Genomic DNA, 71,750 nt, shown 5'->3' with positions numbered 1-71,750 from the left:
TGTGACGCAGGCAGTAGAGCAATTGTCTTTAGAACCAATTGTTCCTGGTTCGATTCCTGGCTCCTCCTAGTTTGTCCAAGTGTCACTGAGCAAGACACTGAACCCCTAACAACTCCCTTGGTGCTGATGGATGGCAGCCTGCTGCTCATGGTTCATCCGTGATGGGTTAATTGCAGAAAACAAATTTTTAATTACTATTATTATAACCCTGAGTCGTATTTGATATCACCGTTTGCTGTCCAATGACTTCCTTTTATGTGACTTGTAGGGAATATTTCCTGAATTCATTTATCAGTATTGGACTTTCACCCTGGATGTAGACCGATGGCAAGAAGACGTCTGAGCCGCTTGCTCACGAGCGCTACGGCGAAATGCAAATGCGGCCGGCAATGGGATCTGACTGGAAAGGAAGCTGCCCGTCAGACGGTGTAAGCAGGAGGTGGAAGAGTAAACAATGAAGGCAGTCACAATAGAACGCTTAGACAAAAGTGTAATTACTGCTTCTTCATTGACCCAAATCTCCAGCGGGGGACCCATTGCTCAAGGTACTCGAGCCGTTAGGAGTAAATGAGTTCACTTTATTGCCTCGTAGTTTGTAATGGGTTTCTCCTCCGTACCTCTGGCTAGTAGTACGTCTCTTAACCAATCACAGACGTCCCGCACACTCCATGTTTATTAGCTTTTGTATCGGGAGCTCAAGCAGCGGCGTTGGCTCGACTGCTTTTTCACAAAATCAACACATTTTAGAGTGAGTGATGAAGATATGACTGACGGAGCCGCCCGACGCCGTCCGGATCTCCACGTGCATTCGAATACTGGGAGCAATTAGGCTGGAAATGCCTCCGCCTGGGTGTTATTCAGGAACTGCTCAGTTAATTCTCAACCAGCAAAACGAGATTTCAGACAATGAATCGCTCACGCACTCCGATTTTGATCTCAAGCCAGTTGTGAAAAACGATATTGAGGATGGTGCCCCATCCACCAAGTTCTTTGGATGTTTCAGAATGAAGAGCAGCTGCCACCTGTCGTTCAGCAGTCAGTGTGTTACAGACGTTCTTGCGTCCGGTAATTGATGCTTCTTCTCTTCAGGCGGCTGTAGCGCCTCCATCCTCCTCTCTCACACCAACCAGCGCCTTCTCTGTGTCCATCGGTATGCTTTGTTTTCTGAGTTGACCATTGAAGTGTATGTTGAGGGAACATTGACAATGTCGGCGGAGTGGTCAGTGATCCCTGGTTGGATTCCCTTCCTGTGTTGAGTCTCCATGTTCCCCTCGTGTCTGTGTGGGGTTCTTCCGGGTTCCTGCCACAGTCCAAACACCTGCAGAAGTTTCCGTGGAGACCCAGATGCATGAGAGGGTGAATGTTGTATGTCTCCATGCGTGTCTGTGCAATGAACTGGCGACCGCTTTTCGGGGTGAAAATGACCTCTCACCCAATGACAGCTGAGATAGGCGACTCTGGATGAGTATAAGAGGTATAAGTAATGAATGATTGAATGAATGAATGGACAAGTATAATGCAAAAACACGTCCTCCTTTTAGGGACTTTAAATGTTTAAATGTCCGCACACACTACACTGCACAAGTAGTTGTTACTTTCCACGCATAAAGGCTCCCTTTGGGAATCCAACCTGGAACCTTCTTGGTGTGAGGTGGAAGCTCCTAACCGCTGCGCCGCAGCGCCGCCATCATTCAGCCAATGTCTTCGATTTTCCCCACAGATGGCGTTCTCTGTAAAGAGCCGCCTGCCAGCAGACTTAACAAAGCTAAGAGATCTTCAGCACTCTCAGAACACTGTGTTCTATGAATATGTAAAGAAGGGATCTATCACAGCCGATTGCAGCGCAGCCGGTTCGGGCCTCAGATCGGCTCGCAGATCTGAACATCCTCAGCGGGTTCGCTGCAGTTCTACCGGATGGCTTGAAGCCAGTTAGCTTGGATGAAACATCTCATTCATCTGTGTTGAGGGAACAGTCTTATGTCTCTGTTTGCAGCCCTGTTATTGACCCAAGGGTTGACCCTTCTCCCACCTAATGACAGCTGGGACAGGATCCAGCCCCCGTATTCTAAATTTATATACATATTAAGATATACACACGCCAAATTTTTTCCAGCGATATTGGAGACCTGAAGTTATTATGAGGTTGGAACAATGTTGTATTCCAGCACAACATAATTAGTTTTCTAACTGTCTGACGTTGCAACCCGTATTCAACCAAGGGCCGACTTTAATACAATGTCTCCGTGTCAGGTGGGAACAGTCAACAATCAATCGAGCCGAGCTGCTTTGCACTAAAAGATTTTGACGGAGTTTTGAGCGCAGTGTACCACATAAAATTGGTTGGAGGTCAGTAAGCACAAGAAGAATTCGAGGCAAAGGCCGATTTTTGAAAAAATGTATGGATTTAAAGTGCACCTTGTAGTGTGAAAAATACGGTGTGTATGTGTGTGTGTGTATACTGTGTATATATACGGATATATATACATAATGCAGCCTAATGCAGGCTCTGGGCGGCTCCTGCCCCCCCGAGCCAGTCTTGGGGGGGCAGGAGCCAGTCTCTCCCTGAGCAGGTCCCAAGCCCGGATAAATGTAGAGGCGTAAAACCTTTGCCAAAACCAAACTTGCCAATCAAACATAATAACCAGATGATATCGGATCGGTCGAGGCCTGGTTTGACAGCAACCGGCATTGGTACCGATGACCTACAGGGAACTAATGGAAACTGGGCTACTGTGGGTCAAAGAAGGAGAGGAGGAAGGTGTGTTCGGAAGCAAAGAGAGAAGAGAAAGACAAGAGTCTGGGACTGAGAGGAGGGATTTGAATATTGGGACTATAATAGGAAAAGATAAGAGAAGTGGTCGACATGATGCAGAGAAGGAAAGTGGATATACTGTGTGTCCAGGAGACCAGGTGGAAAGGTAGTAAGACTAGAAGCTTGGGAGCAGGCTTTAAGTTGTACTATCATGGTACTGACAAGAAGAGAAATGGAGAAGGAGTTGTATTGAAGGAGGAGTTTTTAGAAACGTTCTGGAGGTGAAAAGAATGTCAGATAGATTTATGAGTCTGAAACCGGATATTGAAGGTGTGATGCTCAATGTTGTTAGTGGCTATGCCCTGCAGGTGGGATGTGAGTTTGAGAAGGAGAAGTTCTGGAATGAGTTAGATGAAGTGATGCAGAATATTCCCAGAGATGAGAGACTGGTAATTGGTGCAGACTTCAATGGACATGTTGGTGAAGGCAATAGAAGGGATGAAGAAGTGATGGGCAGATTTGGTATCCAGGATAGGTATGCAGAGGGACAGATGGTGGTAGATTTTGCAAAAAGGATGGAAATGGCTGTAATGAACACTTTTTTTCCAGAAAAGACAGGAACATAGGGTAACTTATAAGAGTGGAGGTAGGACCACGCAGGTAGGCTACATCTTGTATAGAAGAGGTAACTTGAAAGAGATCAGTGATTGTAGTCAGTAGTTGTAGGTGAGAGAGTAGCCAGACAGCACAGGATGGTGGTTTGTAGCATGACTCTGGTGACAAGGACGATGTGATGGAAGCTGAAAAGGGAGGAGTGTTGATTGGTTTTCAGGGAGGAGTTGAGAAAGGCTCTGGGTGGTCAGGGAGCGCTGCCAGATAATTGGGCAACTATAGCTAATGTTATCAGGGAGACAGGTAGGAGAGTGCTTGGTGTGTCATCTGGAAAGAAAGTAGATGAGGAGACCTGGTGGTGGAATGAGGAGCAGTATTTGCTTTAAGAATGCTAATAGAGAAGTACAGAGAAGGCTAGAGAGAGCTGTATTGTTTTTTTGTGGACCTTGAAAAAGCAAATGACAGAGTGCCAAGAGAGGAACACTGGTATTGCATGAGGAAATCTGGAGTGGCAGAGAACTATGTTAGACTGGTGCAGGATATGTATGCTAGCTGTGAGACAGTGGGGCAGTGTGCTGTAGAGGTAACAGAGGCGTTCAAGGTGAAGGTGGGACTCCATCAGGGATCAGCTCTGAGCCCCTTCTTGTTTGCAGAGGTGATGGACAGGCTAACAGATGAGGTTCGAAAGGTATCTCCATGATGTTTGCAGATGACATTGTGATCTGCAGTGAGAGCAGTGAACGGGCTCAGGAAAATCTGGTGGTGGAGGTATGCGCTGGAAAGGAGTATATGTGTATATGTGTATATATATATATATATATATATATATATATATATATATATATATATATATATATATATATATATACATATATATGAAGCAGCCTTTAAGTTGTACAGGGACATATATTTATATATACATATATATATGTACATATATGTATATATACACACACACACATATATATATATATACACACACACACACACACACACATATATATATATATATATACTGTCTCACAGCTACATATATATATACATATATATACTGTCTCACAGCACTGTCTCACAGCTACATATATATATATATATATCTAAACAAATATATATATATAGCAGAAGAAAATAGCATTCTTTAAAGAACCTTCAGAAAAGCTCAGACCCTCTTACAAAGCCTGAAACCCTGTCATTGTCATCCAGTTCTCAGCTGAGTAAGAAGGAGGGAAGCTCGGAGGGAGGGGGCGTTTGACCTCCGGGGTCAGGGGTCATGGGGGGGGGGAGAGTATTGTGGGGAACGCAGACACAAAGCAGGGAAGGAGCTTGCAGAGGCTTCAAACAAAGCCACGTCCCCGGCATGGATAGAGGTAGCGGCGTACATCAGAAATGTGTATCTCTCTCCACAGAACGCTGCTGGTGCTGTTTCAAACTAGTTTATTGGAAGTTAGGAAAATAAGTGACATTTTCTTGCAGACATGGTGTCTGGTTAATTCACTGCTGTACGCACAGGTTTCATAACTTTGTCAAAAGCATTCAAGCTTCCTTCAGCCTGCCCCCACCCCGCATGTCCTGTTCAATGTCATTTCCCGACCCAGTCCCCCTTCAAGGTCGGGAGTTGTGTGGGGAAAATAAGTAAATAGTCCATCAGGGTCGGAGGGAACCTTTGACATCCACACACATATCTGAAGTTTGCAACTCATTCAGGCATTCATTACCGACAGCTCTTTCTCCTGTCACTGGGCCACGGGGCCAACATTCACACAAGGTCCGGGTCGAAGGATGCTGCCAGGCAGGAGGTCCAGAGAGGAGGTTAAGGGATAGAGGGGAAGACGACAGGACGCTGTGAGAGGAGAGGGTTAGATGAAGGCTGATGATTGCTCTGAGGAGACCCGAATGGGGGAGGAGAAGAAGTACAGACTGCAAAGCGGGAGAGCGTTCAAGATAACTTCTACATTATCTCAATTTTTCACCTCCTCACTGACTCATCACATCCAAACACAACATTCACCTCATTCACACACCTGCACAATGGTGGGTCTCCACTGAACCTCCCGTATGTGTTTGGACAGTGGGAGGAACCCAGAGAACCCTGAGGAACCCCACGCAGAAACGGGGAGAACATGGAGTCTCCACACAGGAAGGAACCATGTGTGGAGTCTCCAACAACCAGGAACCTTCTGGCTGTGAGAAGGAGGGGCTAACCGCTGCACCAACATGCTGCCTGCTTGGAGGCATATGGAGGAAAGTGATTAGCTGTGGTGCCGCCTGGCAGGAGCAGCCCACAGAAGATATGGAGATATTCCAGACACATTGGACTGTGGATGGACCGTCACCAAAATAAGACTCTGAACCTCCTGCATGTGTTTGGACTATGGGAGGAACCTGGGAATCCCATGCAGAACATGGAGGCTCCACACTGAAAGGAACCCTGTGGGAATCCAACCAGGGCCCTTCTGGCTGTGAGGGGGCGGGGCTTAGCTCTGCACCACCCTGTTTCATAAGTTCCACATCACGACATTGAACCTGTAGGACGTCTGACGCATCCGGTTCTTGGCGGTTTGAGTTGAAGAAGCACCTCCACCGCCCCACGCACACATGTTCTCAATCACTGTCATTGCTTCCTCCTCTTCTCCTGAAGATGTCCGGCTGCCATGATGCCACCAATGCAAGATCTAAACGCTCGGAAAAAAGGCAGAGTCATGATACGTGCACGTTCCTGCCTCACAACATTACCATTTCATTGCCAATGAGATGAAAGGGGTTTTAAACGCTTGCCGTTTGAAAGTGACAGCTTTCATGTTCATGAATCCCAATCTGGGGCCTCTGTCGACCAATCACAGCGCAGCAGCCGACGCCGCACGCCACTTACAGGAAATATATTTGCCTTCACTAAACCTTGGGAGGACTAAACACCACCGTCCTAGCGAGGTTAGACCCGCCAGGGAAATGTTGCACTGAACTCAACCTGGGACTGTAAACAAGTAAGCTAAAAAAAATGGTGGCGGCTTACATTTGCTGGGGTGGTTTAAGCAAAATATTTTTTTTGGTTATGTGCAGCAGGCCATCAGGCTCCGCCCCTCCTTAGTGAAAGCTCAGCTACGCTGCCTTTCAGCCACGGCTCGGTGAGTTTTAGCACTGGGGCCGGTGGGGGGGCAGCTTATCTTTGATGGACGGCTTCATTATCACCTCCTAATTACAGGTGGGTTTTCAGGTGGATTCATTACTTGCACCGACCCTTGTGTATCTGTGTGTGTGTGTGTGTGTGTGTGTGTGTGTGTGCTGGGGTTACTGTTACAGTAGCCGGACTGCCGGGGGGTCAGCTGCCGTGTATCGGGGGGGTCCACGGCGTCCTGTTTCAGCTGTATTGCAGGTTCGCTGCAATATTCATGGGCGACGGGTGTGCACTGGAGCGTCCCAACCAAAACGCGTGTTTTACTCACTCGCGCGTGTTCATGTGCACACTCACAGCCGTTAGCGCTGCGCTAACATGTCTTGCCATCAAGTATTTACTATCATATCGCCCTATGTGATATCATTCATCCTCTCCAGCTTAGCTGTTACACATCTAAAGAGTTGAACATTGACATTTTAAGGGAAATGCACTGTGGTGGATGGCGGAGAATCTGCTTCACAGAACTAGTTCCACATCCCAAACTATAGATTTTCTTCTCCGGCTGATGCAAAAACATGGATACATTAGATCACGGGCTGATTTGGGACAGAACGACTGTGAGCGTCTGAACCTGCAGGTCGATCCTCTGCAAATTATTGGTTTATTGAAAGTCCGGAGGCATGAAATCGGAGCCTTCCCTGTGAGGGAAGCGTAAATGAAGGTGAAAGCTGCCGTGCGTCTGCCTCCTCCACGGCATTCCTGCACAGACGGCTGCAAACACGGGTTGGATTTGGGCGCCCGGTGTTCCGGGAGCCGAGGTTCGAACCGCCAACCCATTCGCCACATCGGTAATGAGATGCCTTCTCACAGCATGCGATCTAAATTCAGCACTCGATAATCCCGGCTGCATCTGCCCCACCAATTACAGGATCCTGTGAACTCCTTTATTAATAATTGATGAATAAATTCTGGAGCACGTGGAGACAAACAAGATGTTCTCCCTACACAAGTGGAAACGTTGTGTGAGGAAATAATCCTCCAGAGCCGAGGCCGCCAGTTCATTTCAATATTAGTCACCTGAGGAAGCGGCGGCGGCGGCGGCAGCTCCTGGTCCGGGTGACGGATCTCCTCCGTGAGGACAGTCTGGGTCTGCTCTTGATAAGGTGCCCCTTCTCAGCTTTCTCTGCAGATGTAGAAGTTGGTTCCAAGCGGGTCTCCAGCAGACAAGATTGTCACAGAGTCTCCTCACCTTCTGTGGAGAACCTCTGCAGGTCCTCTGGTGCTCCATCAGTTTCAGTTTATCATGCGCACAGGGTGACTGGAGATGGAGAACATGGAGGCTCTACTTTTTCCATGAAAAGAGACGAGCAGATGGCCGTCCAGGGAAGAGCGAGTTGTTCTGGTGGGAGAGCAGGAAATGGAGTGATTGTTGTTGGAGAGACAGACATGACAGCAGTCTGGGTTTGAGATGGATGGAGTCTAAACCTGGGTCAGGCAGGATGCTGAAGGAAAGGATTGAGCGGAGCGGAGTCCAGTGTTTGTCTGCTGGAAAACTAAACCAGGGAGGAGAAGAAGAAGAAGAGGAAGAGCCTGCCTCAGAGACGGACCCTGAATCAGACGGTGAGAGATGTGTTGCTGCGGAGAGTCTCTGCTTCTCCATGACTCCGTCCATCACTGCCATCTGTCAAGGTTCTTCCAGGAGCCGCGGCGGTGATGCAGTGTGATGATGCAGAGAACGAGCAGTGGGCCCATGCTTTACCTAACCTTTGCTCACCTTCATGTCACTGACCATCTACAGCAGCGCTTCCCAAACTGCGGCCCGGGTATCGGACACGACCCGCCTCCGCATTTTGCCCGGCCCCTGAACAATACCAGAGATGCATTATGATTTTTTTTTTTCATTATGGCCACGTAATCGTGATTTGTGCATGCATAGAATTCTATTCACAACCCTTCTGCAGTCTGTGCCTTTTCTGACAGCCCTCCCTCAAAAAAAAAAAAAAAAAACCCTGGACACACCCCAGTCAAATAACATGGAATAATGGCGAAAAGATTAGGTAAGAGAAAAATAGATTCAGAACCACTGTTCTCTCTAAGCCGCGCACTGCTCCAGCGTTCTCAATGCACAACAAAGCTGAACCCTAAACGCGTTTATTTACAGTTCAGCTTGGATTTTATTTTGCGCGCAGCACAGATTAGCTGAGTGCGGAGAACTCTGGAGCAGTGTGCACGATTGCGCAAACTCGCGGTTTAGAGGGAACTGTGTTCAGAATGCAGGGTATTTAACCTGCAGTGGACAAACGATTATTTTTTGTTCAATTTAAAGCAAAGGCTGTTTGTCTCATCTGTCAAGAGACGGTGGCTGTATTCAAAGAATACAATCTGCGCCGCCACTATGAATCCGTCACAATGACAAGTATGATAGCTTGCAAGGCCAAATGCGAGCGGACAAACTCTCAAAGCTTAAAAGTGGACGGTTAGCTCAGCGGAGTGCATTTGTACGCCAAGCTCAGCTGAACCAGTCCTCTGTTCGAGCGAGCTTTCGGGTTGCTCAACTGATAGCGAGCAGCGGTAAACCTTTCACTGATGGAGAATTTGTCAAGAAATGTTTGATCGCTGTCGTGGAGGAGGTGTGTCCCGAGGAGAAAGATGCCATTTTAATGTCTTGAGTCTGTCGGCGACTACAATTACGAGACGCGTTGAAGAAATTGGGGGTAATCTATATGCCCAGCTTTTTTTCATCAGCAGTGGATGAGAGCATGGATGTGCGGGACACAGCGCAGCTGGTAATTTTTTATTTGTGGAGTTACATCTCCTCGCACATCTCCAAACTTTGAGATGTGCGAGGATCTGGCAGCCCTCCAAAGTCTCACAGGGGCTACAAGGGGGGAGAATATTTTTGGCAAAGAATGCCAAACCGTGGAAGAGTTGAACCTGGACTGGTCAAAGCTTGTTAGCATCACGACTGACGGAGCTCCTGGTATGGTGGGTGCGACTCGTGGTCTAATCGGGCTGAATCTGGCCGAATCGGGACAGTCCAATCGGGATGAACATATAGTGGTAAGCTTACTTTTCTGACTTGAACGAGCCATTCTGAGTACAAACAAATATAATCATAATGACATGTACTGGGATAAAATCCATTCTACAACCACACTGGTAGTGAAATGTGTTGTGTTGGTATCAGTTTGGTTTCATAGCCGGCTTGCTTTATGGTTTTCACAGTAATTTGATATGAGAGAGCTGCAAACAGTTGTGTCTACAAGAAAGTAAATGTTTCTTGGTGTTTTTTTGCTGTGAAAAACTTGAAAAGGGTTATTTGGTTATTATTTATTCCATAAATAGTCTTATTTATTGCATTCATAATGTTATTATTTATTTTCTGATTTTTTTTTTTTCTGTCAAAATCCCAGAAAGGGTTCATTTTTGGTTATGTGCGGCTTTATGGAAATTAATAAATGTTTATGTTTCAACACCTCTGCGATCATCACACTTTTTGTTACAAACTGTCCCGGCCCCCCGTCAGAGAAGGGAAAGGTTATTTGGCCCTGGCAGGAAAAAGTTTGGGGATCCTGATCACCAGCGTGGAGGGGGGCTCAGCCAATCAGCTGCCTCCATCCATCAATCCCCTGTCTGGTCTTCCACCAGACCGCCAACCTCAGCATCCGTCTACCCAGATACCTCCTCTGTCCATGTCCAAACTAGTGTGACTTTATCTCCAGAACATCTACCATATGCCGTCCTTCAGATGGACTCCTTCTTCCGCATCCCTGGAGAGATCCTCCATCATCAGAAGACACGCTTTCATATTCATATTGTTTTATATGCTGCTGGTGGAGCAGAAGGTTGAGCATCTGCCACTCAAACACGGCTCTGCACACACCTTCCACGTCTGATTTAGATACACATTGAAAAAAGAAAACTGCTTTTCATTCATTCATTCATTCACTCATTCCTCACCTAAAACTGCTGTAATTACATGTGAAGATGGATCAGATGGAACATGGTTAGCAACCTCACATCTAACATCATTCACCCATTCATGCCTCACCCACTCACCCAACCAATCCTTCTCTCAATCATTCATCCACTCGTTCACTCACTCACTCATCCATTCAATCTTTCACTCATTCGTCCATTGACTTGTTCATCAATTCACCCATTCATTCTCTTCAAGTTACTCTTCCCATTCACCCACATCCATTCACTCTTCCAACAATTCATCAATTCACCCAAACACCCATTCATTCACTCTTCCACACACTCATCAATTCACCCATTAACTCTTTCATCAATTTGTCCATTCACCCTTTCATCCATTCACTCTTCCAGCCATTCACACTTACATCTATTCATCCATCCTTTCATCCATTCACTCTGTCCCCTGACTCCCGAGCCGCTCATCCGTTCATATCAGTATCTGCGCCGGCGTTACTATGGCAACGATCGGCGGCGGTCACGTGTTGCGTCAAAAGGACCCGGATGGCGCTCCTCCGCGGGGTTCGGGCGCGCACGGGACAAAAAAGCGCCTTAACGGTACATTTGGGTGATTCGGTTGATATTTTATTTAATTGTTCTTTATTTTTGGAGTTGACGTTGAGCAGCCGGTTGCAGAGGAGGGGGCGGGAGCAGAGCCCGCCCCGCTTCCCTCGCCCTGCGCTTCCCCGCCCGGCCGCGCTGCGCGCCGCGGCGCCGCGGTGATGTCAGCCCGCCGGGGTCATTTCAAGGTCAGCAGCCTCGCGCGCAGGGGTTCGCGCAAAGTTCACGCGCATACATTAGGCAAATTCACCCGTTCATTCGTGCGCGACCACGAGAAGAAAAGGGAGAAAGAGGGGGAGAGAAAAGTTTGACACTACGGAAGAGGAGGAGGAGAGGGTTTTAAGAAAAAAAAAAAAAAAAAAAAAAAACGCCTTGCGTGATGTTTGGGTGCGGGAGCGCCTCCGCCTCCGCCGCTCCCGCAGCCTCCGCCTCCGCCGCCCGCAGGAGAGCCATGGCGGTGAGATCCAGCCGGCCGCGTCCGTGAAACCCCCCCCCCCCCAAAGAAGCTGCGGGACCACGGAGAGCGGGATCCACCCGAGCCGCGGAGGAGAGGAAGAGGAGGAGGAGGAAGAAGAAGAGGAGGAGGAGAGGAAGAGGAGGAGGAGGAGGAGGCGGCAGAGTTTGATGGAGTTGTCTGCACTTATGCCGTCGCTTTTTTTTTTGTTTTGTTTTGTTGTTTTTTTTTTAAATCCATAACGCGCAGGAGAAGCTGAGATGTTCGACTGCGTGGACGTGCTCGCCGTGAGTCCCGGCCAGATGCTGGACTTCTACCCGGCCGGCGCGTCCGCCTGCCTGCTGCAGGAGAAGGCGCTCAAAGCCTGCATCAGCGGACTGGCGCACCGGGACTGGCAGCACCGGCGGAGCGCGCACTGTAGGTCTCAACTTCTGCACCTCCACCTCCATCCTTTCCTGCATGCGTGTGTGTGTATGTGTGTGTCCTTTACCATTCTGCTTATTTCTTTTCTAAATGATGCGTTCAAATGCGTGCGGGACCCTCCGGAGGTGGGTGACCCCCCGCCCCCGCGGGGTGCACGGATGCGAGATGGACGAGGCTATTCGTGCCGATGTCCTTTCTGGGAAACATCTCGGGAGACCTCGCTGGGATTATTTAATCCTGTTTAATTCAAGATTAAAAACAGATTGGGTTTTATTTTGACTTCTCCGTGAGTCCGGACAAAGTCTCCAAAGCGTAGAAGGCCTTCTTCTGTGCTTTAACTCGCTTTGTACGTTTTACTTTGGAGAAAAAAAAAAAAAAAATTGTGGAAAAAGATGTCCTCATTCCCACGGCTAAAACTTTTATTTTTCCATCTCCCTCATGAGAAAAGGAGCTTTGGACTCCCAGTTCTGGTTCTGCTCCACACTGCCCTTTTCTCCATGAAAAAAAACATCCCATAACTCTTTGTGACTCTTCGGGTGAGATGACTTTCCCTGTGGTCCCGCCGATGGTCGCCGGCCGCAGAAGGTCCAGCTCCTGTTTGTTTTTGAACGCCGCCGCTCAGCTGTCAGCGCCCGCTCCTGACCTTTGACCCGGAGGCTCCCCGGCCCGGTGTCTAGTTTTCTTAAGAAAAATATGAGGCGTCTTCGGATCGCATGAGGCGGCCGTCACTGATTGAGAAGACGCCGGTGCCTCCCGGAGACGCCTCCCGGAGACGCCTCCGGTCGGCCGGAGACGAAACGCTCGTGGACGTTATTCACCGGCGTTCCTTCACGTCTTTGTTCTCCGTGTTTCCGGAGTGTTTAGTTTAGTTTTACCGTCTGAGGGGAGACCCGGGACATCCTCCGCCTCTGCCTTCTGTTTAAACAGAGACCGTCTGTCCCGGCGTCTCCGCACCGCTTTGCGTCCGTTCCCAAAATCACGGTAATATATTAAATCTGAATAAAACCCAGTCCTGAAAAGAGCAGAATCAAAGGTGTTACTGGAGCCGTCAGCTGAAGCTCCAGCCTCAGTTTCGCTTTCGATGTCATTCTCTTTTAATCAGTCATTTTCATTTAAGAGCTTCGCTTTGGGTTTACATGAATTTATTTTAATTGTTTTATTTTTTCAAGTCCATACATATCACCGCAGTAAAAGTCCATTATTTTTCCTGGTATTTGGCGGGAATTTGTTGTCAATGGCGTCCGCTGCGCAAATAATCTCCTCAAATCAAGTGGGTTAATTTTCTTTTGGTGAAACTGGAGCATCCGCGTGTCCAGAAAACAGAGACAAAGAAGCATAATCTCAATTAATGTGAATTACTTTTATTGACATCTGCAAATGTTAAAATGAGACATAAATACATATACATATATATATATATGTGTGTGCGTGTGTGTGTGTGTGTGTGTGCATATATATATATATGTATATATATATATCCTCATTATATTATCATACCATTGCGCTAAATTGTGATCTGTGCTAACGGCGTCAGCCGAGGATGACAAATATAATTATATTTTATAATATGTATATATATGTGTAAATATGTGTTGAGAAAAGCATCTTAAATAAAATGTATTATCATTATTATTATTATTATTGTTGTATTTGCTTTAAAAGCCCTTAATTCCCTTATTTGTATTTTTCTCTGTTTGACAGAGCGACAGTTAGTTTTGGTGGACGCCACGGGTAAATACCAAATAGCGCTCGCCTCTGTTGATCTTCCTTCGGCGTGTCGGCCCGTCGATGGGGGGAGGTCGCCCTCCTCTCCCTCCACCCCCCCGTTTGAATAAGGTGCAGCTTAAATTAGCCTTTGATTGGATCGCCCCGTGCTCGGGGGTCACTCCGACGTTGCTTATTAATTTATTTATCCAGGATAATGGCGGCCTCCTGGGTGTTAATTAGCCGCTCCGACAACGAGCTGCCCATTAATGCACTTCCTCTTCCAGTTTAGATGTTAATTAAGAGTGATCAAGAACCTGCCGCCCGCCGCTCTGGTAAAATGGTCTTTTTGTGGTGCTGCAACTGTTTGGCGCTTCATCTCGTCAAAACAAAAAGGCGATGGTCCAAGGCGGCGGAATCGGTGAACTGGGCGAGATAAAGCGGCGGTGGCGTTCCTCGCACAGCTGATGGCTGTTACGGGATAATTGCCGCCTTTTTGTCCTCCAGGCTTAAGCGCCTGTGATACGGACATGAAAGGCCATTAGCGCAACGCACACTGAGCTAATTTAATGGCTGTGTGTGTGTGTGTGTGTGTGTGTGTGTGTGGGGGGGGGGGTGGGGGGTGGAGAAATGAGCAGAGAGGCGTTTAATCAGCATGATTAGGACGATGTGAGGGTGACGCGGCAGCCGACCTCCTCGCCGCCGCTCAGGTTCCTCCGTCTTCTTGGGTCGAACCCTGTATTTCTACCTCCCTCGTCTCTGAAAACAAAAAAAAAGGAAACAGCGCATGTTCTCATCACGGTCCAATCGCTGTTGCGGGAGCTTTGGCCTCTTAGAAGAAAAGCTCATGGTGGAGAGGCCATTGGGCGTGGAGGCGGTTCTTCTGCACCAACAATGGAGTCTTTCAGTGAGGGGGGGCGCTATCTGAAAAGCGGGTAAAGCCGGGGAGGGCTGGCTCCCGTCACTCAGGCCCAAGGGGCTGGAGAAGATCCTGGGCCTGCGGAGACACAGGATCTGAACCAGGACCGCATCCTGGGTGAAGGAGACCTCCAGTGGGACGGGAATCTCTTTCCTCCTTTCTGCGTCGCTCCTTGGCATCTTCATTGTGGATTTAAAAAAAAAAAAAAAATGGTTGAAATATTCGGGGCAGCCTCCCAGGGAGAAGGTCCCTACTTGGATTCCCACAGGGCTCCTTTCTGTGTGGAGGCTCCATGTTCTCCCCGTGTTTCTGCGTGGGGTTCCTCAGGGTTCTCCAGGTTCCTCCCACAGTCCGCACACACATGCAGGAGGTTCAGTGGAGACCCTCCATTGTCCATTGTTGTTGACAGGAAGTGTCTTTTCACATGTGTTTTAGTTTATCACAGCGCCATCTACTGGCGTGCAATCTGGCCTGCATGGAGATGCTTCTCTGCCCGGTGGAACGCTTCGAATGAAAACGAACGTTGCCGAGAAAACGGCGCCCACGTTTTGAAAGTGCGTTATCCTCCTTTTACTTTACGGAGACCAAGGCATCTTCGTTTGTCGTCCGTTCACTTTTAGCATCCTGACATGAAGCACACGTATGTGTGTGTGTGTGCGTGAGCGTGTGTGTGTCATAGTCAGTGGTGCTGATAGTCCAAGCGGACACAGGTCCTCCAGTGTCACCGCTTCTTCATCATCGTAACCCTCCCTCTCACTGTGGCTGTTCTTTCTAGCGGTGTTGATTTTTCTGATGTTCTCCACTGGGACTCAAATGCACGAACGTTGACCCACCTGAGCTCATGAGCACAGAGGAACTCTCTGTTGGAGAAGTTTAAACGCATACATCTCCAAACTAGAGCTCCATGGGTCTGTTCACCGAGCAACCAGCAGTTTTGATTGAATAATCTCAATTCATTCGTTCATTATCCGTTCATTATTCGTTCATTATCCGATGCTCAACCATTCACACTCTTAAGGCTTTCGCAGCACTTCCTGCCATACCTGAACCATGTGCCCCTTCGTTGCCATGGTTACCCATAACTTCCAGTCTTTCTCCATCCCTGGAGGTCAGTTTTATTAAACTATTTTGCTGTCGGTGAACCGGGTTCCTCCGTATTTCCTCCTCAACTTCCAGATTATCCAGATGTCAAGGTGTTTTTATTCCAGGCACCCCGTATTTGTATATCTGAAAGAAACTTTCCCTTAAAATGTTCAAAGTAAGTGATAATTCTCTTTGCGATGCTTGCTGGAATTCTTGGGCATTGAAGGGTTAACGGGGAGGTTTAGCATAGCTTTGCTTGTGTCGTCGTTCCTCTAGCGAACCGTTTCTTTTCACTCTCGGCCGCCACCTGGCAGACAGGAGTGGAACCTGGAGCCGGCGAACGTCCAAAGCTGCTTCTCATTTGCTGCACTTTGGGTGAACTTTGACCGTTTCCTGCGACGGCGCCAGCATATGCAAGCTATGTGCCGGCGCTCCCGCCGAGCCGACCTGGAGGAAAAACACTTCCAGACGGGCCGTGGTGTCAGCTGAGCGCTGGCCCGGATCCTCCGGACGCCGTAATATCCCGCTAATCCCAGCGGGCTCGGCCCGACGCTCCACACCCAGAGCAACAGTTTTTCCTGAATGCAAACCAAACACCCCGAGGGCTTTCAGGAAATGCCGCTCTTTCTCTCCTCCTCCTCCTCCTCGTTCTACTCCTCTTCCTCTCCCCTGCCCTTTGCCTCTGCTGGCATCTTAGGAAATGATGGCAGTTCACCAAGGTAGAAGAAACATGTTCTCACAGAAAGAGTTTAGGCTCAGCATTTGCTAATATAAGAATCACGCATCGCACACAGACACACTCACACACACAAACAGAGCCCACCCATTGTCCCAATGTTGAAAAAGTGATGGCAGAGGAAGAGCTAAGATAGTCATATGCAGAGAGAAAGTTAGGTAAGAAAGAATGAAGATAGAGAATCAGAATCAGAACAAACTTTGTTTGTCCCCAAGGGGCAATTGTGGCGCACATGGAGTAGCGGCATGAAATTGTGAACATCAAAAAAAAAAAAATGTCTATGTTCAAATAACAAATAAAGATAAAAAAGTAGAAAATTAAATTAAAAATAAAATATAAAATTAATACTAGTTGCTTAGTTGGCTCAGTCGGTGTGAAGGCATCTTTCTACATCTGCCGCCATCGCTGTGAGTGTGTGAATGTAATCCAGTGTAAGGTTCTCTGAAACCATAAGGTGATGAAAGCTCTGCCACTTGAGGAAAGTCCCTCCTGGATCTTCTGGTCCCAGATGGGCGGTCTGTCAATGAATGAACAAATGCATGGATGAATGAGTGAGTCCTGTCCTACTTGAAACCGTCTCTCTCAAAAGGCAAGCGGGGACAACAACTCCTTGCGTGCTCCTTCCTCTCACTGTTATTTTATCTTGTGCCGTGGCAAAGCTGCATGGAAGGTGATCAGGGTTGGTGCAGCAGCCCGTGCTTTGGCCGTCCGAAGCCCCGTCGGGACCTCATGCCTGATCTGGTGAAGGGCAGCCGGTTTTCCCCGTTGGAAGTTGTGACTTGACTAATGTTGGAAAAACCACGTCTTCCCGGCGGGTTTCTAAGCAGCGAACGCAGCTGCGGTCGGCTAAAGAGCTCCTCCCAGATCTGACTGGAGAGCGCCGGGATACGAAAATACCCGACTTTCGATGCAAAGCGGAAGTCTGGAGGCCGGTTTTCCGGCCCGTGTTCTCCAGCCGTTCCAGCTTCAGCCACGTCTCTGTGTAATTCTGCCGGTGTACCTCCCTTTTCGTGGAGTCAGAGGATTCTTCTCCTTAATCTGCCACAGGAAGACGGCATCGTCCTCATTCTGCCGCGGCATGCTCGGGTTAAACTACCTGAGTGCGCCGACAGGGTTCTTTACCATCTGCTGGTCCCTGTGAACCATGTGGGCAGGAAATCCCGAGCTAGGGATTTTTTTCTTTTTTTTTTTTTCTTTTTAGAGGGCAAACAGTCGATAGTCTGCAAGGAGCCGTTGCTTCTTGCCCGGCACCTCACCGATCTCCTGTGCGGGAGCCTCCCAGACCCGGCAGAGCTGATGCTCTGCACGCATTGGACATGTATGTCTTATTTGGATAGGTGACCTTCCAGTAGTCCCGTTGTGTCCCTCACAACAGGAGAGGAGGAAGGAATTTAAGGTCTCTGATGAACCTCCTGCACGCTTCTTGCCCGTGGGAGGGAACTGGAGAAGCGAGAGGAGAACATGGAGACTCCACGCAGGCAGGAATCAAACCGGGGACCTCCTGGCCGTCCCCTGGAAGCTCTAACCTCTGCACCTCCGCATACATGTCTCGTTGTTGTTTGAGGTGGACCGTATGGATTGTGAGGCCGATCAGGTGTCTCCACCCTCTGCGGTCTGGCAGATGTCTCCACAGCGTAAGCCGTGGATACATTACTTCAACTAAAATAAGAAATAGAAAGGCCGTATGGCTGGAGATGTAACTAATAGGTCAAAGCCGGTTCCCTCTTTTTCTGACAATATATATTCCGTAGTACAGATTACACCGCCGGTGCTGGAGGTTTTAGAGCAGAAAAGAGGATTAAGAGTGGGAAAAGAAATCAAGCATATACCGTGTACCCGTGTCAGCATTTTTTTTTTTTTTTTTAATAAAAGTACAAGTTTAAGTTGCAGCATGTACTTCACTCACTTTTGCATTTTCTCTCTGGATTTTACGATCAGCACCGTTGGCGACCCTTAACTCTCTGTTGGTCTCAACAAACCTGAAGTAACGTTGTGCGTTCACTGACTGCTGGTCCAGATCAGGACGTGCTGGCTGTGGATGCTGCCGGGGCCGCTGGGTCAGGGCCCTCTTGTGGAAACCGTGAAGTTCTACCGCATTGAAGGGGAACCTTGCCCGAGATGGCTGTGAGGTTTTCTCACTTTTCCAAGTAAATTTTGGGTTTTGATAAAAGAAGGCGGGTTTATCCTCCTGAAGAGGAGTCCATTCATCCATCCATCCTGCGGCCAGGTCCATAGGAGGCTGCCGGGTTCAGCCTGGATCAGTGGATGGCAGAGCCACATGGAGAGACATGCAACCGTTCACTCTCTCATTCACACCTCTGGACAATTTTGGATCTCCAGTGAACCTCCTGCATGTGTTTGGACTGCGGGAGGAACCCCGGAGAACCCCGAGGAACCCCGTGCAGACACGGGGAGAACTTGGAGACGCCACGCAGGAAGGAACCCCGTGGAATCCAAGCAGGGACCTTCCGTGTGGGAGATGGAAGCTCTAGCCCCTGCACCACCGCCGCGCATTTTTACGATTATTCTACTTTAATGTGAAAAACGTACAGAATAAATAATCATGGCGTTAATACATTATCATCACATTTGCCGACGACATTAGTCACCTTGTTGCACGTTAGTCAGTTGTTTGAAGTGTAGAAAAGTCTTTTCTGTTGTGTGTAAGCTCTCACAGAGTGCGTGGAGGCCCAGGTGAGGCCTGACAGGGATCCGTCCTGATCCGGTTTCTGCCCACGCCGTGATGACGGAGCTTCTTTCCTCGGTCTCTCGCGGCCTCCGGTGGCGCACGTGTGCTTTCCCGTTTGACCCCGCCGTCAGGTTCAGCCAGGGTTCAGCAGCCACACATGTTCCTGGTGAAGCCCTCCTCCTTCGCCGGCAGCGGCTCCATCTTTCCCCTGATGGCGCTCGCTGTGTGTGTTAACACGCAGAGAGGTTGACTCAAAGTTTAATCACGCAGAAAATGGGAAAAAGGCTCCCTTGCGCCCGATGGGCCCGAGCGAGTACCCGAGGAATCCCCTGCGCGCGCGCACTCCCGTGCTTGGAATGCCGGTGGGGTTATGCGTCCCATCTGTCTGCAGGTGGTCGTAGCCGCTCCCGGGGGCAGCCATGAGTTTCAGAGTGGAATAGTGGGCCGCGGCGGCGTGGGCCCACCCAGCCGTCGCATAAAGGCTCCGCAGGCGGAGGCTATCAGTGCGCTTCCCCCGGGGAACTGCTGAAGCAAAGGCAATTACACATGGACGCCGCACCGCCACTTGTCCTCGTCGCGGCGCGTGTCGCTCGTCTTGCTTGTTGTGTGCGTTTGACGGCCGTTTCCCCGCAGCGCCGAGGAGGAAGTCACGCTGGCGGCTGAAATAACCTGCCTTTACCTCGGCGTTATTTCCAGTTGGAAAGAGAGACATGGACGATAAATAAAATGATTTGATGAGGAAATATTACAACATGTTCCCGGGAATTGGGGTTTTGCTGGCAGCGTTCTAACAAAGCCTGCTCCACCCAGCACTCCAGACTCTCTCCATGCTGTAACTTCAAGGGTGGCTATCAGTATAGACGCGGGCAAACATGGGAAATTAGCGCTTCCTGCTCACAGCCAGAAGGTCCCCGATTGGATTCCCACTGGAGGCCTTTCTGTGTGGAGTCTCCAGGTTCTCCCCATGGCTCCCCAGGGTTCCTCCCACAGTCCGAAGACACGCTGGAGGTTCTTTGGAGACCCTATATTGTCCAGACATGTGAAGGAGCAAGTCATCGTGCAGTTTTTAGAAGTTCTGTGTGTGAAAGCGGTGCCCCTTTCTCCTACCAGGGTGGTGTGAAGTCCAGGATGGCATAAATGACATTGTTACACAGCAGGAAGTTCAAGGTGTGCAGGATGTTAAAGGTTACGTCCAGATCAGCGATCAAGCTGATGGCTGTTAGGTCGCCAGTTGTTCTTCTCGAAGTGGTTTCCATCCCAGGATGGTCGTCTCGTACCTGATATCTCGCATAAAGCCCAGACTTTGGCTCTGTGTTCCGTTGATCGCGCGCCACCTCGCCGTGAGGAGAAAACTGTCCATCCCGGCTTCAACCGAAACCAACGTCTGTCCGTCGGTGAAGCGACGGCTGGCGTTCTCCCGCCCGAGTTTGTTTACTGTCAAACGCGTCGCACTTGAAATTCAGTCGGGGCAAACTTTTCTAAATCCTGGCGCAGCACCATTATGTCAGCTTTACACAAGACTCTTTCAAAGTTCCCCCTGAAGTTTTAATCACTCGATGCTGTCACTGATTCATGAGAGAAAGCTCTCCCGGCTGCACAAATTGCCTCTCAACAGAAATAACAAACCCCGGATCGGAGCCGCGATCAATAGATATAGAAATCATCTCATTGTAATTAACCTCGCCACTCGTCTGGGCCGGCGGGTCAGGCCTCTGGTTCTCTGGGCGGAGGCGGCGGATGAGCCGGGAGACGTCCGAGCGCGGACGCTCTGCTGATTACGACTTGGTCCCTCCGCCGCTGTAATTGAGTTTCCGCCGATGAAGTACGGAAGAATGTAATCCAATCAGAGCAGATTCTGGAGACGCTGCTTTCTGTGCACATACATCGTCGGGCACGCTTTCACTCTAGACACGCCGTTATCGCCGCTTTATCTGCACGTCCGCCATAAGCGCTGTGAGAACGAATCCCCGGCCTCTGACGTAATGCAGCTTCACGGGCAGCGGGTCCGATCATCGCAGATGACCATTCTGATACCAAACCCGTCACTCTGTCCTACGGAGATGAACCTCAGCTTCTTCACCACAGCTGTGGAGCGGCAAGGCGAGGCTTCACCCCAGGACGGAGAACCTCAGCTATTCACTCACATTCCAGTCCAGGAGGTTTTAAGGAAAGGTGGATGTGTGGGTGATGTGAGGTGAAAGGAAGGCTGTTACTGCTCCTGCTTATGATGGCAATCATTACTATTATTTTTTTTATCATTTTATGAAAGTAGTGTTAGTAACAATTAATTATTGTTGGAGCTGTTATTGTGATGGTGTTATATCATTTTATCATATCTACATTTTATATATATATATGAATGATTATTCTATTTTCTATTTGCTCTATCTATTATTATTGTAGTTGTTCAGTTATTTTATTTCTTGTAGATATTTTATTATTATTATTTGTATGAGTATAATGCAATGAGGTGCATTTGGGGAGGTGGGAGAGGTCTTGCCTCATTTGCCAATCTTGGGAAGAAAAAAATGTCAAATGAAAAATAGAATTAACTGGTTATATTTATTAGTGATTTGCACAATAAAGGTATTTTTCATTTAACTTTGCCAGTTAGATTGTTTTTTTATTCAAAATGACTGCATTTCATATTCATTGCTCGAATACTGAGAAAAGACGTGCAGTAAGGCCACCGACTGTTGAGCCTCAATGACGGCTACATGAACTACATTTCCAATGTACAGTGCTTTTTGTCATCCACTGTATGTGTGTTACTAGTTTCATGTGCTGAGCGATCATAAAATGTCTGCCACGAGCCACTAAGTGAGGCAAGTAGTTCTCTTGCCTCAAGGTAGGGGGCGCTCATGTTCTTGTGAATTAGACGCTTCACCAGCCATGAACCTCCCTGTGCATCACTGTTATAATGTAATTTAAAGCTAAGAAGTTACAAACACAGTTCCCCCTCCTTGGCTCCAGGAGGCCGCGGATGGCATTCAGCTGCGGGCCCGGTGGAATCGCCGACAATGGAGAAAAAAAAACAAAACGTCATTTTATCAAATTAAATGATAGAAATGATTCCTAGTCTCACATGATGCAGCGAAGCCGCTGTATGCATGTCGGATCTCGGTGCAAAGCTTCAGCCTGCGCTCACAGGATTGCTCTGGGTTCCCGTGCAACAGCGGGAGGCACCTCTGAGGCACCTTCTCGCTCCGTCAATTGTGGGATCTGGACCATCGCGGGCGCTCATTTGAAACTGGTTTCCTCATTCCCGTCTCCTTGTTTGCCTCCCCGCAGCGATCGAGACGCAGAGCACCAGTTCGGAGGAGCTGGTCCCGAGCCCGCCGTCCCCACCGCCCCCGCCCAGGGTATACAAGCCCTGCTTCGTCTGCCAGGACAAGTCTTCTGGATACCACTATGGCGTCAGTGCTTGCGAGGGGTGCAAGGTAAGACTTGGGAACGCCGTCTGACGGAGCGCCTTCTCCCCCCGACCTGTGACGCCAGGACAGCGCTTTGATTTTTCATCCGGAGCGGTTATTGTTGAACGCCGGAGTGTTTTTCCTGCCGGCCGCCTGCGTACGGCCTCTTGTCAGTGCAGCGTCTGAGCGGAAGCGGGAGCCGGTGAGCTAATGTTCCCCCGCTGAAGCCGTTCTGTGGGAAGAGCAGCCGTGTGACACTTCGGAGCTCCGGGCTGAGGGTTTGTTTCCTTCGGGCTTCCTCCGGTCCTGGTTTTTAAGCACTTCAGGGCGTCGGCGCTGAAACGCATTGGTCAATGGAAACGGTTTAAATGAGTCTCATGTTGAAAATCACACTGTTGTTTTCAGTGTGGAGGCAGGAGAAGCTGTGAGGCTGCAACAACCCAAGGAGGGACACTCAGGCTTTAGCAGCCAGGCCTCAGCGGGGCTTTGCTAATCCCACATTAAGCATGGAGGAGTAATTACACTGATAATGGCAAGAATGATAATCATGATTCGTCCATTTCTCTATAGCTTGACGGCATAAATGCACTTTTCAACCTACAACCTTTTCAAAGTTCAGAAGTAGAAGGTCTTATTCTCCATCTTCTTCCTCTTCTCCTTTGGGGTTTTCCCTTCATGGATCTCCGCAGAAAATCCACCTTCTCCATCTAACCCTATTCTCTGTATCCTCTCTCACACCACTCTCACATCCTTTCACAACATCCATAAGTCTTCTCATTGGTCTTCCTCTACACCTCCTGCCTGGCAACTCCACCGTCAGCAACCTTCTACCCAGATCTTCACCATGGTTTGTACATGAACAGAGGAGTGTTCATGTCCAAACCATCTCAGTCATCACATTGTCTCGGTCATACATGTCCTGCACCCCTGTGACAAATTCTTCTCCTTTGGGCTTTTCCCTTTTAGGGTCTTCACAGCGAATCCACCTTCTCCATCTATCGCCATTCTCGTGATCCTCCTCTCTCACACAACGACTAACTTCACATCCTCTCTCCCAACAACTATAAATCTTCTCTTTAGTCTTCTTCTAGACTTCCAATTCCAGAATCCGTCTACTGATATATTCACTATTATGACCCAACCATCTCAGTCTATGTCCAGAACATCTAACATGTGCCGTCCCTCTGATGGGCTCATTCCTGATCCTTTCCATCCTGATCGCTCCCAAAGAGATCCTCAACATCTTCATCTCTGCAACCTCCAGCTCTGCCTCCTGTCTTTTGGTCATTGTCACTGTTTGTAGAGCATACAGCATGACTGATCTCACCACTGTCTCCTCCACCTTTCCTTTCATTCCGGCTGATTGTCTGTTGATAGTTTGTTGATGTGAGAGAGGTGGATCCAGAGAATAGGGTCAGATGGAGAAGATGGATTCGCTGTGGAGACCCCTGAAAGGGAAAGCCCAAAGGAGAAGAAGAAGAGGAAGAAGAAGAAGAAGAAGAAGAAGAAGAAGAAGAAGAAAAGATCATATTTGTCACTAATACAATGATGAGAACAAGTTGTATATCTGGAGGAAAGTCTTTCCATCACATGTGAGCTCACACAAAGCATGTGACGCTCCGTTTCAGGCCTGACGTGGATGCCTTCTGATACCTTATCTTGGACCTTCTTGCTGTGAGGAGGCCGTGCTAACCATCTCCTCAATGGAGAACAGGGAGGACACGCATTCAACCGATCAGGGCTTCTTCCATGATGATCATGGTAAACCAGCCCTGTCATGAATCTGCTGCGGCGCCACAGACGGGAGAACTTTTCTCCCACCTCTCCCGCCTCGGTATCACTGGACATCCCGGCTCCTGAAGGCTCCTGAAGACCAACCTTCTATAAAGGAGCAACCTCAACCACAGTGAGGGCTGGAACAGGGGGAGGAACGTGTGAGGAGGGGACAGAGTGTGAAAGGAAAGGAGGAGAGCAGCCATGTAATCTGCTTTGGAGACCCTGACAAGAAGACAGAAAGCAGAGATGGAGATGTGGAGGTTCCTCTTTGGGAGTGAGCAAGGTGGAGAGGATCAGGAAGGAGTCCATTGGACGGACAGCACATGGTAGATGTTCTGGAGATAAAGTTGGGCTGAAATGGTTTGGACACGGACAGAGGAAGGATGGAGAAGATCTGGCTAGAAGGATGCTGATGTTGGAGGAGGTCTGGAGGAACACCAGAGAAGTTTATGGATGGAGGAGAAGAGGACAGAAAGTTGGTTAGTGTGAGAGGAGAAGGTTAGATGGAGGTAGATGATTGGCCCCTGAAGGAGCAGCCTGAAGGAGAAGAAAGTAATCCATCTGAAGCTTCTTCTCATTAATAGCTCCTTAAGCCTGTTGTGATGCTTGAAGGTACTGGACACGTTCCTCTAGGAACTGTCGTTTGGTTCCTGTTGTAAACATCTCCCCCCTCTTACCCAAGGGTTTGCTCCTGAGCTCTCCTCCTGGAGCTGGTCCTAGACAAACAATGCCAGGTTTCTTGTTCTCACTGTGGCTGGAATGCAGAGGAGACCCACACTGTCTTCTTCCTGCTTCATCCCTGCTCTTCCCCTTATTTCCGCTGAGATGTTCTGTAACCAGGAGGGTCAGACATTCTTCAGAAGACCTAGACGTCTGTGCAGGTCGTCTCTGTCTGAGCAACAGGGTTTTTCGCAATGGATCTGAGAGGCAGCAGGTCAGAGAGGCGTTCTCCCAAGGAACCTTCAGACAGAACAGAGGAACATCTGCCCCAATCAGTGTTTTATATTTACTTTGGAATTTAGGTAATTCTCATTTTATTTTTGTTTGTTTTTTTAGTTTTTATATTTTTTTTTACATTTATAGTTTTTATTTTATACACTATATATTTTTATATTTTTTATAGTTTTTTATTACTTTATTTAGTTTCTTTCATAGTTTTTTATATTTTTCTGATCTCCATTGGAAACCAGTATTGTCTGCTCCTCAATGAAGGCCTGATCCTGAATGGGCCCAAAACCAGGATCTCGCTCTGGATCCCGGACTCCGGCCACTGTTTGCGCCGAATGAAATTGTGAGCGTTGGTTGGCCGGTTGGCCGGGCCGTCGGCGGGCCCACACCGCATCCTCCTCCCCCACCGCCGCCACCGCCGCCGCCACCTCTGTAATTGAGTTGGTGGAATGTGAGGAATCCTCTGGAGGTTTGGGCCGGCAGGAAGGCGGCCATCAGCTCGCTCGCGGGCCTTTGGGTCAAACTGATTTCTCCGCGCTCCTGCCTGTGCACGCCCTGTCGCAAAGGGCCCGCCGTGACCTCAGATCCACCCGCTGTGCACATCTTGAGTGAACGCCGACGGATGCATCCCCGCGCTCACACGGTTTAACGGACAGGGGGTTTTATAAACACTGGATCCACAGAACCTCAGCCTTGATTTTATAACATCCCAACAAAAGGGGATTAAGAGCTGGATTAACGCCGGCTTTTTCTTCTCCTGTGTGTGTGTGTGTGTGTGAGTGTGTGTGTGTGTGTGTGTGTTGTGTGCAGTGCGAGGGGAGGGAGGTAAATGTATCTGAGCACACTCCACAGCTGTGGATGTGTCAATTAAAGCCTGAATGCACACACACACACACACACACACACACACTCTGAGAGCTGCTGAAAATCAGTTAGCTGGACACTGAAGACCAGGTTCGTGTTTGCATGTGTGGAATCCAGACTCCCCTCAGCCCGTGAGCAGCAGCTATTAAACAATGGCGGCCATATTTGTGGTTTTGCACCGACAGCATCACAGTGGTCTTGAAAAATTTTGGAAAGCATGTTGACTTACTTTCACCTTCAATTCAAAGTGTGTCACACATGATCTTCTCCTTCTGGGTCTCTTCAGCCAATCACCTGCCTCTATCTGACCCATAGCCAATCATCTACCTCCAGCTAACCCTCTCAGACCAGCTACCCTCCTGTCCTGTTCCCTTTCATCCATAGACGTCTCTAGTCTTCCTCCAGACCTCCTGCCTGGCAGCTCCAACCTCAGCATCCTTCCACCCAGATCTTCTCCATCCCTCCTCTGTCCATGTCCAAACCATCTCAACCTGACTTCATCTCCAGAACATCTACCATGTGCTGTCCGTCTGATGAACTCCTTCCTGATCCTCTCCATCCTCCTCACCCCAAAAGAGGAACCTCCACATCTTCATCTCCTGTCTTTTCCTGAGTGTCTCTATGACTGAAATGAACATCTTTACTCTTCTGCTTCCCCCATGTATCCATGTGTCGCACACAGCTTTATTTCCTTCACAGCTTTATGTTTTGAGCTGGTCTTTGAAACAAACCTACTTTCTGTTAATTTCCAGGAAATCTGTTTTATCTGTTCCGTCCTTGTGCCGTGGCAGATCTGCTGCTCACTTTGGAAATGTTTTCCACGCTGACTCATTGAGGTGAAACTAGCGAGACTCATCTAGCGAGATCTTAGAGCTGCTGTTCGGACTTGTTCAATGGTCGTACTTGTAAGAAAGTTATGCTGCACCGTGGCGGTGGCCCCCAGATCGGCCCCGAGAGCGCCGAGCTGATTTGAATTGTTAAAGTGTCGGTGTGGACATATGGGGCCTCCAGAAGCCCATGCATATGCAGCAGATCTTGGCATCCAGTCAGCCCACCTCGTCCACGTCCTGTCCGCTTGACGCGCTCTAAACCGCGTCCCTTCTGGACAGCTCCAGGGGAAAACTCGACAAAACGCAGCCTCTCCGAGGAGAGCGGCACTAAAAAATGAGGAGATCTGGAAATGGATCTGCGGAAGGCTGCTTTTCTTCTGCAGATCAAATGCAGGACAGCGAAGAAGGTGTCATCTTGACATTGTTTTGCATAAGCCCCCCCTCACGGCTAGGGAGAAGCATCTGTCTGTGACAGCTCTATAGCCGTGAAGACAAAACTGGAGCCCCTCCTCCTCGCTAGTTGGGTTGGTGAGGTGTGGACGGAGCAGGATTAGCTTGATGGAACTGGTTTGACAAGCAGGGGCACCATGACCTCTCAGAAGAAAACACAAAGCGGCGCTCGCCCCGGAGAAAAGTTCCTCGGCTGCCGCAGCTCCGAGCCCTGGTGCAGGGAGGAGGCCTCGGATCTCTTGCTTGAATAGATCCCGTGGCATCATTTTCAGGGGTCTTAACACAGATGTCACCGATCACGACCCCTCTGAGTTTCCCCAACGTCACTGTGGATTCAGGAGGTCCGATTGCAGAGAACTTCCAACCATGATCTCACCCGGTGAATGAAACGCTTTTTCCCAAGTCCGGAACCTGACCTGGAACGCCCTGAAGTCTCTCATCTGGATGGAGGTGAGGGACGAAAAGACAGGAGGCAGAGCTGGAAGTCGCAGAGATAAAGATGTTGACGTTCTCTTTGGGAGTGACCAGGATGGATAGGATCAGGAATGAGTCCATCGGGGGGACAGCACATGTTAGAGGTTTTGGACATCGATTGAGATGGTTGGGTCAGGCTGGAATTGGAGATCTAGAGGAAGACCAAAGAGAAGATTGATGGACGTTTGGGAATCCCTGGGAATTGATAAGGGAGGATATGAAGATACGAAGAGGAGCCAGAGAATAGGGTTGGATGGAGAAGGTGGATTTGCTGTGGCAACCCCTGAAGGGGAAAAGCCCAAGAGGAAGAAATGGCACAAATGACTTTCATAAAAAAACATAGAGAAAGCAGATGGGAGCCAGAGAGCAAACCCTGGCACCCCAAAACCCTGTTCCTCCCCTGCCCTCACAAACAGGTTCACCCGAGATGTCGGAATTTCCCGTCACCCCACTTCAAGTTAAAATGAAGTCTTGTCCGAATCTTCTTGTCCTGGCAACCGGACTTTAATTGTTCACTTGAAGACGTTTCAGCCCTCATCCCAGAGGCTTCCTCACTTCTAATGACCTGTGGGGAGTGTCCAGGGTTTCGGGCCGGTCCGGGTTATGATGACTTGTTATGTAAACGGAAGAGTTGATCAGCAGAAATTAGGTTCAACCAGGAAGGATCCACCACCAGAAGCAGCCCCGCTAACTTTCACATGAGTCTCAGTCCATGTAATCAACAGCTTTCACTCCTATGTTCAGCTTTATCTTTTCACATTCCAGTCCAGGTAATCCACAAGAGCTGCTCTTTAGTTCCCAAAGAACGGCACCTCCATTAGCACAGCATTAGACCTAGTGTCTAACCTTCGATTCTTCCAATTACATAACGGGACACCATAACCTAGACCTGGAAACTCACCCCAAAGTCTTTATATCTCAAGAGGCCTCTGGGATGAGGGCTGAAACATCTGAAAAGTGAAGAAATCCAAGTCCAGCAGCCACAACAAGAAGATTCGGACAAGAACTCACCACGACCTGGATGACTGAGAAGTTCCACAGACTTAAAATGAATTCTTTAAATTATTTATGGCTTATTGCCACCATGAAGGCAAAACCCCGCCAGTGGAGTGCGACGTTGGTCGAGGACCTCCTGCGGTGGTTTCAACATCTGCGCGCAGTCAGCACCCTTCCTTTCACTGCAGTGCTTCAAAGTGCATTAACAGCTTCGTATATAAAGTGTTCAGAGTGAAGGGAACCTCTCCCATGGTGAATGTGTCCAGTCAGATGTTCAGAAGTTGACACGAACCATGTCTGAATCCCAGTTCGTTGTTTAAGATGCTGATCCCGATCGCCCGTCACTTGTTTCAGGCTCGTCCATGAAAAGTCAAGGTCATCAGAAGTGCGCTTTTGGCACGGAAACACGCTGTTCACTCCTGTTTAGTGGCGTCCTCATGAAGCTCGTCAATGGCCTGTGAAGGAAATGAGACGGTGACGGCATCACGGAGGAGGCCATGGTATGCCAGGTGATGAATTGGCTACTGAGAGAGCGTCTGATCCAGAAAATGATGGATTCAGGACATTTGCCATCCAACCATTCATCCACGGTGCAGTTTATCCTGCAGTCAAGGAGGCTGGAGCCTATCCCGGCTGAGGAGGGTTTTTCAGGGGGGCCAAAGATGGAGACATCAGCCAGAGACAACCATTCACCCTCTCATTCACACATCTGGACAACGTAGGGTCTCCAGAGAGGCTCCATCATGAGTTTGGTCTCTGGGAGGAAACCGGAGAACCCGGTGGAACCCCACGCAGACCCGGGGCCAGCATGGAGATCTTCTCTCCCTGAGGGGAACTGCCGTAAAGGCGAGCGTGCCAATCATAGCAGACATCAGCTGCTGATGCCCTCAGATGCCTATGGCGTGTGCAGATGATGGGCTGCTTACACCTGCAAACTACTCCACATTTGAGAATTTGTAGGCTAATCAGATGATGATGTGTATCGTTTATGTCCTTTTGTGAGTGGTGAAAGAGCTTTTTCACAATTTATAGCCAGCGCTGCTTGTTGAGTCACACTTCTTATTTTCGACATGTTCTTTCATTTCCAGCTGACGCTCACTTGATCAACGGTCTCTCTTTGCATGGTCTTCACCCCTTCAGATTTCCTTCAGACATCCTCCTGAGCTCCTCCTTAGCTCTTCACGTCTGTTTCCCTGCTGCTTCTGCAGAATGATGTAGGGGATGGTTTGCTGAAAGTGAGGGACGAAACCGTGTTGTGGAGTCTGCACAATTGTCAGAAGACAGATTCGGACGTAATAACACAGATTAGAGGTAGTTGGCTGAGGAGCCCGAGCCGTCCCCCTGGGTGCGAGAAAGCTATGCGCCACCGGACTGGAATCACAGCGGCGCTCGCCATCTGACCTCCGTCTGCTCCTGGAGGAACGGAAGTAGGAAGTGTCTGGTCACCAGTCGCCCCTATACCCCCCAACATCTGGGGTGCCGTCATCTCCCTGCCGTAGCAGGAGACGGCTCTGATAGGACCATGGTGCATCGCTATGGAGGTTACATGCCATGCGGAGGCCGTTGTCTTCCGGTCTAGCTGATACAAGCATCGACTCAGCGGCAACATTTAAATCCATCCGGTTGGTTTGATGAAATGGCACATTTTCAGGCCTCCCCAGGGGTGCTGGGGCTGGAGCAGGTATTTAGGGGGTCACACCTATAATTTGAGGTCACGGCTGGAAAGCCCGTCTGATCACCGACGGCACTTGACCCTCAACACATGTGGATTTTTTACTTTCCGCCAAGGTCCTTATCTTTGGCATATCGTTCCCTGCTTGTCCTCACTTGTAGCCTCTTGTCCTCCAACAACTCCCAGGCATTCTTCATCCATTCATTCACTTCCTTCCTTTCTTTTTCTACATTGCAAACCCTTTGTTTCTTGTGCCTCTTGCTTATTTTTATTATCTCATCTGCCTCTGGTCTTCTCTTTACCTTCTCCAGCAAGGGGAATCCTCATCCGGTACTTTCCTTGTTTGCATACATTTGTCAAGAAGTACCTCTGGGTGATGCTGCTTGGTCGCTGCTTGGTTTCTCAGGGTCCTGCGACAGGTCTGTTTGGCAGGAGTGTAAGCGAGCAGAAGGAGGACCTCCCGTCCCATCGGAGGGAGAAAGAGGCTTAAATGTGGCTTCTGGTCACCCCGGGGGCCCCTGCCAACTCTGGGGGCTGAAAGACGAGCTCTGAATGGCGAGCGGTGACCTGAAGAAAAGGGCCACAGTGGGGTATCTGTGGAGAGGCAGGTGATCTGAAACCTCCCCCTCCTTCCTCCCCTGCGTCGTCTTTTCAAGCCTCTGGCCCCCCGTCCGAGTCCACAGCCATTCAGAGCAGGCTGGATGAGTTGCACCAGGTATCGCTCCTCCTCCTCCTTTTTTCTGCACCCTGCTCAGTCTCCCGGTCCATCCCTGTGCTTCATGAGCTCAGATGGATCCTGAGTGGATTTCAGCTCTTGGTGCGCAGAGGAGAAAGAAAGCATCTCTCTCTTTCTGTTTAAATCTCTACCGAGCGGGTCTCGTTTGAACCGGAACCTTGTAGGACCTTAGCTTTCCACAGAGCAGATGATCGACTTCCCATCAGAGGCTGTTTTCAGTGGAGTTCAGGCATTCTGTCAGGGGCAGTCTGAAGTATAGCGTGTAAAAAAATGAAACCTTTCAGTCATTCATTCATTCATTCTCAGTATCACTACAGTCGGGGGGGGGCTTCACCCTGGACCAATCATACGGACACATGTACAGCCACCTACTCATTCATTCATTCACACGTCATCTGAGTCTCCAGTGAACCTCCTGCATGTTTGGACTGTGGAAGGAACCCGGAGAACCTGGAGGAACCCCGCGGAAGAACATAGAGTCTCCCCAAAGGGAGGCCCCTTGTGGGACCTCCGACCAGGGACCGTCTTGCGCACCACTGCAAAACTGGAAAAAATGCAGATGAAAAATGTGTCGAAATTTTATGCCAATTGTATTTTGGCCTTCGGAATTGTCAAGAAGGTTAGCGTCCTCTGACCAGAACGTTGACGGTTTAATCCCCCACTGCCCTTAGGCAAGACACTGAACACTTCAATAATAGTGATAACTAATAAATGTATCTTTCATCCTCATAGTCAGCTGTAAGTAATCGCCACGCACATGCACACACACACACACACACACACCCCTCTGGAGCCCCCCGCCCCCCGGGGTCTATGGTGTCCTCTCCACTTTCCATGGCAGTGATAAGATGTCGGCACAATTAAGAGCGAAAGCTAATCCGCTCCCCTGAACGCCGGGACCGCACAAAGAGCAGGGCGAGGACAGCAAGCGGCAGGAGAGCGGGGGAGTGAAAGAGGAGGAGGCCAGGTGGGCCAGGGTTCGGGCCGGAGGTAAATAATTAATGGTCAGCGCTTTCATTTTTTAATCTGTAAATGAGAAGGGCTAATGCGACAGGGCAGCGGCCCGACACTCTATCCCCGGCCCATTAACATAACAACATGTCAGATAATGATCCCGGCTCAGGCGGCGCTTTATCGGGGGAAGTGGCTTCGTGTCGTGGGTGGCTGAACGCCACCGCCCCGGTGGCCCCGCCACACATCTTAACCTGGTGTTAAATACAGCGAGGCGAGGAGACCCGGCGCCATGGAGGGGCTGTCAGTCGGCAGGCTCTCTTCTGATTGGCTGCGGAGGCTCGACGATTTCCTCCGATAGACGAACCGACTGAAGAGGTCCAGGAAGCGGAAGTAGTTCCGTGTGAAGATGTCGATGTTTTTAAGCGGTCTCCATGCACGGCAGACTGCTGCAGTACACGTGACAGGCCACCAGCTGTGCTGTGATGAATTAAACGCTTCTCGTCTCCGTGCTGTTGTTCGACCAACGCGCAGCCGGCCGGTGACTACCTTGGGGGCTCACGGACGCCTTCTAAGCATTGCCTATTACCCTCCTCCGTCTCCATGGAGACATTTTCAAAGGTCAGATTTTTTGCATTTTTCACCCAAAAACTTCGCTGGGAAGAAGGGCCCGAGTTCACCTTTATCACATCTGACCTTCAATTACAGTTCAGACTAATATATTCAACGCTTTCACATATTTTCAGATCCTTATTTTGAAATTCAGAGGTTCTGCAACTTTCTCTGGGCCAAACTTTGGGCTAAGAGTCCCCCCGCCATGCAGGACCATCCCTAAACCACTGCCAGGAGCCTTCTGTCCCGGTTTTTCCTACGCCACCTGGGTCATGGTTCCTACCGCTGAGCTAATAGATGGCTGCATCCTGCACAACCAGGGCTTATTGATCCATCAGTTTGCGACAAAGGACTCGTTCCGTGACGAAACCAGCATCATGGAAAAAGCAATCTAATTGTATTAATAGCCTGACAGAGCGGTGCATCGGTGTCTCCTCTTCAGAACTCCACAGCCTGGTGACAGGAAAGCCTGCAGCCAGGCTTTAAACGCCCTGCCTCGCTGATCTTCAGCTGGCAGACTTTCCTGCCTGCCGAGTGAATTGCATCTTCATCACGGGCAAGTAATATGCGCCCGCCGGTTTCATCAGACGCCTTCCCTGTCGGAGGCGGCTGCAGCACCAGAGCTCTGCAAGAGCGGTTTCAAAACCAGACCGTCTGTCTCTGTTGCGATGAGAGTTATTTCAGATGTTCGGACAATGCCGAAGAGAAGTCGTGGAAGGTTGGGAGCACTTCCTGCCCTGCTCGTATTTCAAGGAAAATCAGGATTTAGGTCTTTCTGGAGGCCATGTCCCTCCAATCAGAAGGTTGGATCCTATCACGCCTTGTGTGGCAGCAGACGGTGTTTGTGAATGGGAGTGAAGCGCTTTGAGACCCGAGGTAAAAAAGAGGCTGTAGCCTGAGCAACGAAAAGGGAGTATGACTTTAGCTCAGGCCTCAGGCTGTCAGCAAAACATCCCTAAATAGATGAGGGAGTCTCACAACCTCCTGCTGGTACTTCTACACACACACTGGCAAAGATTTCCAAGGCTAAGTGACCTGAGTGCTCTGAGCTTTGAATGACTTAAGTGCCTGCGTTGCCTTGGCTCCTGCACCCAACCTGAACACACTTCTCTACGGCGGCTGATGGCAATGCAGGTGGCCTCCGCGCCCATCCGTCAGGCCTGCCGGGTAATGTCTCACCTCTCCCCGGGCTTGCATGAGCGGGGATAAAGGCCTCTATTAAGACAGTGAATAATGCCGACAGAGGGGGAGGTGACCTCGGATCCGCAGCGCGCCATCACGGCCGGCGCGCCATTGGCCGCCGTCGCCGGCGACTCCCTCCACTGGGCGGGCGGGCCGAGGCTTGACGGATGCTCCGGGGCCGAGGCGAGATGCGGCGCTACAGAGTCAGCCGTTTCGGTCCCGTGATCTAATATGTCGCCCATCATGCATCCCGCTCCGCTAATGAAAAGGCAAGGTCTCATCGCTCACGGGCCGCCCTGGGAAATGGAATTTTAACCCTCATCCGCGCGCCGGATGGAGCTCCTCGGGCACACACACGCCAGCAGACGGGCCTGAATGACGGACGATTATTGGAAAAGACGACGGAGCGATGGCAGATAAATATCAAGAGGGGGGAAATCAGGGGAGTATCTCCTCTTCTGCTGCCAGCCGGCCTCCTCCTTTGTGCGCCGGCGCTCGGAAGGAGGATCCGCGCCGTCTTCATGATTACTTCCCACCCAGCGGGCAGCTCGGGGTGCTTGTCCAAGCATCATTCTAGGCCAGGGGTCGGCAACCCGCGGCTCTCTGGTCCCTCTGGTGCGGCTCCCCATGGCTTTTGAACGAGTATTTAATCTTTTTTTTTTATCCTTTATTCACTTTTCAAAGTGTAATTTTTAATTTGAAAATTATGGTGCTCTTGTTACATCTAAATAAAACGTGTTCAAATATTTTTGTCGCTCCTGATAAGCGACTGCGCACGCCAGTAAAAGGACAGCATTTCTGGTTTGCCGGCGGTGGATCATTTAAGCTCAGCTTGTTTATCATAAATACAAAGAGGACTCAAATAAACATTGCGTTTTTTTCTCAAATATAACCTTCAACCCAACGTCTTTTGTTCGGAGTTCAAAATCTATTGTTGTATGATGAAATGTCATTTCGTTTTCTCTGCAGTTGTTTATTGATTTTTAAAAATTGCAGCACATTTTGTTTATACAAAGCATAACGGCAAAAAAAAAAAAAAAAAAAAAAACAACCTTATATTCCATGTTCATTCATTTTAAATTTCAAAAGTGTTGTGTGGCTCCCGGTGTTTTCTTTACTTTTGGGAAACGGCTCTAAACGGCTCTTTAAGTGGTAAAGGTTGCCGACCCCTGTTGGGTTCGGAAAGGTCTTTCGGGCGACGGCTGAGCAGCTGCACCAAGGGCTTCTGTAAGAAAAGTTTCTTCCTTTGCGAGCGATTCTGGAAGGAAAAGAGAGCATTGAAGAACATCCTCTGCTGGGTCGGAGGTTGAGGCTGAAGTTCATGTGAATGTTAAACAGTACACACTGTTGCCTTCTCAGAGGACCGGTTTTGCGCTGCAACAGGGTTTGGGTTTCAGCTCTGCAAGGCTCTGTGTGAGAAGAGACAGAAGAGCAGAATGTAATCTAACTCTGACTCAGATTATCTAAGTCTAACTTGGGGAAGTGGAGCGGCTCAGGTGTACTCGTGAGTCTAATGTGACTCTGGAGAATATACAGATCTTGTGTACAGTGCTGGGAGATGTGAATATAAATACGGATGCCTGAGGAAATGAAAATAGAAAATAAAAATGAAGTGTAGATTGGGGCGGCGTGGTGGTCGCAGTGGGGAGGGCTTTCCGCATCCCAGCCAGAAGGTCCATGGTTGGATTCCCTTCTGTGTAGATTCTCCATGTTCTCCCCTTGTCTGCGTTGGGTTCCTCAGGGTTCTCCAGAGGTTCTTAATTTTCCAGACATGAGAATAAGAGGGTGAATGGCTGTACGTCAGACCAAAACAAGCAGGAGGCCCGTTGGAAACCCAGATGTACCAGTGAGAAGGTGAATGGTTGTATGTCTCTGTATGATCGGGTGGGATAAGCTCACCTACCTGCAACCCTGAGGGCAGGATAGGTAGCATGGACAATGAATGAATAAATGAATGAATGAATGAATGAATGAACGAACAAATGATTGGAAAAAAAAACAGATATCAGATTCAGATGGAACAGATTTCAGGTGACTTTTATTAGTCAAGTAATCATTCTGCTGAGCTACGTAGGCGTACGGCTAGCGGAGTGGAACGATGGCGCGCATGGAAAACGGGCAGTTATACAAAGACGACGTTCTTTATTGTATGTCGTTTTATCTCCTGTGTCACATTCAGTTAAAACGTTATAAAACCTCTGTGTTGTGACCAGCCTTGCGATCCCCACCGATTTCCTTATCTGCGAGCGTCCATAGCCGTGATAGTGGTCCGGGAGCGGCGTGGAGCTCGTACCGGCGGGTACCTGCTGTTTGCAGTGAAGGAGCCACTTAACATCCAGGAACTCCAGCGTTGTAGCGGTGAATCAAAATGAAAGCCTGCTTTTGAAAGGGGGAAAAAAAATGTCTTTGGTCTCCGGCAGAAACTCAATGTCACCTTGTCGGATTCAAGCGTTGTTCTACGCCTGCAAATCAACCAAAGCTGTTCAACCGGCAGCCTCGCTGTTTAATACCCCAAAGTTCTCCTATGCCGGTTTCCCAGCGGTGCCCTCTCAGCATCTGAAGCTTCACTCGGCTCCCGGAGGGGACCATCCACCACTTTTCTCTCCACCTTAATGACGGCGAGGAGACGAAACATCTAACGGGTAGTTACACCTACCGTCTCGGCATTAGGAGACAAAAGACGGCTTCAGAAGATCAGGAGGGAAGTAAGGTCAATGTGGAGATGTTCTGTTCAACACATCTCAACGTCCCGCTTGTGTCTCTCCCTCTCCCCAGGGCTTCTTCCGCCGGAGCATCCAGAAGAACATGGTGTACACGTGTCACCGGGACAAGAACTGCATTATCAACAAGGTGACCAGGAACCGCTGCCAGTACTGCCGCCTACAGAAGTGCTTCACCGTGGGGATGTCCAAAGAGTGTGAGTTCCCTTTCGTTGTTCTCGAGAGTGTCGAGGGTGGTGTTGGATGGGCTCTGCTGTCTCCGCCCGGCAAACCTCCACCGCGTTTGGGGATTAGTGCGGTTTTCAAAAGGTTCGAAAGGTTCCCCTTTCCGAGTCTCGGGACAATCGCTTCGAACGCAATGCCGATTTTCCAGTGCGGCGGTCGCCGCCAGGCGCTGGTGTTTTTTGGCCAGAAATGGACACAGTGAGAATAGTTAATTCCAGGATTATACAGGCCGATTTGAGGTGGAATTCGCTGATTTTGGCATTCTAGTGAAGAAAAAAAGTTTTTTTTTGAACAACATAATGGGAGCGCCTTGGATCTGCCACCAAGGAAACACCGTGAGCCAGATAGTCGGCCTTTTTCTTTCTGCCAAGCTTTTGTTTTGATGTCTCGTCTTCTCCCCGTCTCGACCACACCTCCCCGCCTTCCTGCCTCCAACCTGAAACAGGACGTTTGTTTCCAGGCTCTTCATCTCGGCTAACAGACGCCACAGATCTCCTCTCATCGCAAGGAGACGCCCGTTCCCTCGAGTGAACTCTTGACTTTGGTTGTTGCTGCTTGGTAAATGTGAATTATGTGGAGTTCCGATGATGGGTTTGGGGCGAGAAAAGAAGTCGTCAGCCGTTAAAGTTGTTTATTGGTACTATACGGTGTTATATCTGCCAGATGGCCAGCCAGCAGATATGGACTGATCTCCACAATGGCTTGAATAGTCTGGGTATGATCCATGTTTGATGTGCCATCAGTGATGGGTGGCGTCGTCCGATGCGCGGCCAGCTGGAGCGGACTCCAGCTCGGTGAAAGCATGAAGAAGGAAAAGTTAGACGGCGTCTGAACCCAGAAGTCCTCTTGATACCGGTGTCTTTTGGCTTCCTTTGTTTTTGAACCGCCTGCAGATCCACATCTGGGCCTCCCATCCCAGATCCTGCCTGTCCACCAGTCAGGTTTGCGCCGTGTTTTCGGATTTTGCGCATTAAAGAAACCCAGTTATCTGCTGCGGCTGTGTCCGAAACATCGGACGCTCCTGAAAGATCAAGTCCATCAAGTCCACTGTCTTGGTTCCCGATATGTTTCTGCCCCTTTTTTCAACTCAGCAAATCCAAATCCCTCGCTGTTGTACGATGTTCTGCGTATCACAGGCTATCAGTGCACTGCGATCAAGTCATCTCAGCTCAGGTTCAGCTCACGGCACGCCACTTCTGGAGTTTGTGGGGAAACACCGTGTTCAACGTGTCAATGTACATCTGCGTTATTGTGCTTGACAGCATGGCCTGAAAGCTGTGTGTTTTGGTCCCCGGTGAAGTAGTGACACTCACACTTTTAGCCTGTTAGCTTTTCCCCCTTTACAATTTTCTTCAAATTTAATTAAAATTTACAATCTTTAAATATATGACGACGATAACTACCTCACCCATTCACGTGTCATGCTCTGTTCTCTCATATTTATCCTTGTTGGTCTCAGCCCACTCACGTGCTGCCTATTTTTGTTTATTTCGTTCTCATCATTGCTGTTGTCACTCAGACAACCAAAACAAAATGACAACATAGACAATTTTCACCCTTGCCGTCTTTTTTTTTTTCATCATTGTGTTCATTCTTATCCTTGATGTTGTTGCCGTTGTTCTCTCTGTTGTCTATTTATTTGTGGATGTCTTTTGCTTTTTCTAATTGTCTGTCTCTTTATATTTATATTCATATTTATTGAGACTTATAACTGTTACATTGCTGTGACTAAAGAATTTCCCCCTATGGGATCAGTAAAGTTTATCTTATCTCAATGCACCTTTAACCCTCAAGTCCCACCTATTGGATTCCTTCAAGCAGCACACCTGTAGATGTTTGCTAAGTCCAGCAGCAAATGCGATGAAGTGGTGAAGGTTCACCACCGCTGCAGCCTGTTGGTCAGATGTCAGGAGAACATCTGGACCAGCACTGTCATGTGGGGAAAATTCTGCTGCCCTCCTCGGAAAGCACAAAGGGATGATTGTTTTTGTGTGTGTGTGTGCGTGTGTGTGCGTGTGTGTGTGTGTGTGTGTGTGTGTGTGTGTGTGTGTGTGTGTGTGTGTGTGTGTGCGTGCGCTCACGCAAACCCATGTGAGCTGCATTTTCTATGCTAATAATGTTCTTCATTGTCATTTTAAAGTAGTTTTTAGCCAACGGTCGACGTAAAGTTTTCATCGACAATTTTTCAAGAATGATATATTAGCAGGAGGACGGTCAAAGGATTAAAATGGGATTAATCAGGGGGCTGCTGTGGATTAATTTAGATTATCACGATTCATTGAATTCCCGTTCATTGTTGATTGTGTTTTAATTTTGCGGGGGCAAAAGCAGAAGAAAGTAGAAGAAAAAAACATGTATTTATGTAAATATATATATGTGTAACTGTACACATACATCCCTTAAAAATGTGTTTTCATTCAACCAAGAGCAGATATGGTGTCCATATTGCGAAATAGATAAGAAAAACCTACCAATCCCAGCATATTTACCAACCACCTCTTTCCTTGATTGAACAAATCCGACCTCCACGTGAACGTGGTCCACTTTTATCCGGCTGCTGAGACGGACCGAGTGTTTGTCCACGGAGGCTGCGGAGCTAGCTAACGTATGCTTGGCGCTGAAGTGATACTTTAGGTAGGAAGTGCTTCGTTGGAAGGGAAACTCCCTCCTGCAAAGTATGACAACCGCTTCCTGCTGCCCCATCGTCACATCTTGGGGTTGTTCGGACCCAAACTTTCCACCCAGAAGCCGAGGTGTTCTTCAAATTCGGCCATCTTGGTGGAGGTCATTGTGACCCCAGAGAGGGTTGGGGCTCCAGGCAGAGCTCGTCAGCAGTCAAAAGTTGGGGGATTTTGAGTCACTGTGTTCATGGCGTTCAAAACTTAAATCATGTTAATTTTGCAAATCAATTGATTTGCATTCGTTTTGACAGCCCTAATTATTAGTACAATTGGTTTGTGATGTCTGCAGGTAGTTTTGCCCAGAGAACTTTGAGTAAACCGTTGAAATTATGTTTTTTCATATTTGTTTGTTGCCAAATCTTGATTTTAGGTGAAATAAGTTGATTTTCTTTTCCCAAGTTAATTTATTGGCTTTCTAACTAGGACAAACACACAGTGCATAATCAAAAATCATCGTTTTAGGATTATTAACGATACCATTATCAATAATATTCTCAATATTTGCAATTAATATTGATTTGTTTCAGATGCTCCTTTGTTCAAATGTTATTTGCTGACATGTGAGCGAAGATGAAATAGCAAAGATGAGAAAACCACGGAGCCCCCCCCTGTTTCTTCCATGCTAACCCCATCCGGCGGGGACCGTTAGCATAACACACAATTATCATTCTTCCCAAACGCCCACCCGCTCAGTATTGTAGCGCTGCCATGTTAAGCAGTGCGGCACAACATGGGCTGCGGATAGATGGTGTTTATTTGCCGCTACATCTGCTGCTCGCCGGGACTCCAGAGAGCCTGGCAACGAGCAGATGGGCGGGCAGCGCTTTCCGAAAAAGGTGGCTGTCCATTCAGGAGAGGACAAAGGCGAGAGGGTGGTCCCCCCTTCAGTCCGCCTTATCGCTGAAAAGGAAAGGATTTTAGCTGCCAGCTAATTTTCAGTGACCGGAGCTTTATTTTGACGGTCACATCTCACATTGGAGACCTTCCTTGAAAACCCAAGAATTCCACAAGCTCCGTCTTCCAGTGCCACTGAGGTGTGTGAGCTGATGCCACGCCAGGACACGCTCACCAGTCACAAAGATCCAATGTGAAGCACCAAAACCTCCTGTGCAGCTGTCTGCATATACGCACCCTGAATCAAATCTTCTTGTCCAAAAGTGTTATCAAACACATCCGGATTGCAGTTCCAGTCATGATACGTACCATTTGGAGCTATTTTTGGACATGAGAAGAAAGTTGCAGATTCTCCATGTCCAGAGGAGGGGAGTCAGCTACAAAACACACCCGCTAGGCCCGACAGGCTTTTATCCCAAGAATAAAGACTAGTTAAAGTCTACAATGTCTTCAGAATACTGGGATAGATATCTATGGATGTGAAACGCTGATGCTTGTCAGCCAAACAATATGGAAAAGCAGTCAGAAGCTTTCCTGCCTTTACCAGTGTCCTGCCTTGTAAGAGGAAACATTCACAGAAACCTTTAAAACAAATCCAAAAAAGGCTGCGACGCGACTCCTTTTAACTAGAAGTGCAGAATCTGTGCCACTCCTGTCTGACTTGACGGCTGGGAGTGCATCTGGAAGCAAAAGTAAAAACCTAGGGATAAAAGTGGAAAGCCTTGGAGATGTTGATGTTTACCAGAGGTTCCGGGATTGACTCCCAAGCACGCCCACTGGGAAATGGCATCCTAAATATTGAAATAACGGGGCTGCCAGTGGACGGGGCCAAAGGAAAAATGTTGGATACCAAACTGCACGTAGTTAACAGCAAACTACTTGTTGGAGTCAGAAGACACTGCTCACATGAGCTGCTGCTTTGAGCACAGGCAAGAATTTGTAGCTCTTTCTTAGCTCGTTGTTTGAGACTCTAAATCCACTTGCTTTTTTTAGCAGTTTTCAGAACAGGAGTATAAGCCAGGACCCAAAAGCCTCACTGGCCAGAGGGTACTGAAGATGTTGTTCTCCCAGGCGCCTCTGGGTCTATTCTCACTGCCTCCCTCACCTGGAGCTGTGTTTATGGACATATCGCCCTTATCATGCCTAATCTTGTCTGATCTGGAAAGCTAAGTAGGGTTGGGGCTGGTTGGTACTTCATTGCAAGACCGCGCAGGGGTTAGAGCGGTCGTCCTTGGACTTGGAACTGAACGTTCCTGGTTGGATTCCTGACTCCTCTGAGTGTGTCCAAGTCATGTTGAGCAATACACTGAACCCCAAGTGCTCCCCTGGCACCACTAGATGGCAGCCAACTGCTCATGGTTCTTCCATGATGGGTAAAATTGCAGAGAAAGAATTTCCCGCGAGGGATTAATAAAGTATGAATTCTTTTTGGCCGTCGGGGTGCAGGAGGTTAGACCAGTTGTCCCTGGAACCGAACATTCCCGGTTGGATTCCCGGTTCCACCTAGCCTGTAGAAGTGTTGTTGAGCAAGACACCGAACTCCAAACTTCTCCCCTTGTCTGCTCCTTAGCTGCCTTCTGCTCATGGTTCATCCAAGATGGGTTCAATGCAGTGGTCAAATTTGGCTGATGTTGTGCTCTGCAGAGAACTGAATGTGACAATAAAGGTCTTTCTTCTTTGTGGTAGTGCTCAGGCTCCCCGCTGCTCCTTTTTACCGGGCATTTAAATGGCCATATCTGTTGGTAGCCTCCTGCCCGATGGTGCGTCTGGATGTATCCAGAAGTATGCTCTAGCCCGCAGGGGGAGGGTTTTTGCTTATCGATTGCCTCGGGCAGGTCGGGCGGGGATGGGCCCGCCAGGACGCTGTCTTCCCAAATAACATCCGGTAGCTCTTCATCCTCAGTGTGGACCACAACCTCATCGCCGGTTCAAACACTGCTCACTGACACACTAACAGATTGGGGGTTGCCCTGCGTTCTCCACCATCATTGCATCCCATCCCCCTACTTTTTGCCCGGTGTGAGAAAGGATTACTGCCTGCCTGGTTTCTCACAACCATCCTGGAGGCATCAGATCAATGACGGCAACCGTTTGCACAACATTACCCCGCGGAGAAACAATCCTCCGTTACTTAAATGGGAGACACATGATGGAGCCGGTGGATTCCGCATTCTGAAAAGATAACCTCTGGAGAATCTCTGTGTTTCCACCTGACAAAATAGGATCCAAATCAAATATAATATGTAGTTTTTGCGGCACACTGGTGCAGAAGTTAGCATTTCCCATAAGGTCCCTGGTTGGATCCCACAGGGTTCCTTCCTGTGTGGAGTCTCCATGTTCTCCCCGTGTCTGCGTGGGGTTCCTCCAGGTTCCTCCCACACTCCAAACACACACAGGAGCTTCACTGGAGACCCTGGTTGTTCAGATGTTTGAAGGACAGGGTGAATGGTTGTTTGTCTCTCTACATGGTCGCTGATGGTTCGTGAAACCTGGAATAGATGACGGCAGGCTGAGGGATGAAGACGATGAATGAATGAATATTTATATTAACAGTCGCTGACCTTTCAATGTGTTATTTTTAAACGTTTCATTTTTATTCCCCTCGAATTTCTTACTGTGAAATTCAATTTTTTTCCCATTAGACAGTGAAGTTAATTAGGAAATGAAGCCCATGCAGCAATAACGCAAAGATGCGATTAAGATTAGCAACAATGACCAGTAGCCCGACTCACAGATCTCCGTGAATTTTTCCTCAATCATGCCAGATGTTCTGTTTGTGTCGAGCCTCATTGTTCTAATTCCATCATACCTCAATGATTTAAGTTAAGGGGTAAATGAGCGTGATTATTCTGATCGGATTATTTCTCTGACGGAAACTTGTAAAACGCAGGAAACCCTCGGTTGACGCGCCTCTTCAACAAGCTGGCGGGCGTCTCCAATGCCGTCTCTGGGAGGCGTCCAAGCTGGATTCCTCCTTGTCCTCGTCCGCTGATTCAGACTCATCTTCCCGGACCCAACAACATGAGTTGATGTAGCAGAAGGTCCGTGGTGCTCACACTGCTGTCACAGTGGACATATAGGTCACTCTATGTGGGTCAGAGTGGATGCACTGATTAATGTCACACACACACACGCGCTCACACTGACAGGATGCTGCATGAGTGCGGTCTGACACACTCCGTCTCTGTGGACGAGCTGAGACATCTGCGCATCTCACTGAGGGCTCCAACACCCTCCCTGACAGGAGACATTCTGAACCCGAGCAGATGATTGGATTCTGCTGCAACTGAGAGAATGGATGAATGAATGAATGAATGAATGCATGAATGAATGAATGAATGAATTTTGATCATGTGTCCCGCCGGGTCAGGCTCAGGAGTGAGTCAATGGTTATGTGTGTCTGTATGTGTTGCTTTGATTGGTCCAGAGCGACACGCCTCTCGCCCAATCACACAGCCCGGATAGGCTGCAGCCCCCCCGCTCCCCTGATTGTAGGATGGACGAATGAGTGGTTCTCTGAACCGTATTTGTTTATGGATGCAGTATCGCTGCTGGACAGTTCATACATGTCGCGTTTTGGTGTTGGAACAGAAAGGTTGTTTTCTCCCACACAATAATAGAAATGTCTTGTTGACATTATTTACAAGACACAGAATCAATATTTATCATACTCCTCTTCTTTGCCTTCAAATGTGATGAAGAACATCTCCGTTCTCGATGGGACACGATGGGGAAACGCCTCAGAACGAGAGCTGTTTCAAAACCGTGAAAGTCCCGGGAATCATGTTTCTTTCAAAGTCTGCGAGTTGCTGCGACAGCGGTTATTACACATTCCAAAATGAAAGAAACGCCGAACCGCTGTGTCTTTGCTTCGGACGTCAAGAACACCATATCTTTGTCTTCTGGAGAAAGATGACAACAAATCCAAAGCGCCTACAGCTTGGATTGAAATTCCTGAAAAACAATGAATTCATACCCAACCAACAAACACCAACACAGCTGCATTCTCCCTCTGTATGAGGTGTGAAGCAGAGGTTGAATGGCTGTATATCTCTGTATGATGTGTGAATGAACCCCCCGTGACCCTGAGTGCAGGGTAAGCGGTGTAGATAGCGAGTGAATGAATGAACGATAAGGGAACGTCCAGACGCTGTCATTGAGTTGATGGATACAAAAGGGAAAGATAACAGAAGGATTCTTCCATAAATTAGCACTTCATTTTCTCATTAAAAGGGAGTTTAAATTGGAAGCTAATTAATGCTATGCTAACGTTCTGCTTTGTAATTTATTCTATTGCCTTATTCTATTCTCCTGCTGTTTTATTCATCCATCCAATAACCGAGCGGTGACGCTTTGACATCCACGACCTCGGCTCTGTTTCCGCTTTGTTAGTCAATCCGATCTTCAAACTGGGACCCGCCGCAGGTCAAGTCCTTCCTACTTTCTCCTCCGGTTGCCCTGGAGACAGCTGTCATCACAGGAACTCTGACTGATGCCAATCAAACTGCGAGTGTGAGTGGAGTGCAGGTGAAGCTGTCACCACCCCAAGCTCGAGAGGGATTCATACAAGTCATCGCAGAGTCACACCATCTGCATATTTAGGTGTACTATGACAGAAGAGAGGAAGGCCAGGAACCCATAGGATGGGCAATATGCAGTGGAAGGGAATACAATTCAAAAGGATGCAATAGTTTTGGTACTCAAGAACAGAAAACTCCACAAATGTACTTGTAAGGTTCTTCAAGGATTCAAGACTTTTATTGTGGTTACACAGAGTGCAGCAAAATTTAGAGCTACCAGCTCTCGGGTTCAGTGTCATCGAAAACAGACACGAACCAACCTTAAAAGGCAGGACACAACACGACAATACAACAATAGCAGCATCTCTGGGTTAGAGATATGAGATAAAAAAATAAATAAAATAACATCTAGAAGAGTAAATAGATAAATGTGTAGAAAGAAAAAAGTAAAGAATTCAAAAAGTGAAAAGTGGAAAAAGGGTTCAAGGCACTGTTCTGTATGTAAGGCGCTTATATCTATAGGTATAAGCTAAGAATATATAAACTGTAAGCTCTAAGCTAAGCCATGTGCTTCTATCTCTGCTCATCCATCGGAGCAAATGCTGTTTGGTCAATTATTCACCCAGTCGTTGGGGCTGGGGACATTCTTATTTAAAAAGCTTTTGCTTTGACGCTGAAGTTGTCTTGTGTCGCCCATCTTCTAGCACATGGTGTGAAGACTCAGGGTGTTGCCTGTCCACTGGACCAGAGCCAGAAAATGGCTAAATAGGATCCTGTTGTCAAATCACACTGATAAACCAAGTGAGATCGACATAGAGTCAGCGAGCTCACCTTTTCTCAGCAGTTATAGAAAGCATACGACGGGGCGCCGCCAGGGGAACGACGGACGTACGAGTACATCAAAGTATGATAGAGTGGTGCAGGACATGTATGACAGCTGAAAGACAGCGATGAGGCGTAACATAGGTGTGACACAGGAGTTCAAGGTGGATGTGGGAGTGCATCAGGGATCACCTCTGAGACCCTCCATGTTTGCGTTGTTGATGTTGACAGGCTGACAGATGAGGTCACACAGGAATCTCCACGGATGATGAGTTTTGCAGATGACATTGTGGAGTGCAGTGAGACCAGGGAGTAGGTGGAATAACATCTAGAGGTGGAGGAGTGGCTGTGGAGACCCCTGAAGGCGGAAGCCTGAAAGGAGAAGTACATCTGCAGTAAATATTGAATAGTTCAGCAACAACAACAAAAATAACCGCCTCGTAAAGCTGCCAGGACGGTAGAAAACCTCAAATTAATTCTTAAGCATTTACCCACAGAAATGACATTTACTCCTCACCAAATTTTATTTCTCACTCGGGAAGCGGGGCGGCTTTGGCAAAATCGATGTCACGGCACTTGCGGCATCGGATGACAAATATTGCAACGTCCTTTGGTTTAACATTGAGGGATACATTCGACACCCCGTGAATGCACGAGCTTGCCATGGATCACTTAGGTAGGGCTCTTCATCCCAGGACCAGCTCCCCCTGTGCGCTGAGTGTGTCACGCTCGCTGTATGAATGCACTCGTCTCCAAGTTCCTGTGGAGCTGCGGTGCACTTTTTCAAAATATGATAATGGCAGCTCAGTAAGTGCTGAGGCAAGCTTTCATAAGCTTCAAGTGTGTTTTCTTCTCTTTAAGTAGGCCACTGTTTACAAAATCCCCCATAAATATTTATATATTTTCTCCAATTGTAGCGCTGCTTTAAAGGTTTGCAGCCGTGGCTCCACTCTGCGAATGTAAAGGGCTGTTTAATGTAAACTGGGGCAGAGGATGCGACTGTTGTGCTGTCAGCCAGAGACGGTCCCTTGGGTGTCTCGCTGCCGACAATAGGCCCGGTTCTCCGCCGCAGCTCCACTCCTTATTATTTTAAGCAGCGTGCACGCAGCTGATCAGAGGACGGAGGCGCTGGAACCATCGCGCTGCGTGTCGGCCAATGAAACCCGGCTGATTTGTATGAGTATCCCGTCGCGATCGACTTCAAAAGACTCGTGCACCTCAAGAAGGGCGGGGGTCTCTCAGGGTGCACCTGAGCTCCGTTCCAGCGTCTTTTACACCGAGATTTTATTTCTTTGTTCTTTTTATTTACCTGCCGTTGGCATTTCTTAGCATGTAAATTTAAAGGGGATACGTCTTTCCGTACTTCTGGGCCCGTGCAAGAAGATCCAAGCTCATTAAAGCAAAAAAAAAAAGTTTGTGCTTGTTACGCTTCTTTCACCCAAACTGGCTGTGTCTGGATCAGCAGATCAGGCGCCCATGACGACCTGAAGGTTGGCGGTTCAATTCCCCAGTCCTCCTCTCTGCATGCCAAAGTGTACTTGGGCAAGACACAAAAGCAACCAAAGTTGCTCCTGCTAGTCTGGTTGGCACCTAGCATGGCAGCGCCGCCGCCTTTGGTGGAAACGGCTGAATGTGAAGTTAAGAAGTCAAGGCGATGAAAAGCAAAGCGAAGACTGTTTTTCCTTTGAACAATGTTGGGGTACGTCGTCGGACTGGTATGCCTCCACTGGCTCGTGTTATGTGGCGTCATATTTTCACACTGTACTGCAACCAGCAAAGACTTTGGACACCTTCTGACAAAATATTCTTGAAATCACTTTCAACGTCCACACGAAAACAAGTCTTCAATTCTGACGGTCAAATTTGAGGACCCATCATGCCTTTGACCTTGAGATCCCAGCGTGTCAGGAACCGCTCAGGGGAATCGATTCGAATTTTTTGTACGAATGAACAGATGAACTGATTGCCAAAACTTGCCTTATTTGTTCCAGTGGTATCTCATGAAAACCTTGAGGGAATTCAATCAAATTTAATTAAATTGTAGACAAAAAGATGGAGTGATTAGATTACGGTGGTCAATACGGCGGTAACAATGCGCTGCGGTACGATACATTTTCGGAATAAGTCCGGAGGGTCAATACAGCAATATTTTTTTGCACTATTTTATGCGCTATCATTTTATTTATTCATTTTCTTTTTTTTAAATGGAGCACATTTGTTGTTGTCTGCTGTAACATTTCTGACAGTGTTTACTTCACTATTGACTTTTCCAGGCAATAAAAGCGAGTCGGGGAAAACAAGCTGAGAAATGTATTCCATTATGAAAACAGATATTGAAAAAAAAAGTTTTCCATTGTCGACAGAATTAGCAGCCAAAGGAGGTTAGAGATTCAAATATATGTCGATACTTTTAAAATATATATCATTCGTACCACTGATTTTTTGACACATGCTGACTGTGTATTCCATTATCAAACCAATAAAAAGTGACCCTCAGAAATGGTATCATAGATTTCTCGGTTTGGCCCGACCGACCTGCTTTGACTAAAGAGACAAACTCATAGGTCTATTGTTGTTTTTAGAACGTGAATCTATTCCAACTTGCAAAACAGGGAATATAAGGATACTTACACGTGCTTAGTCATCGTCATTATTTTGTCATTAATTCGATTAGAAACTGCAGGATATCTCAGTTAGCCATTGTGTTTCACTAGAACTGTAGCGGTCATTAGTCCGACTCCTGTTACAAATATGAACTGCTAACAGCACAGAGATGGCAATACTGTATTAAAAGTGACCTGGAAGAAGTCTTCAAACTGTAAATCTGGGGGCACCAGTGCATATCTGTACCCACAATTTGCTCTACGACTGCAAACCCGTCACTCGTCTTTTTTCAGTAGACCAAAAAGGACTATAGCTTGAAACCCATCTCCAATGCCTTGTGGCCATTGCCAACGTGACAAAGGGTACTTGCAGTGAAGTCTGATGTGAATGAGCAGCAGTTCTACTATCAGCTGAGGTCTTGGCCTAGCAACCCTGTGGAGGAACTCATTGGAGCTGCATGTACGTGACACCTCGCCCTCCCTGGCGCAACCCAAAGTTCAAGGCCATCAGTGAGAGCCGTGGCAGCTTAGCTCCCTGCTCTGTCATGCTCCATCTCCATCCTACCTTCAGCTCTGAGCAAGACCCCAAGATACTGGAACTCTTGTTTGAGGCAGTCTGCCGGTTTCAAGACAAGAAACAAGGCCTCCGAATCGGAGGTGCTGACTGTCATGCCCTTCGCCGCAAACCACCCCACTGCCTGCCGGAGGTCAAATGGTGGAGGGGCAAACAGGACCATATCACCTAAAAAGTCTAGTCATCTGTACTTGTGTGCAACTTGAGGAGTCCACTGGGTCAACTGTGGCCAAAAGGCCACCTTCTGCTGCTTACCTGAGTTAATATTAGCCAAGAGCTAGGGAAGACCCTACAGTCAGCCCAAACCTGTCCATATGTAACAGTCTGAACTTAAGCCTTGGATGGATTTTAAGAGTCCCAGCGGGGGGTTTTGTATTAGTGCTAAACTGATTGACGTGAATAGGCTTGACATTATCTGCAATGAAACCATGAAATGATAACCGCCATTTCTGTTTTTTTTTTCAGTTTGACAGACCTTTACTTTATCGGTCCAATGGCATCTGTACGAGTCATTAGGATTAATCATTCATTTGTCAGTTTTGACTCTAATCATAATCCTTTGTCGTCCTTCAGCTGTTCGCAATGACCGGAATAAGAAGAAGAAGGAGAACCCTAAGCCGGAGCTGGCGGAGAGCTACGAGCTCACAGCCGAGCTGGAGACCATCATCGAGAAGATCCGAAAGGCTCACCAAGAAACTTTCCCCTCCCTCTGCCAGCTTGGCAAATATACCACGGTGAGTCCACTGTGCCGAGGAGTCAGGGGCTCCAGAGGGACAAACGAACAGGGGTCTCGGTAATGTGTTGCCAAGTTGTTGGTGCAAAACTGACCTCTTTGTAAAATTATTTTATCCCATCTGTTGGTTAACTTTTACATTCCTGATCCAGCCTTTTAGGTTTAAGAGGTTGGAGAAGGCTCCTTGTTCTATTCCAATCAGCGTCTTTCTCTGGAGTTTGCATGTTCTGGGGTTCTTCTGAGGTTGTCTGTACAGCAGGTGTGCAGGGCGGTATGTCTCTGTATGCCAACCAGCTGAGGATGTGCCAACCTCTCGCCCAGCTCCAGCAGACCTATTTATTTAAGCCACAAAGGGTCTTCTTCTTCTTCTTCTTGTAGACCAGATTTCTACAAGCCATTTCATGACGCATGTCATTCTCTTGTGACGGATTTTGCTGCTTTGTCAAAAGATGCTATAATTTGGTCCCAAGTCAGGACATTGACCACGGCAACTTAGTGCCTGCTGCTTTGGCCCTGCTGCCTTGGAGCGCCCTTGTCTGTACATAACAACTTCCCGAATTTCCAAACCCCCAAACCAAAGAAGAGGATTGACTTGCCAAAACCCAAATGAGTGGTCTCTGACATTTTTTGTTTCTTTTTTATAAATGACTTTATTGTATTTGCGAAAAGGAAAGTTTGAAAAGGGTCCCCGCAGGACTTTTAGCACAGAGAGCAGCTTTATAATCACGGCTCCTAGCTGCTCTGAAAGTGATCCCTGACAGCGGAGTTCTTTGATTTATTACAAACGCTGCCGGATTCTTGACCCTTCAGAGATTTACAGTATTCATACCTTCCCCAACCAGCTCGATGGTGAATACGTCGCCTCGTGTTTTAAGGTGTGATGACTTTGAAGGCTACGGCTCGTGATTTCCAACATTCTCATTGTTGGGCCAGACCATGCCTTCCTGTATCTCCCCCTTATTTATTCATTTTTTTTTTCCTTTGATTCATTTTAAAGTTTGTTTTGCTCTTGGAGAATCATCATCAACAGCAACAAAAAAAAGATCTGTTTGTTTTTCTGACCCCGTGACCCCGTCTCGCCGGCCGGCTCCTGCGCGTCCACGATCTGAGCCGCGGGTCCAGAGGTCATAATGAAAATCTTTATTTGATACTCCTCTAAATCCTGATCTGGTGCTGCTCGTCCAGCCTCCGCAACACTTCCTCTGCCCGCAGCAGCTATTGATTGCACATCCAGTGTATGGAAGCTCGCTCAAAAGCGTCATCGCAGCCGAGCCGGAGCGCCGAGCTCCCTCCTGTCAGATGAGGGTCGGTTCTTGCTTTCTTTTTCTTCTGACTTTTCCTGCAAACATCAGACCCTGCAGGGGAAAACATTCCCAAGTCAGACAGCCGCTGTCTGGTGGAGACGGACCTTCTGACAAGTAGAACAAATGCGGCTAATCCAGGTTGCATCATTTGGTCTAACTGCGAATTAAAATGGACACGGACGTGAGGGATGGTCTCAAGAGTCCGGAGGGTGAATGTGGAAATTCTTGGGGTTTTGTTGGAGGAGCTTCATCCAGACAGAACGTTCTTCACTGAATCTCCAACACATTCAAACAGTGAATCCCCTCATCCTCAGGACTGGGAGGGGAGAAGCACTGCATCTTCTCAGGATGTGAGGGAGGAGATAGAAAGTTGCCTACATTAACCAACCAAAGTTAAGACTCGCCTGCAATTGAGTCGTGGTCATCCATCCATCCATCCATCCATCCATCCATACATACATTCTCAATTCCTCTGCCCGTCCTTCCATCCATCCATCCATCCATCCATCCATCCATCCATCCATCCATCCACCATCTACACGACTTTTCCTGCAGTCAGAGTTTTGGATCCTAGCTGTTTGTCAGGCTGAAGTGTTCACCTGGATCGCCATTCCCTCGTTTATTCACACAGAGAAATCCAACCATTCACCCTCTCATTCAACCTCATGTTATGACAAGCATTCACCCTCTCATTGCTGTGCAGAGAGACGCGGCTCACCTTAAGCGACAAACCCTGGAAAGAAATGAACAAAGCATTGGAATGTATCATTGGGTTGCAATGAGTTTGTGGTGAACATTTGGGAACAGGAAACTGTCACTCAGAGGCAGTGGTAGAGCCGTGACCATTTGGTGAGGGATCTGACCGCCGGCCTCATAGTGACCCCATGTGATGTTCATGCGCCGCGCACATCGCAGCGGAAGCGGGACTCGGGCTTTGACGACTCAGTTGCCGGACGGTTGATTGACGCGCGGTGAGCCGTTGGCGTCTAATGCGTCTCCTGGCAGGAGCGCGTTCAGTGAAATGCCAGAGTTTGTTTTGAACATTTCGTGACATGTGTCAATCATGCAGGACGGCAGCGGGTAAACACGTGTTAATGCACACTTAATAGCTCTCCTGTTGCACCGATGGCAATCATCTGTCACACCGCCGAGAGGAGCCGTGCAGCCATCGCTTAAAATAGACCAGACACGCCGGAGAGGATCCGAGCGTCACGCTCTCTGATCAGGAAAACTAGGCACCGCGTCTGCGCCGCCGCGTCGCCAGGGTTTTCTCAAAAAACCTTTTTTAGAGACAGCGATGACTGACACACGTCCCTTTCCAGAGAACATCAATGTCATTCATCGTCCCGAGTGACGTTTCTGATTCCGCCGTTGCAAACGGATCCGCGTTTGACGTGTCGGCTCCTGACAGAGCCGGAGAAGTGTTTTACCTCGGAATGATTACACTGCAGGGGGCCGCCGTCATGCACTGTACGGCAGTAATCCAGGAAATAACTGAAAAATATAAAGAATTCTGATAAGCAGGCGTTGCGGATGGATACGCCGTCCTGCCTACACTCTTTGTTTACATCCACTCTCTCACTTTTGTGTTTTTAATAATAATAATACATTTTGTTTAAGGCGCCTTCCTTGACAGTCAAGGACACAGTACAGGCATTTCCATATACACTAATACAGATTTAAAGGAAAGCATAAAAAATCAAAGTGACGGAACATTTGGCGTCAGATGCAATAAGCTTTGGAGTTATGATTAGATGTGGGGAAATGAATGGTGCTTCTGTGACTTCTTACCCTTCAAACTGGCTCCCAGGCGAGAGGCAGACTTACAGGTTTGGGGATTGTTTTCATTTTACGCTTATTTTTTAACACGCTTTCATTCTGGTCATGTTTCAAGTACTCTTCAGACTATCGAGCGCACCTGATTATTACCCGCAGCGGCTAAAAATAACAAAATCTATGTGTACATATGTAGGCTGCGCTTGTCTATAAGCCGCAGGTGTCCACGTTGTGACATTTGATATTTACATACAAAAACCGTCAGTCGTCTTTTTCGCCGTCGGAATTGAACGGCACAGAATTTCCCGCCCATTTCATCGGTCCGATGTGACGAGGCGAAGGGGTTTTGGTGGCGTGAAGCTCATTAGCCTGAAAAAATCCATAAATTAGCCACATCGTTGTTTAAGCCGCAGTGTGAAAAAAGTAGCGGCTTATAGCCCGGAAATGAGAGTACATTCCTAGGCTGGTTGTGTGTGTGGATCCAAAAGTGTGTGTGTGTTCTGGATCGGGGAGGTTCCCCTCCAGTGAGGAGCAGCAGTGGTTGCGGCGCAGCCGCTGGTGTTCCCCCGCCTCCGAAACTGTTTGTTTTGGCCTCCAAGTCGACACAAAGCGGGCTAATCGGCGTAACCCACCCACCCTCCATTGCACTGACTCCTCCTGACAGCGCTAAATAAACAGCTCAAACCCCCTCCACCCCTCCACTGCCAGTGTTTGCAGGATTGTCAGTCAGCCTGATAACGCTCTAATCTGGATCAGCGGTAATTAGACGGCGAGAAGTTCCTCATTATTACGGGCCGCTGCCTCCCTTTGAGTCCGGCGCGTCGGAGAAACGGCGGCGGCGCTCCTGCGCCCCTAGATTAGGTTAAAGCTCCAATTATGCGGTGAAATATTCAAATCCTAGTCTGCGGTGATTTACGAGTTCATCGGCGGGTGAGCGCAGATAGTGGGGGGGCGAAAGAGCCGAGCCTCCTTTTTCAAAGGCAAAATAAAAAAAAAAAAAAAGAAGTGCACGGGCTAACCCTAACCCGGACATCCATCACGGGCCGCCGCCGGGCCCGCGCTCCTTCTTCGCTAATGCCCCGACCGCTCTCATTTATTCGGATAAATGTTCCACAATGAAATTAGAATTCCCCGGTAACTTCCTTGTTTCACTCCATTGAATTATAGGACTGCTGTAATTGACTGGGGTTGTGAGGAGCTCCTCCCCCCGCCTCCACCCACAGGGAAGAACAAGACAAGTTGCTTTAATATCAACCCCCTCCCCAACACCTACTCCAGCATATTGTGCACACACACACACACACACACTCCTCATGGCGTTCAGGAATGTGCCGTGGTGTTGACAGCGGCTCGTTGTGTGTGTGATTTACAGACGCCTCTGAAGTTCCTCTCACTTAACCCCAGATCACATCTAATGATCCCTATCGCTCTTCTTTCACCCACCACACACACACACACACACACACACACACACACGCACTCCCGGCCTCTCATATCTCATGCAATCTCTTGTGGCGACACAACGTGTTGTTTCATCAGGACGACGCGCGACGGTCATGTGTATGTGTGTGTGCGTGGGTGTGTGTCTGCAGCTCGTGCATGTGAGGCGCAGTGGAATTTGATCGCAGCTGATGTGGTTTCTCCGCTTGCCATTGGGCAGCATATGATCTTCATACAGGTGTGAGGAGCCCCAGGATAAGCTCAAAGGTGATGGTCTCCACTCAGCACCTTGTGCTTTTAAGCGGGATCTCATGTTCACACCCTGACGGCGTGTGAGAGTCCGTGGGAGTCTGGAGATCAAGAACTTGGTGGCATCATTGAGGTGTTCAAGGACCTCTTTTGTGTCCCTCTGATGGACTCACTGATGATGCCAAAGTGTCTTGCCGTCCAGATCCTCGTGTAGAACAAGAACGCTCAGGAGCTCCAAGGCCGTCGTTCGCTTTACTCTTCTGGCACTTGATCACTTAATTTCTCCTCCGTTGTTCTTCAGCGAGGTAATAGTGAACAAGGACACCAGAGGCATCCTGGTCCAATCCTCCATGTTGTTTCACCTGGTCACATTTGGCGTCCAAGCCCTTCTTCTGGACGTATGTTTGGTTTAGGAGCAGATGCAGATCCTCGCTCGGTTGTTCGTGTGTCTGAGGAAGCCGACCCATCAGAGTCTCTGCAGTTTGGATGGATCTTCTGAAAAAACAATAAAACAAGTCAATAAAGCACAACGACTCTGCGTATGTCGCCACCAATCCAGGAGTCCATCTCCTACACAGGACCACCACAGGGCTTCAAGTGATGCATACACACACACACACACACAAACATCCCATAGGCACTCCAGTATCTAACAGGTTTGAATTCCAGGGTTGCTTCTTGGCAGAGGAACAGGAAGTGAGACAGGCCTGGGCTGGTGGTGTAAATAACAAGGATGGAGAGGCTGAGAGGACCTCAGAAGACCTCAGAGGGCCAGGTGACAGCGGTGCTGGGAATTCAATGATCGGCTCAGCCGGGGGAGGGGAACCAGACCTGACCTGAACCACCATTTATTAATTCATTCATTCTTCTTTACCGCTCGTCTTGGACTTGTTCACATGCCGTAAAAAGATGTCCAACCACTCGCCCTCTCATTCGCACGTCTGGACAATTCAGAGTCTCCATGAACCTCCTGCATGTGTTTGGACTGTTTGAGGAACACGGAGTACGCTGAGGAAACCCACACGGACGCTGGAAGAACATGGATACTCCACACAGGAAGTGGGAATCCAAGCAGGGATCTTCTGGCTGTGAGGCAGAAGCTCCTGTGCAGTTGGAGGCAGGACATCAGAAGAGTCTCCGGCTTCCAAAAACACAGACTAATAGCAGCGGAGGTTACGGCGCCATTTTGAGGGATTTAACCTCCAGGTGTGTCGGCGGTTGTTTGGCACCATGAGCTAAAACTAGCTTAGGAGCTCTGTTGCCCCCGCGGTGATCACGCTGATGTGTGGAGAGCAGCTGCAGAAAAAGCAAGAAAGTCGTGCTTGACTTTCAGCTCCACCCTTTCCCTCCCCTCTCTCTGCATCGCTATCAACCTATAGCGGGAGTAAAAGCGTCTCCTCGCCGCTTTGCACCACCCGTCACCGCCAGCCGTCCCGCTGACACCGATCCCCTCGTTATCTCGGGCACTCAGCTCTCCGCGTTCACAGCAACCATCCTTCCCGTGTTTTTCTCTCCCGAAAGCTCCGCCGCTATTGAGCCCATCTTCTGCATGCGTGACACAAATATAGGGGCGAGTGAAGGGAGGCGCCGAGGAGATCATTAGCGGCCGTCTCTGCCATGACAGAAGCTGCTGCCTTATCATTTGACGCCTTGTTCTCTGTTTGTGTGTGTGTGTGTGTGTGTGCATATGTTTCAGAACTCAAGTGCAGACCACCGTGTGAGGCTGGACCTGGGCCTGTGGGACAAGTTCAGTGAGCTGGCCACCAAGTGCATTATCAAGATTGTGGAATTTGCCAAACGAGTGCCTGGATTCACAGGGCTGACCATTGCTGACCAGATCACGCTCCTGAAAGCTGCCTGCCTTGATATTCTGGTGGGTGTCGCTCCTTCTTTTCTTTTCTTTTCAGTCGAAAGGTGTCCACGGTGGAGCTGTGTCCATAGAGGTCAGGTCCGTAGGCTCCCACTCTCAGGGACTACACTCAAGAACAAGGTTCCTTCTTGCCGTGACATCTCATATTTTACTAGACGCTCAGGTGAAGACCCCCTGGGAAGTTCTTGTGGGCCACACACACACATCACACACCCTTAGCATTGGAGGAACACTGACCGTGCACTGAACACACATCCGCACACCCTTTAGCCATTTGCTTATTTGTTGTGAAGGTACCGTCATCTTCTGGACATTTTCTGCGGAGGTTCTCGGTCATCCAGGTCGTTGTGAATTCTTGTTGAAAATCTTCTACTCCCGGCAACTGGATTTGAATTTCTTCACTTGGAGACATTTCACCCCCTCGTCCGAGAGGCTTCTTCGTCTCTTCTCTGGGATGAGAGGTTAAACGTCTTCGAGTACAGAAATTCCAATCCAGTCGCCAAGACGAGATTTAGACAAGAATTCGGGATGTTTTTTTCGGCTCAAATCAACATTCATCCTTCATCTTTGACACGTATTCTGCTCTCAGTGTTGCCAGTGGGCGGAGCCTATCCAGGCTGTCACTGATCAGCCTGGATCCATCAAAGGAGACACACAATCATTCACTGTGTCATCCAGATGTCACATAATCTGGAGACCTACAGACATCCGCCCTCAAATTCACTCATCGTGGATAAACATCCGACCATTCACTCATTCATCCGCACGTCCGGACTCCTCAGGGTTTCCGCTGAGCCTCCTGCGTGTTTTCAGACTGAAAGCTCCAACCGCCACTCCAAACAGAACAGGCGAGCCTCTGGATCCGAATCCACCGTCGCTTCCCGAAGGCCGATTCGACCGAGACCGGTTGCGGCGTGAAGATTCACTCCCTTGAATTTTGAGAAACATTGGGATAATTGGCGAGATGCCGCATAGCACCTTCCTGTTTTGTTCTCCTGCGTCAGTCACGGTCCCGTCAGGCACTTCACGACGCACAGCCGTGCACCGGTGTCGTTTTCTGCTTCTTAAGGAATCAGTAATGAGCTGGAGCCTCCAACGCCGACGGAGTCGAGCCAAAGAAAATGTTCCTTTTGTCCCGTGTTCATCGGGAGAAAAAAAGCGGAATAAATGCCCCCGAAAATGTAGCTGAGGATGCTGGTTTAGAGGAACCGCAGGGTGAAGAACACCTGATCCAGTTCGGTTCACAGCGGACCGAAGGTCAGCAGTAGCAGGATGGAGTCGGTGTGTGCGTGAGAGGGTGAGGCTACAGGGTGGAGATGAAGATGGTGGAGGAGAGCAAGTACCAAGGGTCAACAGTGAAGAAGAGGTGGAAAGAGTATCAAGGGGCCATCAGAGGGACAGCACATGGTAGATGTTCTGGAGATAAAGTCGCACTGGAGAGCTGGAGGAGATCTGGAGGAGATCTGGATAGAAAGACACTGAGGTTGGAGCTGCCAGGCAAGAGGTCTGGAGGACCAGAGATGGATGGAGGACAAGAAGGTGTTTTGCAGTGGTGATCCAGCTGGATCCAGCAGCCCACTGTGTGCATACATCCAGAAAATGTCATGGTTTTTAAGTGTAGATGAGAGGGTGATTGGTTGTAGTTCTCCACCTTCTGCCCTGTGAGACACTGGTCAAAGTAGTTCCTGTGCAGGCTCGGCGTGCTGTCGTCTCAGAATGTGGCTAAAAAGTTTTTTAAAAAGCCACTTCATGTGGGTGTCCGGCCGGACGCTGGATGTTCTTCTCCCAAATACCAGAGACTCCTTTCGCTTTCCCCCTTAAAAAAAAAAAAAACGCCTTAAAACACGCCCTGTGTGATGTTGGGCGGTCAAAGCGGCTCGGAGAAGCTCTCGCAGCATCAAAGCGCCTCCTCATTGCGATGGCTTCCACTTTCCCTCCTCAAATAAGAAGAAAGAAGTGAAATAAAATAAAATGAAGCTTTGAAAATGTTTCAAATGGATGCGGGGAAGAAGTTCAGTTAAAGTTTAACGCCGGTTCCGGTCGAGCGCCGAGACGCCGGCTTACTTCGCCGCGCCTCCTCTTCACCCGAAACCAAGAGGAAACCGCGGCGATGCTCCGACTTCTTCTGAGCTGATGGTCCAGGGAGGGGAGAGCATAGATGAGAGGGACCAAGGTGACAGGGTGGAGATGGAGAAGGAGGAGGAGTTTCTGTAGCCTTCGGACAGGTGGAGAAGAGCATCAGCCAGAATGGAAGTCTGCTGCAGAGACCTTGAGGAGAGGACAGAAGGCAGAGCTGGAGATGTGGAGGTTCCTCTTTGGAGGAAGATGAGGTGAGGAGGATGGAGGGAATCAGGAAGGAGTCCGTCAGGGGGACAGCACATGGTAGATGTTCTGGAGATAAAGTCAGACTGAGATGGTTTGGACATGGACAGAGGAGGGATGGAGAAGATCTGGGTAAAAGAAAGATGAGGTTGGAGCTGCCAGGCAGGAGGTCTAGAGGACCAGAGAGGAGGTTTATGGACATGAACTTAGTTGGTGTCAGACAAGAGGATTAAATGGAGGCAGATGTTTGGCCCCTGAAGGGAGAAGCCCAAAGTAGAAGAAGAAGAAGATGTGGAGACGTGTCACCTGGAGGAACACCGGAACGTCTTTCTTGGATTGTTCGATTCATCCGTCAAAGGTGCCGCTCTGTTCCAAAGCAAACATCTGGTGCTGGTACCTGAACCTTAGAGAGCCTTGAAGAACATCCACATGAGGAGATGTGTTTCTTTAGGGGGTAAAAAAAAAAACTGGATCGGAACTTGAATCCCAATTATACGTTTGCATTGAATCTTTGACATCGCAATTATTTTCCACATAAATGGAAAATAATTCGGTAACACAACTGTGAAGTTGTGTAACTGAAATGCTTTGAAGGCTGCCTGGCGTTCAAATGGAAATTAGACGCTTGATTAACAGAGTCATCAGAAAAAGAGAATAAAATGACCCTTGCAATTACATATCACATTTAGAGGAGAGTGGAACTTTACTGTTTATGAATAAAAGGTGCAATCAAGAGATTCACTGACCTTTTTAACACTTCGCTGTGGAATAGTCGCTGGAATAGTTAGTTTCATGATCGACGCCGCCGTCGATGATTCCATAAAACAGAATTCATCTTTTCTGTGAGAGACATGGCTTCACATGTTTGTTTCTCGGTTCAGCGTGAGCTCCAGTGAGATGAAGTTAAATCAGCGGGGAGGGACCTCGGACGCGGCACCAAGACGCCGGGTAAAGACGTGCAAATGCAAACGCGGGTCAAAGCCGTTCAGGCTCAACCTGCAGGGACTCACGTGACGGAAGCCGCGGGGTTTGTTTGCTCGGTTAGCCTGGACGCCCCGTGGAAGGGGGGCGCTCCGTGAACTCCCGGGAACTCGGGGTGAAAAGTTGAAGGCCAACTCAGACGACTCTCTGGCTTCCGAGCAGCACGTCAGCATCCACTCACCCGCACATTTTCCTGGTGAAGGGCATAAATATCGTCGAGAAGGACTGGGCGAGGGAGCGTCAGAGGAGAGATCAAACGGTGTGTGTGTGTGTGTGTGTGTGTGTGTGTGTGTGTGTGTGTCAGCGCAGGCCTGGCCAGCCCGCTCGAGTCACCGCCAGTAGCCATGTTTTATTCTGTTTCATGTTGCAGACATGGCTGCCACTCACTGTCAGAGCCGGCCCACTCAAATGGCTTCAAAGGCTTTTGCATTCACCGTCAGTTGCTTCATTGCAGACAAACACACACACACACACACACACACACACACAGACACAATGCGGCAGGGTGACCCAGAGTATGGAGGAGTGTATGGAAAGTCATTGTTTGGTTGACTTCATCTGCTCTACTTGGAAAATGTTTAGCTCAATGTCCAGGTGAGATCTTGGTTTTAGGTTCTGGTGGTTACCAACACACCCCCCTCTAGCTCCTGCCTTATGGATCAAATTGCAGGTCCATCAGGACCGGTATCTAGGACAGTACTGTGTGGGACCTGTCAAACATCTGCTCGGGCTGCTTGATGGATATTTAATTCAGAGTGAGGGTCAAGGTCAATTCTGCACGCCCACGTTCCAGGTGGAGAAGGATCAGTAGCTCCTAATTACTTATTATTTGCAGAAAATGGTGCGACCTTCATATTTATGTGGTTATCATGTTCTGAGGACGTGGTCTGTGATCCAAACAGGACGCTGCCACTGTGAAGATGGCGGTTTAACTCCATCCAAAGAGGCTCCTCCTTCACAACTACCACCTTTTGTCTCCATTTGTTGGTTCGTCCACTCTTTCATTTGTCTGTCCGTTCATTCGTTGTTAGTTCCTTACGTCCTTTGTCCATTTGTCCGCCTGTTTGTTCCTTCATTCATTCATAGTTCAATTTGTTATTTTGTTCGTGTGTTCATTTGATTTTTCATTCCTTGGTCCATTTGTTCATTCATCCGCCCGTGTGTTTGTTTGCTTCTCCAAATGTTCGTTTATTTGTTTGTGCGTTTCTTCCTTCGTTTGTTCGTTTGCCCATTCATTCATTGGTATGTCTGTCCGGTTGGCCGTTTTTGACCCACTGATTGCAAACGGTAGTCCTGGTGCTGGAGATCCAGCCGTGATCCTGCCCAGCCCGGGTTGTCCATCACACGCTCACGTCCAGACTCCAGAATCAATGATTCGTATTTTAAAAGCAAACTTGATCAACGCCGGCGGTTTGGATTTCACTTTCAGCCTCCAAGTACCAGTTTTTGTCTGAACTGACACTGATGTTGTTTGTTTGTGTCTCCTCTCCGCCAACACCCCCTCACAAATGCCCCCCCGCCCCCGACAACTCCAGATCCTGCGCATCTGTACAAGATACACCCCCGACCAGGACACCATGACCTTTTCCGACGGGCTGACGCTCAACCGAACGCAGATGCACAATGCTGGCTTTGGCCCGCTCACTGACTTGGTGTTCACCTTTGCCAACCAGCTGCTGCCCATCGAGATGGACGACACAGAGACGGGCCTCCTCAGCGCCATCTGTCTCATCTCCGGAGGTGAGGGGAGTGACTAAGGTGTGGTGATTTTCCATCCTCTTGAAGTTGTGCAACTTTTCTGCATCCCGGTGAATATGATCAAGGAACGTACCTATCGGCCAACATCTTCCATGTCCATCGTGGACGTCCGCTTGATCAAATTTCTCATCCGGTTAAACGTTGATCGAAGCGCTTGTGTCGGTAGCAGTCCAACACAATGTTGTCAAATACTTGGATGTCCTCTTTAAAAGGTGTGTCGGGTCAAATGTTTTCATGTCGTGGCTTCTGACGAGAGGTCATGGCATCGGTACTTCTGAGAGATGCCGGCTGGTAAAGTTAACTTGGGCTTCACTTTGGCTCCGAGCATACGTGTCAAGGAACAGATGCTGACTTTGCGGTGACCCTCAGCCGATATCCAATAAAGGCGAGGGCTAATTTATGAAAATTGAGGCCTTTGCTGCATTTTAAACGGCCCGCTGACACACCGTTCAAAGCCAGCGTGACAACAAACCCGACAAGGATGCAACACCGCCTCTCTCCAAAAACAATGTGACACCGACTTCACTTGTCCGAGAAAGACAGCGACAGGGACAGCTCTGCCAAGTGGCGCCCTCAGAGAAGAGGTCCAACATTCATAGATAGATAGATAGACAGATTGCATAGACAATATGGGATGAATTTGTGTCTGAAAGTTCGCAGTCATCAGGGTCGGTCAATCATTCGTTCATTCATTATTTAAGCCGCTTGGCCTGCACTCAGGGTCGCGGGGGGGGAGGGCTTATCCCAGCTGTGATTGGACGAGAGGCAGGTTCACGGCGGACCGGTTCATCATAGAGAGACATACTGCTATTTTCCCTTTCGTTTACACGTCTGGTCAATGTGGAGTCTGAGGTGAACCTCCTTCATGTGTTTGGACTTTGGGAGGAACCTGGGGAACCCTGAGGAACCCCACGCAGAAATGGAGAGAACATAGAGACCCCACACAGGAAGGAACCCCTGTGGGAATCCACCCAAGGACCTTGTTGTGAGTAGGTAGCGCTAACCGCGCCGTCCATGATGGGCAATCATCAAATCTTCTTGTAGCAACAAGACTCAGTTCCCTACCTAGAAGATGTGTCACCTCTCATCTGAGAAGCTTCTTCAGTTCTTCAGAGCTGTTTTGTCCGGGTTCCATCCTCCAACAGTCCAGAGACCTTCAGAGGGTCAGTCAAAGACTCCCCTGTTCCCTGAATATGAATGACAGGGTGACTCGGCGGTGCACCATCCAGGGTATGCCCCGCCTCCGGGATACACCCAGCAACCTCCAAGGAGAAGATGGAATGAGTGGGTGAATGAATGAACAAGTCTATCGTACCACTTTGGGTGATCATGAGAAGGAGGGAGGAGTAACGTTGAGGTTTGTCACCATGGCAACGGTTAGGCGAGTGTTGGAAAGCGGAGATTTGATGACAGCGGTTGGTTTTCACAGTGGGTGCGAGAGAAGAAGATGCAGAGGAGAAGCTCGGATGGACGCAGGTGATTGGCTCCAGGTCAACGGTAGGCATGTGATTGGCTGGGGGTCAGATAGAAGCAGGCGATTGGCTGCGGTGACCCCCCCGAGGGGAGCAGCCCAAAGGACAAGAGAAAGTTGAGGTTCTCCTCTCACTCTGAGCAGCGGGCGTGAAGTTCACCGTTCCTCACCTTAAAAGATGAAGCAAAGGGGCAGTTGTTTTCTCAGGGCTTCCCGTGTTTCCCTCAGCAGAAGTTCCTGCAGTCAGAACCGTTTTTCTCCAGATGCCCTGACGTTTCAGTCTCATCTAGGAGACTCGGGCGGTGACATTTGGTGATTGGTGTGAGAACTTGTCCTCGGTGTTCTGCTCCGGGTCAGCAATGGTCCGTCGGTCTTCATGTCCCGTGACAGAAGCTCAAGTTCAGCGCCCCGCCCACCGACCGGCCGCCGACTGACTGATGGACCAAACAAAACATTTACGATATATTGCAGGCTGTTGCGTAACCCAGGACGGTCTGACACACTTCCAGACCTTCGGCGGCTGCTGCTGCTGCTGTCAGGGCCGCATTGCCCCCTGCAGGGTGCGCTATGAACTGGAGTCCTGAACGCTTCGCTCAAGTCAGGGTTTCTTCTCCTTCCTCAGCACTCCAGCCCTGCAGGGCTGAGCTTCTCATGGTTTTGTTTTTTTTTTAAATATGACTCAGAACCATGAGCGTCTTTAGCCTGCGAGCCTTTAAAAAACATTCAACAGATGATGACAGAGGGGAGAAATTGGGCATCATTGGGCATCATTCTGTTCCAACTTGGAAGCATCTCTCAGGTCTGACCAGCCCTAGGAGAGCATTCAAGGCCTGCAGCTTTCCAGACAGCAGCAGCAGTGTTACTGACCCGAGCGGGTGCACTCTGGTGCAGACCTGAAGGTGCTGCTCCTCACCCATCCAACCATCACATCCAACCATCAGTGGTTTAGGATCATCTACGCTGTCCAACTTGATGAAGTCACACGTGGCTGGACATGCACTCCAGTCCAAGACTCGAGTCTTTGGTGTCCACAAGGTCCAAAGAAAGGCTGACGGAGCGGAGGTTCACCCTGCTGCCTTGCAGCCAGAAGGTCCCTGCTTGGATTTCCTCCTGTGTGGAGTCTCCATGTTCTCTCTGTGTCTGCGTGGGGTTCTTCAGGTTTCCCCAGGTTCCCGTCACAGTCCAAACACATGCAGGAGGTTCACTGAAGACCCATTGTGCCCCTCACTGCAGGATAGAAGGAATGAATGAATGAATGAATGAATGAATGAATGAATGAATGAATGCGTGTTTCTCTTAATAATCCCTCCTAACTTGACCAGCACTTTGGTAGAAAGTGCTTGTGATATGATCATAATAATCAAAATAAGAAGAAGAATGATAGTCATCATTATAGCTACTATTATTAGTGTTATTATCATGATAACGATATAGCTAATTATTATTCTTTTTATTATTAGATTTTTAAAATAATTTGCCATCATGGCATGAAGAATGAATTGGGGGACAAAAATAATAATAATAATAATAAGAATATGCATTGTTATTATGATTATTATTTTGTAGTTGTTGAATTCATAATGTAAGACCAATATCTCGTTTTTAATGAAATGGCGCAGTTAAGTGTGACTTCGAAGCCTCTTTTTGGAGATCCTTCACTTTGAGTGTTTACCAAACTGCATCAGTTCATGTCCAGTTCAGGTCAGAAATAAATCCACAGACCCGTGTTGATGCCAACAACGTCTCGACTTGTGTGCTTCTGCGCAAGAGGACACGGACAGAATAGCTACTGCGCCGTCTGAAGAGCTGCTGCACTGTAAGAGAAGTCACATATTGCAGCATCCTTGCAATAAACAAGTCAGGAGAAGAAGGAGATAATGAGCCCGTCCTTCAGAATCAGTGCTGAGCTTTCCCCGGGGTGAGGGAGCAGTTTCTACAAGACGGCAAGTCACAAGTTTATATTTTATGGACACCAATTATTCATGACAACAAATTATTTAAGATAAATGTGTTAAATAGGCAATGTCATAATGTTTAGCTCTGAAGGTAACTTTGGGAATTTGAGTAGCTGAAATTGGAAAATGAAAACTCGAACACGAACAAATTTTTTTAATCCTTTTTTTACAGTGGTTGTTGTAGTATCGCTTGTGTTCTATGCGATTGGTCTGCACTTCTTTGTCAGAGTCATGTTGATTGTTGAGAAGCAAAGGGAGCCGCAGGGGTCAGGCGTGACCGGTGTCTCTAGAAAGGAACCAAAGAAGGTCCAGAGAGACCTTTGTGTATGACCTTCAGCCATGGCCCAGCTCCTTTCCTTTACTGCTTTGGTAGCGACCTAGCGGTTGGTACCACATGTTAGCATTGAATTGACTAGGAAGTAATCTCTCAGTACATCTGCAGCTCAGTTGCGACGGGATATCTTTTTGCTTCGGCAGCGCTCCGGCACAAAGAACCTCCCAATCATCAGGGTTGGATATGACTTGTCAACAGGGGGAAGAAAAAAAATCGCCATTTGTGATCGGCTCACATTTCTCACTTGTTGCGATGGCAGCGCTCGGTTCTCAGCGGGAAACCAGGCGACACAATGAGATAAGCCTCCACTCCTTAATCAAAGAGCTCCGTGCTGTTAGACATGTACAAGCCTGCAGCGTGTCTGCATCAGATAAAGCCAAGACATGGATTAGTCATGCATGAGTCTCAAGTTTTACTTACTTGTGTATGTGTGTCTGTCAGACCGCCAGGACCTGGAGGAACCTTCTAAAGTGGATCAGCTCCAGGAGCCACTCCTGGAGGCTCTGAAGATCTACGTGAGGAAACGTAGGCCCAGCAAACCGCACATGTTCCCCAAAACCCTGATGAAGATTACGGACCTGCGCAGTATCAGCGCCAAGGGTGAGTGGATGCGCTGCTTCTCCAGTCGCCGGGGCTGATCGGAGAAAGCCAGGTTCAGATCATACCGCTGCCTTTCAGAGACAAGAGAGGAGATGCAACAAGAAGTAGCTAACCCAACTCGTGCACTAAACGTGACCGCTCTCATGGCCATACCTGAGAACGCAGGGATTTGTTCGGTGATTTTAGTGCTCAGACAACTTCATTCTTTGTAAAACCTCGATGTGGATTGATGGAGGAGGTAAAGACATTTTGTGACGGGGATTATTCTTCTTAAAACTACGGTGCTGTTCTGTAGTTGGGAGTACCTTGGAGTCCATCACAGCAATGTCAGTTGGACATGAACATTTAGAAGACTGGGATAAGAACCAGCATCTCCAAAGCCATGACCATGTTCGGAGGGGTGGAGTGCCCTCTTCTGGTCGGGGATGAGACCCTTCCCAAGAGGAGTGCTTTAAGCATCTCCGGGTCATTTTACAAGTAAGGAAAGAATGGATGGAGCTGGATTTACCAGTGGATCTCCATTCCCACCACACCTGTGGTCAGGGGCTGTGGGTGGTGACCCAAAGAACCAGATCATGGATACGAGCCGCCCAAAGGACCTTCCTCCGGAGGGTGTCTAGGCACTCCCTTAGAGACAGGGCAAAGGCCTCAGCCATCGAGGAGGGGTTCAGAGTATAGCAGCTGCTCCTCAGCACCCAGAGCAGCCTTATGAAGAGGCTCGGGTATCTGGTAAGGATGCCTCCTGGAAGCCTCCACGGTGTCCAGATGGATGGGCAAAAAAAAGATCTACATTTGCAACTTTGCCAATTTTAACTGAAAGTAAAAGGATATGGGACAAATCACCACAAAGAGCTCCCTGCATGTTCTTTGGTCATTCATCTCTGACGCTGAGGCATGATTGGTTTCCATGTAAACTCTGAGTGCTTGGATGTATCAGTACTACAGTAGACCTCAGTTCTTCCGCTCAGAACCACTCAGGCTCATTTTCGTCCGTCTAGATGCTGGTTGATTTGCAGGAAAGTAGCAAACCCTGTGCTTTGGCAAGAGGCCTTGGTTCGGCATCTTGACTTTACCCTCCTCGCCGTCTCATCTCAAATGTGCAGTGCGAAGCGCCGATGATGTCTGACTTGCTTACGGCAAGTGTCCACGGGAAGCCACGACAGAAAACTGTTTTGGCTCGGCGCCGCTGGATCTTTAACTTGTTTCTCTCTGTTTCGTTGTTTTGTTTTAGGAGCCGAGCGTGTCATCTCTCTAAAGATGGAGATCCCGGGCTCCATGCCACCTCTCATCCAGGAAATGCTAGAGAACTCTGAAGGTCAAGACGGCCAGAGCAGCAGCAGCGGCGGCAGCAGCGGCAGCAGCAGCGGCGGCAGCGGTAGTAACAGCAGCAGCAGTGGTGGCAGCGATGGTGATGGCAGCAAAGATGGTGACGACGCCCCGACTGAGGAGGGAACCTGCCCCGGCGGCAAGGACGACCCCGACGCAGAAGCCGCCGCTCCAGAATCACCAAAGTCCTCAGAGGACAAGGAGGAGGAAGGGGCCGCCGTTGCAGCCGTGCTTCCCACTGACGAACCTTAGGCGACGTCTCGGAGGAAACATCTTTGACATTTGTTTGCACAAAACAGAACAACCAGGCAAGGTGCCGACCCCCCCCCCCCCCGGACCCTCTGAATCCCCCCTGCTTGGTATTACATTATCTTCAACCCCCCCCCGCCCCCCCACACCTTCTCCTCAAACCACTCCTGAAAGGAAAACTCGGAGGCCTCCAAGGAATCAGTGCTTTGTAAATACAGTGGTGGCGAATGGAGCGCTGGTTTAGCGTGCCGTCTCTGGAGCAGGGGCCGCGGCGGGGAAGGCCGCCGCCCCCGGAGGGCCCCAGAGATTAAACTCCTCAGGTCTCCCCGTGTAAATTCTTCTCTGCATGACCGGTTTGATAAGTGTTTTCTTTTTTTCCTCCTCCTTTCTCTCTCTTTCAGCGTTCTCTCCGTCCGCTGTACATACCATCGTATGCTTAGGTCTGTTTCTATGATGACTTTTGTGGTGCTTTTTCATTGTCTATGATATTATCTCCGAGGCGGACCGCGGCGGGGGGACTCGTCCGTACGTTCTGGTTGCATCGAACGCACAACGTATGCGGGTGGCGCTGGAGCGGCGCCGCCGGGTTCCACCCATCTGGCTACGACCTCGGAGCTTTTTTTTTTTTTTTTTTTTTTTTAAACATTAGCAGCTCTTTTCAAACAGAAACAAGTCTATATTTTTTTTAATTCATCCATCTGCACGCTTTAGGTCTGTTTAGAATTTTGTATTTGCGGTCCCTTTAATGAGAGCTGGACGAGATGAGAGGGTGGATGACGGGGACTTAGAAGACGGAATAACAGCAATAACTCAAATAGCGAAACAGGTGTAAACAAGAAGTTTATATACAGCCTTTTTTCGGTTTTTCAAGATGATTCTTTCTCTTAAATGGATGTGGTGGATCTGAAGCCGCTTAGACGATGGCAGCGGTATGGAATCATCGTCATCTAAAGACCATGAGAAGGAAAAAGTCAAATCCCCTCAGCCGCTAGCCGATTATTCCCCACACTCCTGTGTGGAGTCTCCATGTTCTGTCATGTCTGCGTGGGGTTCCCCAGGGTTCTCCGGGTTCCTGCCACAGTACAGACACATACAGGAGGTCACTTGAGACGTGTGAATGACCAGGGAAATGGGTGTCTGTCTCCAGATGCTGCCCTGTGGTGGACTGGTTAGGGTGATACCCAGGATAGGCGATGTAGTGAATGAATGAAATCCAAAAATTCAGCCAAAAAAGGCCAGATAGTGAAGTCAGCTACGCTGTGATCAGATAGAACTGAAGAACCTCTTATGGGACATGAAACATCTTCGAGGAGAGAAACTCAAGGCCCCAAAATTAAAAGGATGTAATTGGATTTTCGGTCGATGGCAAAGTTTCTCCCCCTGTTTGAAATCCATCCGGTTTTGGTCTTTTAAACTCGATGATTGAGAGCATTGATGATTGGTCTCCACGCAGACCTCCATTGGGAGCGCTGGGCCCAAACGGTGGACCTGGCGGCGCAGGAGCTGCAGGTGTAGCCGGTGGTCCAGAGGAACCTTCCTCGGTGAAGCCGCTCCGGAAAGCCGCCCGCATACGAGGTCTGAGCAGCCAGACCGGACGTCCTTCAAGTTATCTAGAATGTTACTGCATATAGACCTTATGGAAGTTTAATATTTTATATTTGTTCCGATATTGGAGGCGGTATTTGTCTCACCTTCCGCGTCAAGGTTCATGTCCGTACATGAATGAGTGTACATCCACGCCGCCAGAATGCAAAGCTTCTCTCCATATCGACAGCCGAGTCTGTTCTACTGTTTCCTCAAAGGAGGGAAGCACAACAGCGAAGCCTTTGGTACTTGCTCCTCAGATTGACCGGCCTTCAGGCCGCGGTTGACACCAGACACCATGTTTCTGCAGCAGGCCGTTGTCTCTCAGGAAGCTTCTCGTGGGTGTCCGTACCCCATGGACCCTCATTCAGCTTTACCCCGTTGCACTTTATTACCATGAGGAGGCTCCGTTCATCTTCCGCCTCTTGGCCGGGGAGTTCTCTCTCGACGGCCACTCGTTCCAGCTCCTCCAGGGGATGCCAGTCGGGACGCATGGTCCCTGTCTTCGGTCTTCCAGTTGGGACGTGCCGGCACGCCAGGTTGGGGTCCAGGAGGCATCCTGGCCAGATGGAGCCTCCTCATCTGGCTCCTCCGGATACAAAGCAGCAGCGAGCTCCTGCTGTGTGGCCAAGCTTCTCGGTCTATCCCCGAGGGAGAGCCCGGATACTCCTGTATCCGCTCGTATCCGTCAACTCCTTCTGAGGTGAAGTCAGGATCCCTAAATCTGCCTTCTTCACCACGACTGACCATCTTCAGAACTTCTGACGCTGCACCAGTCTGCCTGTCAATCTTCAGCGCCATGCCTTTCCTCGCTTGTGAACCAGATTTTAGATCCCTAGAGGGCACTCCGCCGTTGTCGGGTTCGGAGGTGCTGGTTCTCGTCAAACCGCTTCATGCTCGCTGCTTCACGCTCGCTTGGGTTGAACCTGGAGGTTATGGTCGCGTGAAGCCAACAGAACCACAACATCTGCGAAAAAGCACATCGCCATCCGATCGGTTAACACATGTATCAGGATTTACTGGAGAATCGCCCCCTTTATCGGTGAACGATTCCGTCATGGAGATTTCCCTCCATGGGCAGGATCCGTGGGCATGAAACCTGGATGAACCTGCTGTAGTTTACCATTTCCCTCAGAAAACCCCATTAAAAAATGGAAACCCAACATCATTTTCTGTCTGCAAAATCACCAGGCTCATGTCGCAGGCCTCGGCCAGGAGAGCAGCTCCGAAGGCTCTCCGCTCCTGAGGTGCCTGACTTGGAGGATGCTCACTGAGGAGAAGAACTCAAAGCTTTCCTTTTGAAGTTCCCGGAGGTGTGATCAGGATGCCATGCAAACAGCATGGTCCAGGTCTGGTGAAGAAGCAGGCGTCCACCACTTGCGAGGTGTATTGATGCCACCTCTCGGACCGGATCGTATCGGTTGAGTCCGATGCGTCAGATTATGATTGGGGTCCGGGTTCTGGCTGCGATGAGGAAAATGTGGATGGAACTGAGGGGTTGCTCGTGAAATTTGAAAGACCGATCTCTCGGTACGTCCCTTTGGGATCACGGCCCGCTGCAGCCTCCGCCTTCCAGAACTTGCACCGACGTCAATCTGATGAGCGTGTATCTCCTGCTGACAGCATGTACTACCCACCGGGCTCTACACACACGTGGGCTCTGTTGTGGCCTTATGAACAGAGATCCTCAACGCGCTTTTCTTTCCCTTTTCAGAAGTGTCTTGTTCAATCGGCGGAACCGCGGTGGTCGGGACGATTGTACGCTCGCGTCGAAAGCACACGGAGACCCCGCTCCGAGCGTACGCCTTGCTCTTCAGACTTGACGATGTAAGCTGTGTAAAATGATACATTAGGAGATTCCAGGTGACCTCTCACCCCCCCCCCACCCGGAGGAGGGCGGCCCGGCTAAGCGGATCCTCTTAATTCCCTCGGCGCGTATCATATCCGACGAGGTCGAAATAAAATATCATCCCAGAGCCGACGCCACGTGACGGCAAGGTATCAGAAATGAACTCCGTCAGACCCAGGTGGCCCGCCGCCCCTCGCACGCAGGGGTTTGCACTTTAATGCTCGGAAAAGCTGCAAACCGAGCGCTCACAACGTTACCATGAATGCCGTCGCATTTGAAGAGAAGCAAAATGAACGTTAGCGAGTCTCAAAGTCAGTCAGGTCGCCCGAAAACACACGCACACACTTCAACCCTCATTGTACATAGACTCAGGTGGAGTGTGTTCAGTCATACGAACCATTCCCCGTAAACTGCTGTCGGCACGACCCAGGCGAGCAGGACATTTTGGCAGGAACGCTGCTCGCCGGCGGCCCCTCCGTCGGACATTTCCATATGTCCGTTGTTTCATCATTATCTCTAATTTATATGATAAGATGTCGCGTTGTATATGTTTAACAAATTACAAATACACCAAAAAAATTAAATGCAGTGGCCCCCTTTTGATACCAATCGCTTCGTATATGGAGTTTTGAAGATACGAAGCGCGATTCGTGCAAATTTTCTCCCTGAAATACGTAAAATATTCACGATACAAATACGATAGCGAGAAAATCAAAATTTGAAATTGGCGCGGCACATGGCAAGCGAGCTCCCGCAAATCCGTTTCTTCTGAAATTGCCCAGCGTCCCAGGTAGTTGGTACAGTACGCATAGCTCATGTGTGTTCCTATCACTTATGTGGTGTATTCTTTGTATCTTACTGCTTATTTTGTGTATTCATTTTAATAATCATCATGAGCCCTAAGAAAGCAAGTGGTGAACCCGGAAAGAAGATGCATTCTTTGGAAATGAAGTACGAAATAATAGTGACGCTCGAAGGGGGTG

At 48.9% G+C, this 71,750-nt stretch overlaps 1 protein-coding gene across 1 annotated transcript; it reads left to right on the top strand.

Annotated features, from left to right (window-relative positions):
• The first annotated feature begins 11,607 nt into the window (after positions 1 to 11,607).
• Positions 11,608 to 68,315, top strand: LOC147216431 (retinoic acid receptor beta-like). Its single transcript, XM_086177880.1, has 8 exons — positions 11,608 to 11,886; positions 22,315 to 22,463; positions 36,703 to 36,844; positions 49,540 to 49,700; positions 56,165 to 56,341; positions 61,177 to 61,381; positions 65,601 to 65,759; positions 66,991 to 68,315. The coding sequence occupies exons 1-8, from the start codon at positions 11,730 to 11,732 to the stop codon at positions 67,335 to 67,337; spliced, it is 1,497 nt and encodes a 498-aa protein (XP_086034006.1). The 5' UTR covers positions 11,608 to 11,729; the 3' UTR covers positions 67,338 to 68,315.
• The last annotated feature ends 3,435 nt before the right edge of the window (positions 68,316 to 71,750 follow it).

This window comes from Fistularia commersonii, chromosome 30 (genome assembly GCF_037954325.1).
Source record: "Fistularia commersonii isolate RoL2024-O1a breed Wild chromosome 30, RoL_Fcom_v1.0, whole genome shotgun sequence".
NCBI classification, from domain to species: Eukaryota; Metazoa; Chordata; class Actinopteri; order Syngnathiformes; family Fistulariidae; genus Fistularia; species Fistularia commersonii.
Note: the sequence above shows the minus strand (reverse complement) of the source record. Positions and strands in the feature narration are given on the sequence as shown.

What these genes read in the sequence shown, in the direction of transcription:
- LOC147216431 (XM_086177880.1), top strand. Translation starts at nt 11,730, where the DNA reads ATGTTCGACTGCGTGGACGTGCTCGCCGTGAGTCCCGGCCAGATGCTG. An exon ending in AGCTTGGCAAATATACCACG is followed by an intron (nt 49,701 to 56,164) that starts GTGAGTCCACTG and finishes CATATGTTTCAG; the next exon opens with AACTCAAGTGCAGACCACCG. An exon ending in CTGCCTGCCTTGATATTCTG is followed by an intron (nt 56,342 to 61,176) that starts GTGGGTGTCGCT and finishes CGACAACTCCAG; the next exon opens with ATCCTGCGCATCTGTACAAG.